The following is a 72,089-nucleotide window of genomic DNA, read 5'->3' as shown; positions in this document are numbered from 1 at the left end:
ATAATAATAATATTGCCAATATTATTATTTTACCTTTAAAATAGATTTTTCGTTCACTGATGCGGGATGCACTCGACTGTCAGTAGCGAGTCGGTGATTTCTCAATTAGTATAGCACAAAATATGGGACCGCGTCCCATTTTTTAATAGATTTGACAATAATTTTAATAGTCACTAAACTGGACAACTGAAGTTTAATTCACAAGTAGAAAAGTCATTCATTACACTAAAGTCTCTTTTAGCTTCCGCGCTGATAATAGTAATACAATTCGCGATTTTTTGCTTTGGCTTAGACCTAGTTAATGGCAAAGGGGCTTTGTTCTTTCCTATTAGGTTATCCTCCACGAAACGTCGGAAATCATAATTATAAAATTTGTCCAACAAGGAGTAGAAAAGCCGCTAAATCTCCATATTTTCGGTCGATCCTTTTAACAAAATGTAGAACAAGAGATATTTGAAATCGAAAAGTGTGTTCATTTTATTGATTTCCCCTCGCTAACTATTTTAACAAAGGACTCTGAACAAATATATGTATTTAACAAAGGGCTCACGCCTTGCTAGCTCTCTATAGCATATCTCTGGGTCAAAGACATCACATTAATGATTTATTTCAGACAATCTTATCTGCAGACGATACAAGTGTGATTACCTCAAATAAATATGATCACGTAGTAAACATTCTAATACATTTTAATGAATGAATTGTTTGGTACAATGTTAATAAAACAAGTGAAATCTATAAGCACAGTTTCTTGGTTTGGAGTTGGAAAACTACACAAAAGAAAATATTACTCCTAAACTGAGCTCTGCCTTTTATACATTAAGATTCATAACTTCCCTTGGGGATATAAAGGTAAAGGTAAAAGGTAAAGGTATCCCCGTAACATGCCATGAAGGCACTTGGGGGCATGGAGGTAGAGCCCCATGCTTTCCATGACCTCGGCACTAGAATGAGGTGGTGTGGTCGGCACCACGCTCTGACCGCCTTTTAACCCCCGGGAAAGACCCGGTACTCAATTTTATAGGAGGCTGAGTGAACCTTGCGGCCGTTCTGGAAGTTTGGCAACGAGAAAAAATCCTGTCACCACCTGGGATCGAACCCCGGACCTTCCAGTCCGTAGCCAGCTGCTTGGGGATATAAACACCCTTAAAAAGACATAAATAGTATATTTTTATTCTATCATGAAACTAATATTCTGGGGCAAATCATCTGAAGTTAAACATATTTTTGTTTTACGATTTAAAGCTCTCAGAACATTAGGAATACATAAAAGAAATGTAGAAATATTGACCTTATCTCGAGAGTACATTATTTCCCTAATGATTTTATGTTAAAAATCGAGATACAAATAATAATATTTTTAACATTAACTTTAATACAAGACAGAAAACAGATCTCCAACTACCCTCTGTTAGTGTCAGCTGTTGTAAAGAAACAAGTCCATTACTCCTGTATTACGGACTTAAAGCACTGCATAATTAATTTTCTTAAAGCTGCAAAAGGCCAAAACATAAAGTTCGGAACATATTAACAATATTTCTCCATATTTATACCTTGCATCCCTGATCACACATAACACGTAACAGTTTGATTAGCCTAATTTACTTTCAAGTCTACCACTTTTATCAATTTCACTATGCTGCCATCTAGCGACTGCAAAAGGGTATTGCATGGAGCAACTGTACTTCAGTCTACGGTCGTTACCAAAAAAATACATTTTCGACGGTGGAGGTTCTGATAGTTATTCTCATTTTATGTTGCCTTTCATAACATGGGAATGGCCAATTTATATACACGCACACACACAATGTGTGTGTGTGTAATAAATATATATATATATATATATATATATATATATATATATATATATATATATACAGGGTGGAAGTGAAATAGCCTTGCAGATTTAAAGGGACGATAGGGTACACTGAAATGAATAGAAAACCTATAACTGATTACTTTTTACGAGTAAATGCACGGTTCATTAGAAAATTAAGTTTGAAGTTTCAGCAGTCCGACAATATCGCCGCTTCTCGCAATACAGATGTGAAAGGTCAACGAACTCGGTAACTCGGTGTGTTTCGCTAGATAAGCTGGCGCTGTGTTGCAACCAACTCGTAGCGTTCAATTGCTTGAATTTAGAGAGTTTTAAAATCAAATTTACACAAAAACCGTCCACAATATTGAAATACACCAGAGGGATAAATTATTATTTATTAGTTTTCCTATCGATATGGACAAACATCAAGATTCTACTCGCAATAGTTACCGAATTAGATGTTGTTAAACATTTGGGGAACAATTTCATGTTGTGGTATGCCGATAAGCTATTAATATTTGACTATAATTATTTATTTACTGTGCCACCTTTGCTTATCTTAAAAGTTAATAATTTACATTAACGTTTTCGATACATTTGTATCATCTTCAGATGTAGAGTATTAAATAAAGATTTATGATGAAAACCTTGCCTTATGGTACGGAACTTATTATGATTTTCGGATCTTGCTGAAGTGAATTGCTCTAACGTAACCTAATTTGGTCTGTAATACACATGTTACATTAAGTTAAAATCATTTGTAGTCCATATAGTACAATTTAAAGATTTAAAATTATTTAAAAGTAATATAAAACTATAAATATAATCAGAGGAATATAAAAAACGTTTTAGGACACTTTAAAACACTGTAAGCACTTGTTGGCTGTGTTTGCCAGTTTTTAACATCGTTAGATGGGGCTGCTTCTGTTGATCTTGATTTTAACAACGAACTAAAACGGAGTACTGTTTATATCACTGACATGTCTATAATTATTAACAATGTGTATTATTAAAGCATTTCAATCGATTTTGGTCAATAGATTGATGTGAAAATCATAGCTATGTGTTGCTATGTGTCGGTGGTTTGACGTTATTGGTACAAGATGGATGTTGTCGAGTCCATGAGTTTAATACAGCCTTGCGTGTCTGTAACAATATGCGTAAATATTAATAAATTGAATTGAAAATGGCTGGTGTTGTTTTAATTGAACTTTAGTTGAAACTGCTTCAGGTAGAAGCTATTGCAAGAGGATAACTGAAGATTTGACGTGTGTTGAACTGCTCCTACTTGATACTTGGCTGATATTAAACTGCTTACAGTATATTGCATGTTTTTGTATAACTTCGACTTGTTTCACATCTAAAAGCTACAATGCTCCTGTAAGATGTTTGGAATACAATAGACCGCTATTAAATCAAGAATGAAAAACAAGTGTATGTACATACGCTTGAGGAAATTGGAATCCATGTCCGCGGTCTTTATTCAACGTTAAACTTGTGCATTTTAGACTCTGAGTACGACAGATGGATCGATTTTTTGTACCACAAGGATCCAATTCATGTATAAATGCGATTACCCAACGCCCAGAAGTTACTCAAAAGTACACCGTGTCCCGCTCAGAGGGATCGAGAAATAAATGCGCACCATTTAAAATCAGATAAAAATGTTGTTTTGATTTACATCTGACAAGATGCAGAAACTGTCCAAGTTTATGCACCAATGGTTTAAAAACAGTTGCATGTTCGTGCGCATGCACACTAACGTTTAGCGTGGAAACAAGCCTGGCGCCATTCAGTAGAACATTCCGTCATTGGACCATTCTTCTTCATCGAGGGGACAGTCGCAGGGAATGTGTATCTGGACATGTGCAGAACTTTTGTTGTTGATCAACTTCCCCAGGATCGGTTTTTCAGCAACATGGGGCTGCACCCCATTACCATGGAGCAGTGCGTGGCTTCTTGAATGCAAACTTTCCAGATAGGTTGATCGGAAGAGGAGAACCCTTGCCTGGTCACCTAGGTCACCCGACTTGACGCCCATTGATCTTTTTCTGGGGCTTTATGACGAATGTTGTGTACCAACGTGGTACAGTTGACACTTTGGAAAAACTGAGACAACGCATTATAAATGCAGTTGCGCTAATCACTCCACAAATGTTATGGAACACTTGGCAGAAGGTTGAGTACCTTTTGGATGTCTTCAGGGTAGCTCGACGCGCACACATAGAGTTGCACTGACCATTCTCCGAAACTCGGAGAGTTTTTTACATCAAATTGTACCAAAAGGTGGGTTATAAAACCATTATTTATACTATAAATTAGCACTTATTTCTCGATCCCTCTAAGCGGGAGGCGGATTAATAGTCATGGTCTGTTGAGCTTCATTAAACTTGGTTGAAACTGATCCAGCATCATTATGTCGGTTTGCTAGCATTTCTTTTACTTTCTCATTATAGGAAGTGCAAACTTTGTGATTCTGTAAAATATGGACTTCACGATTTTCGCGGAAATACACATTTTAAACATCCATATTATTGGAAAAATGATTTTGGACATGCCGTCTGTGTGTGTCTGTCTCCACGATATCTGGACGAATTTTTCTATCCGTAGAATAAATTGTCACGTGACAAAGTGAGATAATTAGTGTCGATGGAATAGTTGTTACCGGTACCCTAAAATAAGTTAATTATTATATGTATAGAATTACTTCAAATTTTACTTACTATTTGTCTTTAAATTTAATGCTTTATCGACCACAGATCGAGGCAAGCACGACTCAGTAATGGATTTGGAATTCGATCTGTACAGTACTTAGTGAAAATATGTCATAATCCAAAAAAATTCAATCGAGTTCTTCCAGTTTGTTGACGATTTCTGCCCAAAAGTAATGAGTAATCCGTGGAGCGACAGTCCATGAAGGTCCAAGGCAACCAACCGACTGCTGGCCTCATGTCCACGTACCTCAGCAGGGGTTAATGTTATGTTTTATTTAACGACGCTCGCAACTGCAGAGGTTATATCACCGTCGCCGGATGTGCCGGAATTTTGTCCTGCAGGAGTTCTTTTACATGCCAGTAAATCTACTGACATAAGCCTGTCGCATTTAAGCACACTTAAATGCCATCAACCTGGCCCGAGATCGAACCCGCAACCTTGGGCATAGAAGGCCAGCGCTCAGCAGAGGTGAACGATCATCCAAGTAATATGGGGTGTCGTGTAATCAGCATCCTAGCGTTATAGTATCTGGTCTTAGAAATCCAAGTTCGCGACCTATTGTAGCTCCCCAAATTCGTCACGATGCTGGGTGGGTACCAGTCCCATACACTGGTCGAAATTTCATGAGGAAATTCCTTCCCCATGAGGACTGTAACGAGCTCTCATTCCATAACGCGAGTCCGTGCATGACCACGACGCTAAGGTGCGGGACTTTCTATCCATAAAATTTATGGTGGAAAAAATAGTTTGTGGCAGGTTTCTTCAATGTACTCCGGTTTTCTTTTCATTATTATTCACCACTCATCTTATTCTACATTGCTATCGTATTGAATTTTAGCAGAAGAATTGTGTAACATAACGAATTGTTATTTATAAGAAATCTCTTAGAATTTGGCGAAGTTCAAACCCTTGTTATTTTGGTGTAATAGTTACATGGCTGTCCTTTACACGTATCTCTTAAGAGTTACGAATTTTGAACAGAATATCAGACTCCGGAATCTAAAACCCAGGTTACTGATAAAGGGCTAACAGACTATCCAGGCTAGCCCCTTTGGTCGTAAGTCTTCCTGTCATGTCTTGCGTATCAGAGGCTGTCTCGACGAGCTGTTCCGAAGTTTTACCTTGCACAGGTTTGTCATACAGGCTTCTGAAAATAACCTACTACATACTACATTAATCCAGCGACTCATATGAAATGGCTTTCTATTTCTGTTCTTGTGGCCATGACATTGTTGTTAACAGTCAAGTGAGCTATCAGAATTTCAATGTTTCACTACTCCCATCATGTTTCTGTTAAAGTTAAATCTATTACACTTAAGTACTTTTGTTTAAGGAAATAACTGTCAGTCTATTACTAGGAATAAACTTTATCTGAGCTATTTCTATCTCTGTAAGAGCCGTTGCATGCTAAGTGGCGACCCGTTTTTATCAGCAGTGTCTTGAGGATCTATTCAGATGGCCGAAGTTCGACTTCTTTTCTCAGGGTACTTCAGTTTCCAGCTTTAATTTCACAAACTCTCTCCATCTTCCTCTTATTTTATATAGGCCTATAATCGGCAGTAGTTAAAAATAGGCTGAGATGAAGTCCTGTACTTATTATTTACAAACTGCCTTCCCTTGAGTTAGTCATTACGGACTCAGTATATCCTAAAAAAAAAATTACATAATATATAAACATAGATAATGAAATTGAAAGAAAGAAGGAAGGAAAGAAAGGAAGAAAAGGGCATGAAATTGCTATTAATGTGGTACCATGTGATTAAATAGGATTTGACAGGATTTTTTAACACTGTTATCATTAGGTCTGAGAAATATATGCCGTTATACTACCCGTGCACTACGTGCGCCTCTAACTTTGAGTACGCTTCAGAGTTGGGGTGAGTTAACTCAGTGTCTTTCGTTCGTTTGAACTCATGCTTATCATCACGGTAAGTTAGTCCTCAACATTTGAGTGGTTGCAAGTCGCTCATTTGACTTTGAAATACAACTATCTGCTAAAAAAAATTAAAGACGTCATTTTCTTTGTTAAAGAAAAATTGTACCATTTTAAATACATTTTATATTCTGTCTGTAGAAAATACACCTAACATAACATTGACAAGTAATATCAGCCTTATTATTTCACTATGTTAATATGATGGTGTATTTCGTTTTTGTTTTACATAATTTTTCATTTCATATGAATCCTATAGATTCAAAATCCCCTATATCCACTTCCACAAATTGAAGGATTTTGGCAGTGGCAAATAGAGGGAATTTTCAACCTAACAGTGACTTTTAACAAACCTATTGCTTCAAATTTATTGGCTTTTTGAATTCAGACTCTATAAATAATTCGAATACATTCTTAGCAAGCAATATGTGGACGTAATTCAATTACAAACAAAATGGTCTTTAGAGGGTTTTGAATCTAGAGGATTCACGTATTGTTGCAGTGAATATCAAACCACATTTTCAAATTTTCAAAGGAGAATGATTGCCTATTGCTGGAAAACACAGCCTTATGCCTAGAGAAAATTCGTTCCACTACAGCAGAAACAATGGGGGAATATTTGAAATATTATACTCGAGCATTATTTATCTCAAAATCTGTATGATTATATTATTATTATTATTATTATTATTATTATTATTATTATTATTATTATTATTATTATTACAAATTTCCTCATTTGAAATTAAGGCACAAATTTCGTCCTCGGCATTTTGCCATTATTCTTCTTTACAGGTCGTTGAATGTTGCCTGTTACGAATAGCAGTATTCGGTCGTAATGTAACCGATCAACTGAAGTTCATTGCTGAACGAAACGCACTGAAATCCCCACCCCAACGCAATTACGTACTGGTACTTAGTCAGAGGAGCATGAAGCGCAATGTAACGGCATACAATTCTTAGCCCTAGTTATCACAATGTCATCCTTCAGAGATGTTGGCAGAGCAAATTGCCATCGAAATTCTTCTAAAAAAAAAGCTGGTATAGACCCTGGAGCACCTATGAGAAGCCAAATACCTCAACGTGAATTAAGGCATATTTCAGCTTGAAATACTGGACTGCAGGTTCATAAGTCGACTTCTCATAGTGAACCTCGGCTGACTGATGACATCCTACTTCAAATCGTATCGGGGGTCCACAATGATGCCCTGTTTAGTGTCAGCATTGTGCGCTAAAATATCTACTCGTCTCGTTGACCCGTTTTCAGCTAGACAGGAGATTTCTTCTTCTACAACCAGCCCTTATTTCATAATGCGGCAGCAATTTTGGATCTTATAAGATGATGTCTAGAGTTCCTCAAGAGCAATCCCTGTTCACAGAATCCCAAGACGTGTGCTGAAGTTTCGATCTCCGGGCAGCCGGGTCTAGGGCATTTCGTAACCGGAAATTTCATCACCGTTATAGTTTGTCACCTATTTTTCGTCATTAGTTTTTTGGTCATCAAATACATTTTGTCGTCATGTTTTTTATCACTGAGGAGATTTTGTCACCGAACATATTTCGTCATCATGTACATTTTGTCATCATTTTCTTTTATACTGAGGGGATTTCGTCACCAAAATAATACAGAAAATTACACGTAAGCTGTTTTTATTATAAGTACAAACTACAGTATCACTGTATAATTATTTTAATGCTCTGTATTAACATAGCTTTTGAATTGTATACATTCACCCTGCTTTTATGGAGTTTGAGCCAAAATTCCCACTGAAGTGCTCTGTAGGTTCTTTTATAATGGTTTTCTTATCTGAGGAAATAGTCATCAGTGAATTACAAATGTCGCGCTGATCACACCTTCATACAATTCCGGTCTTCGTAACTTTGTGTCCAACTTGGAGTCAGGCCACAAAGGGAAAAACACTGGAGGAGGGGAGTTAGATCCGGTACTGTGAATTTGACTTAGGCGTAACTCAATGGTGAGAACGCTTGGTACGTAGAATCAAGGATCCGGGTTCGATCCTCGGCACCAGAGCGAATTTTTCTCCTCTAATATTAATTGTTATCATAACAGATATATTTTGTAGGAGCAAAAAATAATAATCTATAGTAAAATCACTAACTCTGCCTCTAATTTTTACGTTTTGTATCAATGTTTGTATAACAGCTTTTTATTGCGCTTATTAAATGTACATTAATTATAGAACTGACTCTAACATTTAGTTTTGTTGCGATATCACAATCTATGTCACATGCTCATATTGCTAGGATATGAAATAGCTAAACGTGATACATGTGGAGAAAACCCTCAAGTTTAATTCTATATGTATTATGAATGATTTATGAACCACAATGTAATTTAGAGACTTTATATTTTACTACGTGGCAAAGACGATTTCTATGGCAACCGCAAATTGATTATAATGGTGAAATAGATACGATTACAAGATCCGGCGTGGTTTCTCGGTATTTTGAATGCGATCTCTTGTAGCGAGGGTTGTGCCTGTCTGGGGGATGGACCACTGTGCATGGTGGGAGTGTGGCGCTCGGCTGGGAGGGAGCAACTTGTTTCATCGATCCGTACGAATTCCGGGTGAAGGGGATAGAGCGAGAGGGACAGAGAGAGATCCCCTTCCACCTCCCCATATTGTGTGCCAGTCTCGAGGTCGTCTCCCGCCCCACCCCAAAACACATCTCCCCCTTGTTCGATCAGGTGGATTGTTAATTGGTTTTCATCTGGTGAGAACAATCCCACACAACCTGGCGGGCAAATTGGAACCAACGGCCGAGTCATCTCATTTGTAAGGCGTGTTTCAGACATAGATACCCCCTTGTTTACTCTCTTAACTTCTAACCTGGTTCCCGTTCTAATATATCACTGTAAAACTAATTATTGTTTTGTTTTGTGTAACACAGCTAATTATTTATCGTCCTGTTTTAAGACTGTAAGTCATGTACACACAGGGAGGTTCACAAAATTATATCTGATATATTGACCCAAAGCCAACACAGTACTAAATTTCTTGGCATAATTATGGATAATCTATTGACTTGGAACGAGCATTCTGATTTTATTGCTAAAAAACTTTGTTCTGCTAATTTTGCTATATTGAAACTGAGAGATATACTAAACACCAAAATATTGATTTCAATTTTCTATTCACTTGCTTATGCATATCTCAGTTATGCCGTTTTCTTATGGGGTAACTCTACTAATGTTAATGGGATATTTATTGCACAAAAAAGAATTATACGATCCATTTTTAAATTAAAGAGTTTTGACTCATGCAAACCTTATTTTCAACAATATAAAATTTTAACATTTCCATCCATTTATATTTACAAATGCCTAATTTTTTTGAAAAAGAATGAGAAATACTTACTTACTTACTTAGTGGCTTTTAAGGAATCCGGAGGTTCATTGCCGCCCTCACATAAGCCCGCCATCGGTCCCTATCCTGAGCAAGATTAATCCATTCTCTATCATCATATCCCACATCCCTCAAATCCATTTCAATATTATCTTCCCATCTACATCTCGGCTTCCCTAAAGGTCTTTTTCCCTCCGGCCTCCCAACTAACACTCTATATGCATTTCTGGATTCGCCCATACGTGCTACATGCCCTGCCCATCTCAAACGTCTGGATTTAATGTTCCTAGTTATGCCAGGTGAAGAATACAATGCGTGCAGTTCTGTGTTGTGCAACTTTCTCCATTCTCCTGTAACTTCATCCCTCTTAGCCCCAAATATTTTCCTAAGCACCTTATTCTCAAACACCCTTAACCTATGTTCCTCTCTCAAAGTGAGAGTCCAAGTTTCACAACCATAAAGAACAGCCGGTAATATAGCCTAACTGTTTTATAAATTCTAACTTTCAGATTTTTTGACAGCAGACTGGATGATAAAAGCTTCTCAACCGAATAATAACAGGCATTTCCCATATTTATTCTGTGTTTAATTTCCTCCGGAGTATCATTTATATTTGTTACTGTTGCTCCAAGATATTTGAACTTCTCCACCTCTTCAAAAGATAAATTTCCAATTTTTATATTTCCATTTCGTACAATATTCTCGTCACGAGTCATAATCATATACAGAATGAGAATAAATAAATAAGAATTTAGATTATAATAATTGTAATACACGAAATGCACGTTTGTTCTCAATAAAAAATCATAGACTTGTGAAATATGAAAAATCGCCTGCATATACTGGCATTGTGTTTTTTTTTAATAAAATACCATTGCAGATATAATCTTTACCTTATGCAAAATTTAAAGTGAAAGTTAAACAGATTTTAACTGATCAAACTTTTTATTCAGTAAAAGAATTCTTAAATCACAAGTTATGATATATGCAATACTACTTCATTATATTATTCGTTTTAAATGTATTTTAAATTCTAGTGTTTTGTAATTTTATTGTGTTTTATTTAGCCTAGTATGTAATTGACGAGTACATCCATGTATATGACCATGTATAGAATAAAAAATCAACCAATCAATCAATCAATCTTTTTCATAAAGTAATTGTGATAGAAATATCCATATTATTAATAATAATACTTTAAAGTCTTGACATAAATGACCCTACTTTCAGTTTCCTGAAATAACTCACTGTGGAGCACACGGTAGCTTTTGTATGCATCGTCCCATTGAAAGTGTTTAATAGGAATGAGTAGGGCTCTCATTTTGATGACCTAAAAGTTAAAAATCAGGGAGAATATGCAGGGTGTTAAAAAAAGTATTAATTATTTTGAGAGAAGGTAGTATGCACCAAAAGAAGGAAAAAAAAGTCTAACAAACATGGGTTCTATAACTCATACTTTAAGAACTATGAGCTCTTGTACACCATCGCTATAGTACAGGGCTGGACACGAAGAGCAAATTATACTCTCTCACGGGGAGCCATATGACTTTTCTTTAACCCCTTTCTTCCCCGCCGAACAACGCGCAGGTTTGATACCGTGACGGATGAATATTAAGCTTCCCCGTTTAGAGTTTGGAATCACTCCCGGTGCCTGGACCTGCTATAGGAGGTGCTCAGTGTGATGTCCATTCATAGTAATGCCACAGTCTAGTATATACAGTTGCGAAGCTCAATACGTAATAAATATGCAAACATTAGATAGTTGCTCACCAATAGGATCGCTAATATCGCCTCATTACAGGCAATGCAAAATAGTACTGTCACAGTCTATTGTTTCTAGCACCCTCAAAACTCAAGCTTCGTGCCTGTATATAGTAGACTGTGGTAATGCATCCTTCTGCCCTACGTCTTGGTGAATCACGCACTCTGAAACACTCCTGGTTGATCTCGGATGTGCTGGGAGGCATTGATGACGTGCTCCTGTAGTGCTTGTACATCATTGATGGGAGTTGCATACACCAAAACCTTCAAGTGTCCGCACAGCCGAAAATTCGAGGGATTAATGTCAGAGGAACGAGTAGGCTAACGTACCGGACCTCCCTGACCAATCCACCGCCTATTGAATGTCTGTTTTGTGTTCTTGGACGTTTCGGTGAAAGGGGCCGGTGTTCCTTCATGCGTGAACCACATTTCTAGCTTTTGAAGGTATGGCACTTCCTCCGGCAAGACGGGAAATTCGTTTGCTATGAAATGATGATACCTCGCACCATTAGTATGAGCGATATGGAGGAGCGAGTATTGCAGCGTTGGCCCCCAACAGTGATGTACAGGGACATCGTTTTATTTTTACTTCAATTTTTATTGTACCTGAGTTTTTGAATGTACTTAACTCCCACCTCTTCTACTAATGAAGTTCAATCGTCCTCCACACAGATCTAAGACCGCATATACAGACATAGTAGCTTTACGGTCATAGTAAACAGTACGTTCCAAAAATATGTTCGCGTTTTCCAGTGACGAAAGAGCTTTCGATATCGAATCATTTTCGCACAGATACTGTCGTCCATTTGCCTACGTCGTATCCCGATTTCCCCCACCAGCTTTTATTCGCCAGCTAGTGGCTGGGCTGTCTTAGCTCTTTTCTGAGAACATTACTTTCCGTTAGGAATTGGACGTCTACGTAATATTATACAACTGTTTAATAGTACATTATGCAACGAGCCTTTAATGATAGTAATTAAGACGCGAGGATGTTTCATAATTTTCATACGAGCGTCTTAATTACCATTATAGGCAAGTTTCACACGACTTTTTATGCTCGACCATATTTCTAATTTGAAATTTGAAAGTATTTATGTTATGGTTATGTGACTGGGGAGCGAACTGACCTTGTGGATTCTCGTAAATTGTGAGATATGCGCAGACGCGAAAGTATTGATTTTTTCCGGGCAACGAATGTCGACGACCTTGATATAATCTAGTAAGATAAACGTTAAACTGGATATAACCTTGAAATTGAATTCGACATTGAAAAACGAGATGACAAATTAAATTTTTTTGAATATTATTTACAATTAACGCTAATTATTATAGTAACAGAACATAACCTTCTGCGACAGTATTGGATTTCCAGCCTGCGTGACGTTTTGCTAGTTGTCTTTCGATTGCATATCCGAGAATAATCGAAAACCTGAACTTTAATGAATAGGTGTACTTTAATGACATGCATTAAAGGACTGCTACCAGGTGTATAATTACTACATTTCGGCATGGTCGAGCATAAAATAACTTAAATAAAAGGGCCTCGTTAAGTAATTAACTGTCACGTGATTTCCTCCCTTTCTACGACCCTACGACATAACCACATGGACGGACAGTAGATAGTATGTCTGAGTAATTTTTATCTTTTCGGATCGAGCAGAAGTGAAGACTGAATTTACAGTACGTAAGGTACTCTTTTATAGATTAGGTACAGAATTATTTCAACATGAGTTACTAGTACGAAGAACGAAACTGGTAATTGGAATTAGGTACAATAGTCTACAATGCGATAATATGCACATTAGAACTGAAGCCTGTATCGAAATGAACAGCCACCATTTTCAAAAATGTGTTTAAGTATCCATATTATGATTATTTTTAAATTTAATTTCATTCTCTATATTCTACGATAATGTGCTGTAGACAGTATAATATACACTTCATAATGAATACATCTGAATGGATAGCTCAGTTCGTGAGTAAAAACACTTATTGTTAATTCAGTGCTGTATTTTGATTAAACAAAAACCTAATGAAAATTATCAAACTCAAAAGCAATATTTCCTAGTTTACGTAAATGGACGAACTAATTTTCTTCCCTCCTATACATAGTAAAGTGATTTGTTTGTATTTTACGCCAGTATCATCGAACTCCAGTCGTGGAAGGGGGTAGCAAACGGCGTTGATCCAGAGGTATAGGCAAGTTAATATTAAAAATGTTGGTAAAAATAAAATCATGTCCCCGTACGAGCACTACAGGAGCGCGTCATCATTGTCTTCTAGCACATCCGATACCAACCAGGAATGTTTCGAAGAGTGCGCCATTCTCTAACATTAAGGGCAGAAGGATGCATTAGTACGAATGGACATCACCAAAGCTCGGAACTTGGGGACTTGTGTCTTTGAACGTGGCTAAGCGACCGAACTTCAATGACAACAAACTCCCGCGTCCAGCACAAAGGTACTGTCAGGTCTGCTATAAAAGTGGTTCCTGGCTGGAACAACATAATGATAATATTATGATAGGTTGAAACACGTAATTTTATAGCATATATATATATAAATAAACATGCAAAATACATCAAATTTACAGTTCTGCTCTGTACATTTTATTACAGTGTATGACTACATGCATTCGAAGATTTTCGAACCCATAAATTCTTCGTCTGTTAGTTAAACATGATTTGAAACGAAGGAAACTTATTTTCACGTCACATGAAGTGACGGGAGCAAACTTTAATTTGTTTTTATTTATTTTAACTAGCTACCTAGTGAGTACAAATTGCATTTATAAAATAAAAATATTTCTAGCCACTACCGTAAGAGTCAGGCTCGTGTACGGTGTGGTCTTAGTGAATAATATAACATAAAATTTACAAGGACAGTTTACTAAATACAATAAGTAACTTAATTCAAACCAATAAATACAACACAAGAGCAAGAATAAAGAAGAAAGAGAAAACGAGAGAAAAATACACATTTAATATAAATTGACAATCCGACAGAAGCCAGTGATATTCAATAAAAACATGAATATAGTCGATAGAAGTAAAAGGTAAAAAAGTACATTTCTTACTATTATATATCATGGATAATTTTACAAATTTCTTTTTTAAAAGTTTCAATTTTAAAAAATTTCAAATTTGGAAAATGGTTTGAAATTTTATTATAAAGTCTTGGGCCTAAATAAAATATTGAATATTTTCACTGTCACTGTTTCCTCTTCGATTTTCAGCAGATCTCGTATCTGAGAAAGATAAGTATATCCTAAATTTTTCTCGCAAATGGTTTTCAATTAGTGTATCACTACTAGGGAAGGTCCCTCTACGACTTGATCCATGGCTATGGACAAATTTTCCTTCAATTTAAAGGACTGCAATGTCTTTCAATGAATGCCCGTTTCCAGCTCTAGTTTATGTGTGGCACAACTTACAAAATATAAACCTTGCATTAGAAGAAAATAATATATCTCCTCAGAATTCCTCCACGAAATTCTGTACCTAAAATTTAAGAAATGTATTTCCAAACTTCCATAATATCCATTCGAATAACACGTATTTTCTCATTCCTCAGACAGACCATTCTCTGAATGTCATTGGCTTCGACATGACACAGTTTCTTCGTTCGTCTTCTTGCCATTCGATGTGACCACTTTCTTAGTACACACGACTGTCCCTGAGCACTTGCAGCGTGAGCTTTGTGTACGTTGTACCTGCAACCTTACTCATGCACACCACACAAGTCCCCAAGTTCCGAGCTTTGGACATCACATTGAGCACCTCCTATAGCGATGGTGAACAAGTGCTCATAGTTCTTAAAGTATGAGTTTTAGCACCCATGTTTGTTGGATTTTTTTTTGGTGCATAATACCTTCCTACTACTCTAGCATCGCTTTTCAATTATCTGCGAGCTACACTAGGCTTATTACTCGTTCTTATACTTTAATTGAGATTTAATTACAAATAAGAATGTATTAAGAATACAGAGTGAACCTAAATAATGTCATTAATTTTAGAAGGTCATTCTCTGATATATTTCAAACAAAAAAGTTTAATACAACTTTGCTAATTTTTATTTTCTTTTCGAAATAAAAATTGTTTTATGGGTCATTCCATGCAAAAAAGTATGTTTTTGAACCATGATGTTTCAAAAGTTAAATATGTTGTAGTAGGTTATTTTGTATGTTCTTAATATGAATTTCAAGCAATAATATATTTATATCTTTCATAGTTTGGCAGCAATCAGAATTTAAACTATTGGTTTAACAAAGAACACGGTTTTATTCGTTGAAGTTTTCTTACTAACTTATATAAAGGAAGATGGAAAAATTATTTCAATGCAGTTCGAAAAAGGAGTCTCTTGTTTATAAATGACCTTAAAATGAAAAAAAAAAAAAATATATATATGTATAATTTTTTAAATAGTTACCCACCGTAATGTAATTTAAAAAAATGTAGAACACAAAATGCAATTCATTTTTACAGACGAAAAAACATGTGTTTAATTCTTTAGAGTATATTGATTCCACTGTGAAAATTTCAGAATAGTGACTTAAATATCATGTCAGTTTTTAATCAAAATAACTCGCCGGGACAAAGGAGCTCAGAAGGTAGGCTCTCCCGTCGTACAGAATGTTGCAAGATCAAGATCAGGGAGACTGACGTTTGAGATTACTCATCGTTATGAAGTCTTGCGAACGCTATGACAGCCACACATAGCAAGCGATTTTCAATCGTCGGAACAAAAATTAATAGTTTTATTAATTTAATTATTCACAGGTTATTTGAGATAAAGTCAGAAAACTTGGGAGATGGATTAGGAATAAGATTTTCTTTAATACGAATGAAATTAGCATGGATTTAATTTGTTGCATTCGAATATAAAACTATTTATTTTTTTTCAATGAGGTGTTTTTTTTCAGCATGCCTCAATATTATTCGGATTAGTCTTTAAGTTATTAAAATATGGTTATTCAGGTTTACAATGGCGTCTGTTTAGTTTCGATAATACTTTATATAGGATGTATAGAATATTTTAAATGATGGATAACATGTAACTACTTCCCATTTTTCAGTCATCCGTATGACTAAAATATTAATGGTATGGCGGTCATAATTGGCAGTTTAATTTATTTTCATAATAACATTATAATATTAAAAGCCCACAAAAATTCATGACATCGATGGCATATTCTTAAAATTTTGTATGGAATGACCCTTATATGAAATATTTCTTAGCGTGTTTTGGAAAAGTCAGTAATTTAATTCCCAATATGCTCAGTCAATTTAAGACAGCAGTGTATTACGGTAATAAATGATTGCAAGAATTTAAATTTTGTCATTTAATGAGCAGAAATGTAATGCGAAAAAATGCAACATTGTAAAATTTCTTTGCAGAACGAAAAGTTACATAATTTCTCTTGTTGAAATTTCATCAGCTGATCTGTGGCTAGTATGATTTTATACGTGAGATCAACACTTAGAAGTGATTCTGAATAAATTGAAACAATATAGAAACGTGAAGACACCTGTTAGATGGATACGTGCAATTTCGTCTTCCAATTGAACGCTTTTTCCCATCACAATAACTGAGTAACTTAGGATTACGTCCGCTAGATGAGAAAATTTCCTGTGTAAAAACTTTAACTCCACTCAAACTTTATGCAAAGCGACTTGTAGCACAGAATACTTCCCTACTTCTAAGACTTTGTTGTCTAGTTTGTAGCATAACCTTTAATAGGTGCCTCGCTAGTCATCGTATCTCTGTCTATTCGATGCTAGTTTATTTGTTTCGTCTTTTTTTTCTTAGCTACGCCGTCCTGTACAAACACTGTCTTACCTCTAATAGAAACGAGAGCGATAGGATATGATGTACTTAAAAGTTGATTTACTCGCAGAACTTCATACCTGTTACTTTACAAGGATATAAACTCTACAGGATGTATAGAAACAACACCGACAACGCTTACTATGTTAGACGGGACGGTAAACTAATCATTTTTCAAGAGGGAACAGCAAGTAAAATCAAATAAGATGGAGATATTTTCGTGCTATTCTAGAATTACTTTACTGAAAATCATACATAATCAACAAACAGAATGTATAATAATTATAAATGGGGGGGGGGAAACAGGAACATTTCATGAATGATGAAGAGAAATCAGTCTTTTCTCTTTGGGTGTGATATTTTCTAGATATCGTACGTTGCATTACTATCTATAGGCCAGCTGAAAAGTTCTTAATAAAATGTCGTATGCTCACTTGAGATGTAGGAGCTGCTGCTTCATTTTTTCCAATTATTGCACTTTCTGGTTTTTATTGCTTTGCCAAAGCGAAGTTCTTTAAATATTCACCTAAAAGAAATTTTCTGGAGGGAAATTTGCATTGTGCAGTAATAAAGTAGTGTGCAAAATTTCATTACTTTATCTTAAATAGTTTCTTTGAATGTTCCTTATTTATTGAAAATTGGGTACCGGTACTGCGGATAACAAGTCGTGAAGTTTGAAATGCATGCCACATGATTAATAATTATTCTTTTACCTCTTGTGACCCACAAGAACAGCAACAGGCACTGTTTATAGCACACGAAAGAATTGATAAATTTATTCTAAATCTTGAAGAATCATTTTTACAGTTATTTTCTAGTCAAAGTCTCTCTCCAATCTTCTTTCTAGAACTACTCTTTGGCTCTTCTTGATTGAAATCCATTTAGACTAAAATCTGGACCGTAAAACTTTGTGGAGAGATTCGCAACACTAAGTAAAATATTTTAGACTGGTTTTTAGAAAGTGTTATTTTTGGTCAGTTTGGACCTACATCTCCCCTTAACTATGAATAAAAACATGATTTATTTTTATAAATAAAACATTTGATGAACATATTAAAATCAGAAAAGTACACTGGTGCAGTCCAGTCTAGAAAAATAGTTCTTGGCGCCCCCCAGGGCCCACCAGTTCTGAAATACACCTCTTTCTATCAGTATCATTGAATCATGCCAGTTTCGGTTGATAAGTACTATCCCTTAATCCTTCTATCTTCCTCATTTCTCTATATTACACAGTTTAATGGTTTTTAATTTTCTTTCGTACCTCACATTAAAACCTGACCTGTTCAATCCCTCAATGAACTCTTCCTTGGCAGCTTTCTTTACATTTCTGTTATACTACTTCGCAGTCTCTATATTCCATGGACCTTCCGGAGTTTTATAAACTCCGGGAACTCAAATATTTGGTCATTATTTCACTTACTCATTATTTCTTATTATTTTTACTTTCCGGTACAACATAAACGATCAGCTGTTAATTTACCGTGCTTAAAATAGATGTAAATTTGAATTCGCGCGTTTCACTTTGAATTCAAGCTATCAAGAGACGTTCATGCTCTTCAAGTTGTTTCAAGTGTCCTTTCAAGTCAAGTAAAAGGTAGAAAGGAATTCAACTTTACTTGAAACTTAAATTGAAGCTGCTATTTGACTTGAACTAAACTTGAAATGAAGGGCTGAGAGCCATAGTGGGCCAAATCCATTTTCAGAGTTTTGAAGCATATCTCATCTTTTGATTGCCTGCTGACTCACGTACTCAGCAGATAGCGTCATTTGGTCCAAATGCTTCACGTTATGAAAAAATTAAAGCAACAAACATACTCTATCAAGCAAATGCCAGTTCTTTTGAGAAGCAGAGTGGGCCATATCCAAACATCCAATGAAAGCTGCTGCTTCTTGTCACGTGATTTGATGTAGAACATGGCAGACGAAGTGAAGGAAAATAACTCAACTAAGGTGAAATCTAGGAAGCGTGTAGAAAGCTGTGATGAGTGGGAAAAGAATGTACGAAAAAGGAAAATAAATAGTGACAAGAGTATGTAAATGCAAGTGGAAATCCTGTCTGCGAAAATGTACACTGACAAAGACTGCAAATGTGGGTTACGTTGTATCGAACGTTTGGATAATGAAAATTATCGAGCATACATGTTTATGATACTTTCTCGTCAATAGGTAATTTCGACCAGTAAATGCAGATGTTACACACAACCAAATAGATCACATCTTGATAGATAAACGGAGACACACTAGTATAGTAGACATTCGAGCTTTCAAGGGTGCAGACTGTAATTCTGACCATTATTTGGTAATTGGAGAATTAAGACAAAGACTATCAGTAGCCAAGCGAGTAGAGCAACAAGTTAATACTACTAAATTCAATATTTTGAAATTAAAGGAGGAGGAAACTAAGCAAAATTATCAGGTCGAAATTTCGAATAGGTTTGCCACTTTAGAAAGTTCCGACGAAGTTGAGAAAGAATTAGATGTTAACAGCGTGTGGGAAAATATCAGAGATAGTATCAAAATTGCAGCTGAGCAGAGCATAGGTTATTATGAAACTAAGAAAAAGAAACCGTGGTTTGATGAAGATTGTTGCATGGTAGTAGAAAGAAGGAAACAGTCAAAATTGAAATTCTTACAGGATCCAGTTGAGGAGAAGAGAGATAATTATTTAAATGAAAGATGGGAAGCAAGTCGTACACTTAGGAATAAAAAGAGAGATTAATTGAAGGAAAAACTGAATGAGGTAGAAACAAATAGTAAGAATAAAAACATTCGAGATTTATATAAGGGTATAAAGGAATTTAAGAACGGATATCAGCCAAGGGTAAATGTGATCAAGGATGAGAATGGTGACTTGCTTGCAGACTCTCCATCAATCCTAAACAGATGGAAAAACTATTTTGCGCAACTATTAAATGTACATAGGCCAAATAGAAATGATCGGGACGAAATTGAAATACAAACTGCTGAGCCATTTATACCCGAACTCACGCTTTCAGAAGTCGAAATTGCGATAGAAAATCTGAAAAAGTACAAGTCTCCAGGTATCGATCAAATTCCAGCAGAATTAATACAAGAGGGTGGAAGTGCATTATATAGCGAAATTTATAAACTTGTAGTTGCTATTTGGGAAAAGGAAATTGTACCAGAACAATGGAAGGAGTCCATAATTGTACCTATCTTTAAGAAGGAGGACAAAACCAACTGTGGTAACTTTCGAGGAATATCACTTTCGTTACGTCGTACAAAATTTTGTCCAATATTCTTTTGAGAAGATTAACTCCGTACGTAGGTGAAATTATTGGGGATCATCAGTGTGGTTTTAGGCGTAATAGATCGACTATTGGTCAGATTTTTTGTATTCGACAGATAATGGAGAAAAAATGGGAGTATAAGGGTACAGTACATTAGTTATTCATAGATTTCAAAAAGGCATATGACTCGATTAAGAGGGAAGTATTATATGATATTCTTATTGAATTTGGTATTCCCAAGAAACTAGTTCGATTAATTAAAATGTGTCTCAGTGAAACATACAGCAGAGTCCGTATAGGTCAGTTTCTATCTGATGCTTTTCCAATTCACTGCGGGCTAAAGCAGGGAGATGCACTATCACCTTTACTTTTTAACCTCGCTTTAGAATATCCCATTAGGAAAGTTCAGGATAACACAGAGGGTTTGCAATTGAACGGGTTACATCAGCTTCTTGTCTATGCGGATGACGTGAATATGTTAGGAGAAAATCCACAAACGATTAGGGAAAACACGGAAATTTTACTTGAAGCAAGTAAAGCGATCGGTTTGGAAGTAAATCCCGAAAAGACGAAGTATATGATTATGTCTTGTGACCAGAATATTGTACGAAATGGAAATATAAAAATTGGAGATTTATCCTTCGAAGAGGTGGAAAAATTCAAATATCTTGGAGCAACATTAACAAATATAAATGACACTGGGGAGGAAATTAAACACAGAATAAATATGGGAAATGCGTGTTATTATTCGGTTGAGATGCTTTTATCATCTAGTCTTCTGTCAAAAAATCTGAAAGTTAGAATTTATAAAACAGTTATATTACCGGTTGTTCTGTATGGTTGTGAAACTTGGACTCTCACTCTGAGATAGGAACATAGGTTAAGGGTGTTTGAGAATAAGGCGCTTAGGAAAATATTTGGGGCTAAGAGGGATGAAGTTACAGGAGAATGGAGAAAGTTACACAACGCAGAACTGCACGCATTTTATTCTTCACCTGACATAATTAGGAACATTAAATCCAGACGTTTGCGATGGGCAGGGCATGTAGCACGTATGGGCGAATCCAGGAATGCATATAGAGTGTTAGTCGGGAGACCGGAGGGAAAAAGACCTTTGGGGAGGCCGAGACGTAGCTGGGAGGATAATATTAAAATGGATTTGAGGGAGGTGGAATATGATGATAGGGACTGGATTAATCCTGCACAGGATAGGGACCGATGGCGGGCTTATGTGAGGGCGGCAATGAACCTTCGGGTTCCTTAAAAGCCATTTGTAAGTAAGTAAGTAAGTAAGTAAATGGAGATGCTACAGCAATAGTTCATAATAATAAATATGAAAAGGCACAGAGGAACTGCTGATGTAGAAGGTAGTCATGAACAGCATTCACGCGTATATTATATTAAGTTAAAGGTACGTAACATAAGCTCAAAAATTACACTTGCAGTATAGGCCTACAGTATTCATAAACAAGGTATCTATTTAAATAATTGTCTCGTAATATGAAAACCTTATATCTGAGCTATTAAAAATTTCATTAACTTAGCAGTGTACTGTACAATTTTACCTAACTTCGTTAGAGTATGTATTAATTTATAATGAAATGAAAAAAAAATAAATTATTTAATAAATTAATTTTCATACAATTTAGAAAATTATATTTCAAAAGAAGGTGAATTTTTGGACAAGGAAACAGGTTTAAATTGTTACGTTCATAAAAGTAGCCTATTTGTACTTACGATAAACATTAATTTTTATTTTCACGATGGCACTAATATCCGAGTATGCAAAACGATGTTCTTCAATTTGCATATAAAACGTTGGAGTGCATGACTGTGAACATGAGGTTAGGCTATTTGTGGAGAGAAAACACTGCTCAGAGGGGGGCACCTGAAGTGGGATCATATCTATTGTCATACATTAAAACTGTGAATACTGGAGCAAACCACTTAATAGTATATTAAAATAACGTGTGGAGGACAAAATAGAAACCAGTACAGAGCTTCATTTTGAGCCTCCATTGTCAATCATTCACAGTTTAAGAAGTAGATCATAAATTTCTAGAATTTGGGCATTCTTTCCTCCCTAATGAGAGGGACTTCAGCACTTTTGAGTCAGATAAACGCAAAGCCAAAAATCTCTTTATCGTAGACGATTATGTGGGTTTAATGCAACACTGCAGGAGAAAAAAAAGGTTTTGTTTTAAAGAAAATGGAATAGTCAGACTTCCTTAATATCAAAGATATTGCAAAATGCAATATTTTGGTGTGTAAAGACACTACAGATGGTAAGAAGCTTCAATGGACGAAAATTAAATGGCTGAGGTGCGAATCAGCTGAACCAATGAAAACTAAATTTCGTTATTCTCTAAATGAGCTAGAAGCAGTTTTTTCAAAATTTAAAAATGGAAAAGTAGGCACTGAGACAACTATTGTAGATGACCCGTTAACACATTTTTGTTTAGACAAGATAAATGTAGTGCTATAGTGGGCCAACTCCAAGACTTTGAAATACGTGTAATTTCATGATGTTATAATTAAAGCAAAATACATGTTTTTCCTTTTTATGTCACATATACAATTTCATCAATACCTTTTTTATATATTAAATTCATAATTACTTATTAATATGCATTCAATGAATTATTTTATGTATTTAACTTTACCTCAATTATTCTCAGTTTAATGAAAATGGCACTTGGCCCACATGGCTCTCAGCCCTTCAAATATAGTTCACTCTTTCCAAGTTCGTCAAATTATGTGATTTTAATTCAAGTTATTTAAAAAATGTGAACGAGGCTTAATGTTGTGAAATTAAAACTTCAATAAAATGTCGAAAAATTGAGTAGCCCTCAAGCCGTCAGTAGATAGTGCTCACCAAGCTGAGGAAGCGCTATAAATGCACAAGGTCATCTATGATGGCACCTGATAACCTTGACATTAATTAAGAATGTCAACTTAACTAGTAACTACACTTTCAAAGGACGCGTCGTTGTTTCTTAATGCAACATTTCAACTAAGTATTTCACACATACCTTACTGTTTACAGTCAGTATGAATACCAAACATTTTTGTATTTGTCTGTCTTCTATGGGTATGTGTGTACAAGGCTTGAAGGGAGTTTTCAACAGAAGTTCATTCACACACAAAACAGTTTGCTTGTGAGTTTGAAAGTAAAAGTTATAGAAAAACCATCAGAAACATTCCTATTATTCAGCGCGTGGCGAGAGAGTTGTTGAGTCGTGGTTATTGAACGTTCATAATTATATGCTTATTATTGATTTCAAACAAAAAATAATTTAATCAGGCCAGACTATATTTCTCAGAACTATGTACCGGTATTATTATTATCGGTATTGTGTAAACAGATTTATTAGTAATAAATTTGGATGACACTAGGTTTGTGAGAAGTTCCGACTTGACGGGACATATTTTGATTAGAAGTCCGGTGATGCCGAGACATAAAATGTTCTTCAATTCTTTAAGCCATTGTGAGTTTAATGGGTGCTTCCAGAAAGTAAGTTTACCTGGGTCCGTTTTGAAAAAAAAAACACAATTTCATGGAACAAATACAGCAATTGTTGGGCTATTTTTCAACATGTTTCTCAATGTAAAAGAGACTTTTGTCATACCGTGGGATCAACTGTTGTGTCCCTGTAACGTAGAATTGGGAATACATCAGGGACTGCACAGCATTTCTTCAACATGATCCCATCTTCAAACTGCAGGCTGTTCAACATTAATGTGATAATGAATTGGGAACACATCAGGGACTGCACAGCATTTCTTCAACATCATCCCATCTTCAAACTGCATGCTGTGCAACATGAATGCGATAATGAATTGGGAACACATCAGAGATATTCTGTAAACAAAATTATTACTAATAAATTTGGATGACACTAGGTTTGTGAGAAGTTACGACTTAACGGGACATATTTTGATTAGAAGTCCGGTGATGCCGAGACATAAAATGTTCTTCAATTCTTTAAGCCATTGTGAGTTTACGGGGTGCTTCCAGAAAGTAAGTTTACCTGGGTCCGTTTTGAAAAAAATACACAATTTCATGGAACAAATACAGCAATTGTTGGGCTATTTTTCAACATATTTCTCACTGGAAATGAGACTTTTGTCATACCGTGGGATCAACTGTTGTGTCCCTGTACCGTAGAATTGGGAATACATCAGGGACTGCACAGCATTTCTTCAACATGATCCCATCTTCAAACTGCAGGCTGTTCAACATTAATGTGATAATGAATTGGGAACACATCAGGGACTGCACAGCATTTCTTCAACATCATCCCATCTTCAAACTGCATGCTGTGCAACATGAATGCGATAATGAATTGGGAACACATCAGAGATATTCTGTAAACAAAATTATTACTAATAAATTTGGATGACACTAGGTTTGTGAGAAGTTACGACTTAACGGGACATATTTTGATTAGAAGTCCGGTGATGCCGAGACATAAAATGTTCTTCAATTCTTTAAGCCATTGTGAGTTTACGGGGTGCTTCCAGAAAGTAAGTTTACCTGGGTCCGTTTTGAAAAAAATACACAATTTCATGGAACAAATACAGCAATTGTTGGGTTATTTTTCAACATATTTCTCACTGGAAATGAGACTTTTGTCATACCGTGGGATCAACTCTGTATCCCTGTGCGTAGAAGTCTGCCGCCTAGATCAGAACCAATGTGTGACAGCCGTCTGCACCTCCGTCACTGTGAAAATGCTGACAGTACAGGAATTTCTTCAGGTATAAGAAACGATTGTAATCACTTAGCCACACACGGCTCTGCGGACAATAGATCTTCTGCAGGAGTTCCTCTGGAAGGTATTTTAAAAAAAACCTTACAGCCCGGACCTTGCTCCTAGCGATTACCATCTTTTCTTACACCTCAAGAAATTCCTGTCCTGTCTGCATTTTCACAGTGACAGAGAGGTGCAGACAGCTGTCACACACTGGTTCCGATCCTAGGCGGCAGACTTCTACGACACAGGGATACGAAAGTTGATCCCACGGTATGGCAAATGTTTCAATTCCAGTGAGGAATATATTGAAAAATAGCTCAACAATTGCCACAATCTAGTATATACAGTCACGAAGCTTGAGTTTATGAGGGTACTAGGAACAATAGACTGTGACGGTACTATTTCGCATTGTCTGTAATGAGGCGATACTAGCGATCCTAGTGGTTAACAACTATCTATGAATGCATATTTACTACGTATTGAGCTTCGTGACTGTATATACTAGACTGTGCAATTGCTGTATCAGTTCTTCAATTACCGTCTCTTTGGTAAACTGAAAGAATTCCTTCGCGGAACGAGGTTTGAAGATGCGACTCCCTCGTTCAGACTTTTACCGTGCAGGTATACAGGCCCTCGTTCCAAGGTGGCCTAAAACAGTAGAAAGGGACGGAGATTATGTGGAAAAGTGAAATTTGTTCCTAAAGGATGTATCTACATTCTATGAAAATAGCAAAACTGTAGGATAAAAATTGAATTTTTAAATAAACGTTGCGCACTACTTTTGGTGTAACACTTGTATAATTAATTTAGTTTACATAATTGGAAAATATTCTATCTACGTTTGCTATTCAACCTTCAAACGTAGCATCGGTAAGTATCAATATTGTAAATACCGGTTGGAAGAAGACTAAATATAACCTTATTCAGGAGGGGAGTTACATTAACATTGTGGTCGTTTGTGTGCGGTTTTTGAGAATCCACACAAATATAACCGAACAGATGGCAACATTGCAATATGTGTTGACGTAAATCGCAAAATTACGTATGTAACTGCACGCAAGATTGATTAACCTAAAGCGTCACAGAGCAACATTGGTGGATGTGCATTTCCTCCTTCTCACTCTACTCGTTTTACCGACTTCCTTTTAACGGCACGGTTGCTATATGTCTTCCTGTCACACACTTTATTTCCGACCTTCAATGAAATTACAGCTAAGCCATCAATGTTACGCACAATACCAATATTGGACGAATCTCAAAAGGACCCTACTTAGTCTCCTTCCATTTTCTTTATATATGGAGAACAGAAATATATTTCATTTCATTTCTTGTATTCCATAGATCTTAGCTTTAAGATGTGGAACAAGTCAAAATTTGACAAGATTACAATTGCAATTTTTACAATTTTTTATAATTCCAATTTTTACAATTTTTTTGGCGAGATGTAGTGAGATAAGGTGAGTCCGAGAATTCGCCAACAGATTACCTGGCATTTGCCTTATGGTTGGGGAAAACCTCGGAAAAACCCAACCATGTAATCAGAGATCAAGCAGGAGTGAAGTGAAGTGAGGCCGAGGACTCGCCATAGACCACCCGGCATCAGTCCCACGGCTGGGGAAAACCATTCAGGCCAAACGGGGATCCAGCCCAAGCCCGAGCGCAGTTGCCTGATCAGCAGACCAGCGAGTCTGCCGACTGAGCTACATTGGTACTTCCAAATCAACAACAAGGATGATAGCAGACTTTCCTAGAAGTGAAAGAATGACTGCATTTCGTATAATAACGAAGCATGATTGTTGGTAGAACATCTATATCGCTTCAACATCATCCCACCACCAAACTATATGCTGTGCAAGATGAATGTGGTAATGAATTGGGAACATATCAGGGAATACGTCACTTCAACATCATTTCATCTTCAAACTGCGTGCTGTTCAACATGAATGTGATAATGAACTGGAAACACATCAGGGACTGCACAGCATTTCTTCAACATCATCCCATCTTCAAACTGCATGCTGTTCAACATGAATGTGATAATGAACTGGAAACACAACTGCACAGCATTTCTTCAACATCATCCCATCTTCAAACTGCATGCTGTGCAACATGAATGTGATAATGAATTGGGAACACATCTAAGACTGGATAGCACTTCAGTCACAACAACAGATCTAAAGAGCATCTGTATTGTGAAGTTAGAAAACTCATGACAATGCTCCAAATGATTAAATTGTATGCAAATAGAAAAACTTTTAAATACTCGTATTTCCACAATATCTCAATAGGTGACACTAGGTTTGTTTCTACAGCAGTTTCAAACTGGTTTGAGCAGTCACGAGCTTGCATACTGTCCATCCGATTGGTTATGTCGTAGGGTCATCGAAATAAGGTAAGTTACTTAACGAGGTCCTTTCTTTTAAGTTATTTTGAACAGTTGTATAATAGAACTTCTTATTACATAGAAGTCCAATTCCGAACAGCAAATGTTTTCAGGAAATAATTAAGACTTTCCAGCGACAAGCCTTTACAGAGAGGCCAGCAGAAATGAGTGGGGTAAACCGAGATCTAACATAACCACTCGGACGAAAGGTACATGGATTTTACTATTCTTGCAGCGATAACTTCAAATGTAACTGTTGATGATTAAAATTCACGCCTTCTCACAGCATAATAAACTGTCACCAAATCATTTCCTAAAAAGTATTTACGGATCAAGCGCAAACCAATCATAAATCACATTAAACCATTTGTGTGTTTCACCTTTATCCACAGGAATGGAAGTAAATACTAGAATCGATATTATATCTAAAATAAATTAAAGAATTAGAACATATTTCTTCTGTGATATATTTCTGCATTTCCAAAATATTTAAATACATAAAATACATAAAATGGAAATAACATAACATTGTACCGTTATTTATTTATTCACGACATACTCTACATTTTTCTCACAAGATTTCAATTGACATAAAATGTTGGTATGGGTAAGAAAGGATAAGGAGGTTTCAAGAAGTGTAATATATCGTATGCATCTCCATACTTGTGTCACTGTAGACTTTAGTCATACTAACGAAATCATCCAAGGGTGCATTGTAGTCATGTGGGAGGAAGAGAGTCCTATTGATGTCAAATGCCTTGCAGGCCTAAGGTCAAAAACGGGCGAAAAGTGGATCAAGCGTCATCAGTAGCTGTTTTTTTTTTTTAGTTTGTTTGAACATTATATACAGGATGGAAGGGAGTCTATTACATTAATTCACAGAGGTAATAGATGAAGTCAATGCGAACAAGTTTTGTCAAATAAGTTTTTTGATAAGTCCAATAGTTTTGATAGTAGGAAATGCAACGCGTTGCAACGCTGTAATGCTACTTGAGACGTTTATGTTCACATTTTGCTTTCGCAAGTCTTATGGAGTGGACGATTACTCACGTGGAACGTTACAGTGTTGCAATGCGTTGTATTTCGTACTATCAAAATTATTGGACACATCATAAGACTTATTTCACAAAACTTGTTCGCATTGACTTTATCTATTCTGTGAGTTAATGTCATAAGTTCTCTTCCAGCCTGTATGTGTATATTTTATACTGTACGTACTGTTGGCAACACTGTTATCTTCGCCATCTATTCTTATAAGTAATAACTAATAAAGCTACAATTACACGAACAAATAATCGGTCACTATCGATTATTGAGGGTCGGGTATCTTTGAACGTCAGTGTACAGATATGTGGTATTGCTACTGAATTTAATCATTACTTTTCTGATATAGGTGCGGAAATTATTTCATCTATTAAAAATAATAATAATAATAATAATAATAATTTATTATATATAATATATATATAATTTATTATATATATTATTATTTATTATAGCATATATAATATATGTAATTTATTATTATTTTTATTATTATTATCGGTTTGTATAATAAAATGCTTGTATGCAACTTTACTCTGTTACAATAGAAGAATTAATTAAAATTAGTTCAAACTTGAAGGACAATACATCATGTGATTTTGATATGTTTAATGCAAAGTTAATAAAATTGCTAATAATTAATATTGCTAAACCGCTTGTACATATATTTAATTTGTATTTTTTGCATGGCAAATTTCCTGACAAATTAAAAATTGCTATCATAAAACCAATTTTTAAATATGGTGATAAAATGAATATGAATAATTATTATGGACCTACATCTTTGCTTTCTTGTTTTTCTAAATTATTTGAAAAAATGCATTAAAAATAGAATAATGGATCATTTGAATAAGCAGAATATATTAAGTGAAAAACAATTTGGATTTAGAAAAAACTGTAGTACAGAGAATGCTAGTTTCAATGTTCCTAAAAAAAATTATTAATGTACTTGATCAAGGTTGCAAGTGCATTGGTATATTTTTGGATATAAGAAAAGCTTTTGATACTAGTGTAAGTCATCATTTATTATTGAGAAATTCAATATTCTGTTGGAATTAAAATTAATGATTTTAGTTTATCAAAATCATATTTAAATGATAGAGTTCAAGCTACTAAAATTGAAAATGAATTAAGCGAATTTATCAAAGTTAAAATAGGAGTGCCGCAAGGAACAGTCCTTGGACCGATTTTATTTTTAATGTATATTAATGACCTTTAATGATAGACCTTAAAGAATATGAAGGTGATTTAAATTCGTAAGCTGATAATACTGTTTTACTTTTTAGTGGAAAAAACTTGGACTGATGCTTATTATAATGCAAATTGCGACTTAAAATTAATCAAAAAAGGTTCGATTTAAATTCACTTGTAATTAAGAAAGATAAAAGAATAGCTGTCCCATTTTCTTAAAATAATAAAGATAATAAAAACAATTTCATCTACTCTACAAATTAAAATGTATAATTTTGATTGCTCCCATATAAATTGCAATTTTTCAGTTATTAATGAAGTTAAGGAGGTTAAATACTTAGGTATAATTATTAATAATAATTTAAAATGGAATAATCATATTCATTACATTTGTAATAAATTACGTAAAACATTACATTACTTTGTTGTTCTAAGAAATATTTTGTCAATTAACTGTTTACGTATAATTTATTTAGCATTTTTTCAATCTATGTTTATGTATGGTGGTATAGGTTGGGGTGGAACTTGTAAATTCAACCTATATCCGTTAATTTTACTACAGAAAAAAGTATTAAAAATTTGTTTAAAATAGCAAAAGGATTACTCAACTGAATTGTTGTTTAAACATTTAAAAGTTTTCAACATTAAACAAATGTATTATTTTATTTTATTAAAATATTTTCATAGAAATTTTAATAACTTTGAAAGGTATATACATAAATATAGAACTAAAAATATGAATTCTCTGCGTTTGTCTGAACCTAAATGTAAAAACCAATGTAGCGTTTTATCATAGCATGAGTCAAGCTCCTAGATTATTAAACAAATTTTATTCTAATATCTGGTAGGATGGAAGAGAAGGCCTTATGGCCTTAATCCTGTCAGATTAAATAAATAAATAAATTAAAATTAATTAATTAAATAAATTAAATTATTTTAACCACTAATTCTCTCCAAATGAATAAATAAAAATAAAAAGTTTGTATTGGATTTATAGTTTGGGTTTAAACATATTAAACAGTTTTTAATTTGTATTCACTCTCAATTTTAATTTTATTTTTTGTTTGTAATGGAATCCCCTCCTGAGCACGAGTCTTACTCATTCAGGATTGGGCTAGTTTATCTTATATTGTATTAATTTCTATTCATTTCAAACTTACTAGCAGTGAAATAAATAAATGTTTTCAATAAAAAATTTAAGAAAATAAATTAATAATAGCCTATAGTACATGCATTGAATTAAATTGCTTTAACTCTGTCATATCCACTTCGTTATAAATAAGAACGAATTCCTTAACATGTTGAATATCACAGTAACACCCAATCAAGAGCATGGACAATTCACACAATTGCAGGGATCCAAGGAATTCCCTGTCTCTTCTTTATCTATAACGAAGGCCGGTATCGAAAACCATGCTTTACTTAACTGTAAATTGCCTTTTTATTTTTTTGACAGCATTTGCTGAGACATTGTTTGAGACTCTTTCTATGGAAACTACTGGAGATGTAAAGAGCAATGGGATTAAAGCACGAATTGAACAAAAACAAACATTGCGATAAGTGATAGACATAAAACACACCGATGCCCCACAGTTTTAACGTCGATATGACCAAAGTAATGATGCCGTATGGAATGTAACAAATGCTAAACACAATTGCGAGAGCTATCACTATCTTTGCGTTGTTTCTACGAGCGTTGAATCGTGGGTGTTGCCTCATTCCTGACATAACTTCTGTACTTCTTACTAGTTCACGGGCTGTTAAGACGTTCATTGGCAGTATTACACAAAGAGGCATGAAGCAAAATGCAACGAGGTTGAACAGTAATGCCATCTTGAAAATAGGAGCTGTATCAGTTGCACAAGCGAATTCTACTCCCCCACCTGATATCATAGTTGCGGGCAAAGCGAAAATCGATGCCGTAGCCCAAATTACAACAATAGACACAATTGCTACAGTCTTAGGTGTTGTTTTGTGCAGTAGATTACCAAATGGGTTAGATATGACATAGTACCGTTCTGCACTTAGAACAGCTACGAAATATGCCGATACTGCAATGGACAGAAGACGGAAAAACGTGTGTAATCTACAAGGAAAATCCTCAAGAGAACCAAGATCTACAAACACGGATATATTGTGAACTATAGTTGCAATGCTGGACATCATATCACTCACAGCCAAATTCAGTATGTATGCATTTGGCAACGTGTGCAACTCAGGACTGAATATTATTGTGAGCAAGAGTACTACATTCAGGATTACACTGGCTATAAATAACAGTGCTAATAAAATGGGCATTCCGTACTTTAAAAAGTACAAATAAGTTGCAGCTTCAGGTTCAATTGGCACGAGACTGTTTCTTTGGTAGTAAGTTTCCTTTTCAAATTTACAGTTTACATTCCAATTGAACTCTGAAACATTTTCTAATTTGTGACATTCGTATGTCTTCTCAAAAGTGATGTAGCATTCTTTATTTCGATTGCAACGGCATGGGTTGTGGTTGAAATTTAACAATGATAACTTGGGGATAGTGACAAATATGTAGCTGTCAATGTGTGCCAGATTGTCGTAAGTGATGTCAAGTACTCCAAGATTAACCAGATTTTTAAACGAATCTGCTTTTATAGTAACAGAATTACAAATGGATAAACTCAAGAATTCTAAGTTTGGAATGTTGATAAAGTTAAGGTCGCTTTGAATTTTAAGCTCTGTATTTCCGACCAAAATTAAATCTTTGAGATTAATTAAATACATAAAAATATTTGGATTTAGATGTGACAGTTCATTGTATGAGAGATCAAGTAGTGTTAAATTCCTGAGAAACGAAAATGTTTCGATTTCCAGATTGCGTAGATCATTTCTTCCCAAATATAATTTCTCCAATGAAGCCAGTTCTTCAAAAATGTTTTTCTCTAATACCACAATTTTGTTTTCGTTCAAATACAGAGATTTAAGTTGTGTCATATTTTTAAATGTACCAACTTTGAGATGTTTTAAGAAATTTGCACTCAGCCCCAAGCCTTGTAGTTTCGTGAGTCCAGTAAAAGCGTTTGGATCCAAATAGCCTATGTTACATCTCACTAAATTCAAAACTTCAATGTCAGTTAAACCTTTGGAGAAGAAAACACCTTCATTCAGTTGTTTCAAATTGCTTTGGGAGATGTATAGTTGTTCGAGTTTTCCATGCTGATAATCAGGTAGTTCTTTGAGGAAAGCATTCTCACAAATCATAGTATGCGTTTCGTTATTACATTCACATTGCTGCAAACACAAATCTTGTGCTGGGTAGGCCATTTGTATGAATATCCAAATCCAGAACGAAATAACAAGCAACAACAGCGAGGTCAGAAGAATCCTTATGCACCCCATCATATCTGAAATCAATGTTAAACAATTTATTGTTATAGTTATTATTATTTGATTGCTATTATCATTGTTGTTGTTATTATTGTTAGGCTTCGTAATGTAGCTATCTATAAAGGCTGGCTCACAATAAACCGGGAACGGAAACGAGAACGAGAACGGAAATATTGTTAAATAAATGTATTTCCGTTCTCGAAGTCTCCGTTCCCGGTTTATTGTGAACCAGGCTTAAGCTGGAATTAAAGTTGTCTGATTCGAAGTATAACATGTAACGTCGGAGCGCATGTATAGGCTTATTCGTATACAAAGTAGTTGCACATCCTTCACCCTCTGGCTCTAGTAAGTTGAAGCTGGGATGCAGTCACTGTGATACTGCTATCAATCAGTGCTCTTCTGTTACTATACTTCGTTCTATAGGCCTAATTTCCGACAGAAGAAGTAAACATTGCTGGTAGAAGAGGAGAGAAATATAATTGCTATTCAACCAATGACAGAGGTATCATTCCATGTCCAACCTCAAGACAAGCGTGGAATGTGACCTCTGCCATTGGTTAAATAGCAATTACATTTCTCTCCTCCTCTGTCGGAAATGTTTACATCTCCTGTCAGCCATTACGGAACGAAGTATAGTCTTACTATTTAAGTAACTAAATGTAATCTTTGTGGCTGATTTAGGTTCATTGCAAAGGTAAAATGGCTTACGTAAGACGCTCAAGCATGTAATGTTGCAGGACATAGTTGAGTATTAAACTGTATTTTTACTCTTAATACAGACAACATTACATATAAATTGTGTAAAATACACAAATGTGATAAAAACAGTGCGTTGAAAGACATTGCAATACCAAAAGGCAGAAAAAATGTGCTGAACATAATCCAAAAAAAAAAAAAAAAAAAAAAAAAACAGTACCATTAAAAACTTAATATTATCAAGATGTTAACTCGACGTTTAGCATGGATTTGTGTACCATGATGTTCAATGCCAACAACCAAATTAATCAATTGAGCAGAAATGTGGCCAAATACACAAAAAACAAGAGATAGAATAAGAACTGTGGAATTGGATTTTATGAGAAGAAGTTTGCAACAACTTACAAGACAGGACCGAGTAAAATCACATCATATCTGGGACAAAATGGAAATTAATTTTTCAGTAACAAAAAAGTTGGAAAACAAACAACGCACATGTAGAGCACAGAAACACGATGGCCCAAACAAATTTTACAATATTCTCCGAGAGGTAAGAGAAGAAGAGGAAGATCAGCTATGAAATGGAAATCTCACATAGCTAATGCTATGGAAGAACGTGGACTACAAAAGGAGACTGGAATAACCGGCAACTTTGGAAACAAAAGACTAACTCCTAAAAGGGGAATGTCTAAGAAGAAGAAGAAGAATCAACATTTTAAGGAATTTCTAGAAAAGTACACAGAAAAATAGTGGGTTTTCAGTGGGGAGTGACATACATAATAGCCTGATGAAACACCAAAAAAGTCAGACAATAGGTACAATGCGTGCAGTTCTGCGTTGTGTAACTTTCTCTATTCTCCTCTGACTTCATCCCTCTTTGTTCCAAATATTTTCCTAAGCACCATATTCTCGAACACCCTTAATTTACGTTCCTCTCTCAAAGTGGAAGTCCAAGTTTCACAACCATACAGAACAACCGGTAACTTCGTGTAATGTCATTCAAAATGAATTGTCAACGAAATAAGGCCGGAAAAAAAGAAAATATTTATAAAGCTATCTAGTATTGACTACTTTAACTGCACATGAATGACGGAATAATGGAAATATTAATTTTTATTATAAACATAATGAAATTTAAATTGATAAAAATTTATTTCATTATTGCATAATTATGGAAATGACATTCCGTAAAATAACTTACAGGGTGTATTTGATGCCGAGGAAATTGATGTTACTTAAATTCTTGAGTTCACTGATGACTAGGTAGTGTTGCTCATTGATCTGTGGGAAGAAGCGAATTATCAGCTATAAGATAAAAATGACAACATGAAATCGACAGTATTATAGTGATAGATGGTTATGATTGGTTGAAATTAAAAGAATTCTTACACTTCATTAGTGTACAGATACGGAATTAAAATTTGAAGCGAGTCTTGGTGAGAGTCCACCTGTATGTAGGCAAAAATTGTGCATGACTGTCCACAAGTATTATGTATAGGCCTACAGGGGCTCTTGTTTACTGAACATGCGCAGTGTGTTGTAAGCGAAACTTATACAATAAGAGCTCCAAATTTATTTCCGTATCTTTACATATCAATAGGGCTGTTACTGTAAAACTATTAAGAAGCATAATAAATTATAATTTATTCAAAGGAAAAATTAATTCACACTCACAGAATAAATCCGGGTTCCTTATTTCTTACACACGGCTAACCAGCAATCTATTCCTAGAGATTTGAAGGAGACACGGTCACTTCAGCAACCTCCGATATACTGCTAGATGCACCACGACTTCCGGCTCGACATAGTGTTAGATGCGCCACGATTCCCAGTTCGAGATAGTGTTAGATGCGCCAAGCTTCAGAACAGCCTAATGCCATATCATTTCCCTTCGGACTTTACCAGATTTAGGACTGACTGTGAAATTACGCAGGGGTAGTTAAAAATTAATGCTGAAAGCATTTTGTCAGTATTGGTTAAAATGCTTTAGCGAATATTTTTTTGTCCATATTGATTTGTGATGTATTAATTACTTACAAATGGCTTTTAAGGAAACCGAAGGTTCATTTCCGCCCTCACATAAGCCCGGTATCGGTCCCTATCTTGAGCAAGATTAATCCAATCTCTACTTCCCTCAAATTCATTTTAATATTATCCTCCCATTTACGTCTCGGCCTCCCCAAAGGTTTTTTTTTTCCCTTCGGTCTCCTAACTAATACTCAATATGCATTTCTAGATTTTCCCATACGTGCTACATGCCCTGCCCATCTGAAACGTCTGGATTTAATGTTTCTAATTATGCCAGGTGAAGAATACAATACGTGCAGTTCTGCGTTTGTAACTTGCTCCATTATCCTGCAACTTCACCCCTCTTAGCCCTAAATATTTTCCTAAGCAGCTTATTCTCAAATACCCTTAATCTCTGTTCCTCTCTCAAAGTGAGAGTTCAAGTTTCACACTCACACAAAATGACCGGTAATATAACTGTTTTTATAAATTCTAACTTTCAGCTTTTTTGAGAGCAGACTGGATGACAAAAGCTTCTCAACTGAATAATAACAGGCATTTCCCATAATTATTCTGCGTTTAATTTCCTCCCGAGAGTCATTTAGTCTATATTTGTTACTGTTGCATTACCATTTGTTAAGTTTAGAGCATCTGTTTTCATAAGATGATTTTTTAATAAAATCTGCTCGTGTTATTCTGTTTTCAGCGTACTGTTACTTCAAAAGTATAATTCACTTGTACTTGTCACGGACTTTACGAATCCTTCTCTCTGATAAATGCCGATTACTGCTTTGGATTTTTGCATTTTATATTAAGGTTTTGAATTCTAATAGGATGTCAGTGAAAAAAAATATATATGTTGGGATGGTTATGATCAGAGGTAAGAATTTCGTACCATACTGTTAAGTTATGTGAGCTTGGACTACAGAGGATTGTTTTCGATATCTGGAAATGAATTTTGACTGACGTCATGTGCGTCAGGAGTCACAAGACAGGTGAACTGTGGCGAGAGATGACGGACCAGTAGTGAGGGATTTCATAGTCAGAGTGCACGGTGTCTCAGAGCAGCAATGACCAAGAAAATCGAGCCTTTTTGGGAGCGGTACATTACGTTCCTTTCCAATGTCAAGTACAGTTAAGTGAAAATAAAAGAACGCTGGAAAAACGTGGCTTTGTTATTTTCAAGAAAGGCATCTTCTGTGTACTTAACAAGACTGGTAAAGTTCGGATGGGATTAATTTGTATCACTATTTCAGATGATGCTGCTTGTGGCGGAGGAGGGGTTGATTTGCTTGTTTTTTCCCCTCTGGAATTAATTCCATTCGAGCTTTGCTAGTCTTATTAAGTACACAGAAGATGCCTCTCTTGGAAATAACGGAACCATGTTTCTTGCAGGCTCCAATGATTTTTACGTAACTGGACATGGGATTGGAAAGGGTCGTAATGTACCCCTCGCAAAAAGGCTCTATTTTCTTGAACATTGCTGCTGTGAGACGTCACCTGTCACCACTGTTCAGCTGTCGTGTGACTCATAACGCACATGACGTCATTCAAAATTCGTTTCCAGAGATCGGAAACAACCTTCAGTATATATCCACCGAATGAACAGTAGTAACGCAGCTCTTACCGTCAACAAACCAGCAAAACAAACGTGTACATTCGGGTAGTAACCAAACCATAGAATAAGAAATAAAATGGATGAATTATATTGTATAAAAATACATTTGGCAAATAGAATCTTCGTGATTTTCGATATAAAATTATTTGCCCATACATAACTTACACATATAAAAGACAAAATACATAATTATATGTACCTAGCCTTGTTACAATTAATGACAACATAAATTTTCAGTTTACCAAAAGAGATACTCTTCTATGTTCAAGAAGAAAAAGTACTTGTACCCTGAAAATGTTCCTTCTACGTCACAAGACATAACTGGAGAAAATCTTAAAATATATGATACTGTATCTCTTACTGTACCAGTAAGTGAAAAAACACAGCTTTATGAATCTTACAGTGCTTTTCGTATATGGCATACCACATTAAACCCATAATTCTTTTCAAGAACACTTTTCACTTGCTTTAATGACTATTGGGACTTCTGCGGATTAATTATTCCTCCACATTCCGCGACGTCAGGCTACTTCTAGAATACAGCAGAGTGATTACTGCAGACAATAATAATTATTGTTAGAAGGGATATTGAAACCTATAAACATTATACATCGGTCGAGAAAGAATACAATTATGTCTCTTTGAATCAAATTTTGAAGTAGAATGTTTTTCTTTGTTGTTATATATTTCATGCAAAGAAAGGTGTGTGTGTGTGTGTGTGTGTGTGTGTATTCTCCATTATTGATATTTTATTATCAGTAAACCTTGAAGTTTTGTATTCAACTTCTGTGTTTGAAAGATTTAAATTCTGCCATGTTGAAACCCACTCACTAAATTGCACAACTCCACTGCAAACGTTAGCATGTAATGAAACTGCTTCTTTACTATGCATATTGTTATAATGTAGTTACGAAAGTCATCCATCCATACATTGGATAGGCTATAGTGTGAGTTGTTTATGTGAAGAGAGTATTCCTAGTATACACGGTTGACAGCTAGTGTAATAGATCTATAAGCGTGGCTGCACCCAGCATGAAAGCTATGTTTTGGTACGAACTTCCTAGTCCTAGTTATGATAAAAGAAAGAATTGAACTTTGAATGGAACTATTCTACGGCTATTGTGCTTTATTTCATCTTTGTATAGCGTACGTTTGCCCACATTCTGGAGAGTGGGAACTTAGCGTCTGAAGAAATATAATTCTCGAATATGTAATCACAAAAGTAATTTATTGTTCTGTCCTCTTCAGATTTGCTAACCATCAAGTCATGTGGAGCGCTAATAAATGTCTTCAATTTGTAGAAATCAAGTCTAAAATGGTAGCCCAAAGTTTTCCAGATTCATGACCACTTACAACAAAGTTAGATGCCTTGGCGCACTTAGATATTGTACCTGCAGTGTTTGCTCTAGTTTCTTGACGCTGCTGGTATGTCTGCCATTGCACATTTGAGGATTAAAACCCCAACCGTGGTGCACATGGTATACGCCCAAGTTTGATACCGGTGCTCTTTCAACGTTATCAATGTACAAGTATCAATGTACCGGTTCTTTACTGGAAAGTTCCTATTGCAGACCTCTTTGAGAGATTAGTTTTAATTGAAACATGTATTCTATCAAAATCATTATTCAGAATAAAGAAAATAAGTGTATAAGATAACTACAGAGTATTAATTCTTAAATTAGAAAACATTTAACATGAAAGTGGGAATAAAGTCAGAGTACTTTGGAAACAGGCTGTCCTATATACATAATAATTGTTCACCAGGAATCTAAGAGATTTTTTCAGGCATCCAATCTTGATACTCTTGTGAGAATGTGTTATTTGACATGCACCTACTTACAGATGTCAGATTAGGGATTTCATTAAACATAAAAAATATAGAGAATTATATACTAGAGAATTGAAACATATTTATAAAACCTAAAGTAATAGCAGTAAACACTTACCAGTGAAATGACAATGGTCGCAGATACTTCATATCCAGTTGGTAGACGTGTTTGAATTTCACTGTCTTGAAATCTGATAAATGGGAATATGATCAGCTGTTAACTGCAGGGAATGTCCATTCTATGACTCTTGTTGTCATTCTTGGAGCAATCACCGGAAATACGCACACATACTTCCGCTTGAGTCAACGATCTGTGGAAGTACACAGTTGAACATGGCAATAGTTTGATTATGCAATTTATCTGTCATCATGGTCGTTTTGATTATAATCCTTTTTTCGTATAACGCGTAATTGAAAAAAATGTGTGTAGCCTTTACGGTCGACAGAAATGAAATGCCTTATGCTGTAAATATGTAGTAATTGTTTTAAATGTTAGTGCAATGAAAGGCGATAAATTAGAGTTAAATTTAACATTTTAATATTCAATAATCTTTAGGATTTGTAAATAAAACACTTGGTTCATGATTGTAAATTATGAAAACTGTAATACTCTGCAATTATTTGAAACATTTGATGAGCATTTTCATCTGATTTGAAGTCTTTATATGGTAATCTACGACTTAATTATAAATCACTAACATCAGTTAGGTCAAACATTGCAGTCGTTGATTGTTCACGTTGTATAAAAATTAACTAAACAGTTTACACTGCATCTGAACTATCTTTTCCTTGATCTGTATTCTCGCTCTCGTTCCAGTATACTCTTCTTTGTTTCAGTGGTTCATTTGTCATGATTTCTTTCGTTCAGCCCTTGATTTCGACATTTATATTTCTCAGCAATGTAATTTTACTTTATTGGTTTCGGTTGTATAACATCACAATAATACACGGAATACATACTGACCGGTAGTAGTCACAATACGAATAACTTATACATCAATTTGTGTAAATTGGTGGAAAATCGCGAACATCGACAACTTTATTTACGCGAACACACAGAAATGTAGGCCTGTTATCCGACCATTCTGTTTGTGGAATGACAGTTGCTTGTACCAACACACAGCGCGCCGCTGTTATGTCACCTGTAGGTGCAGTACGATCGTTCTCTTATTCTAGTCATAGCACAGTCTAGTATATACAGTCGCGAAGCTCAATACGTAGCAAATATGCAAACATTAGGTAGTTGTTCACCACTAGGATCGCTAATATCGCCTCATTACAGGCAATGCAAAATAGTACCGTCACAATCTATTGTTTCTAGCACCCTCAAAACTCAAGCTTCGTGACTGTATATAGTAGACTGTGGTCATAGACTGCATCTTTCTCTTTCATACAGAGTAACAACATAAGATCGCAGCGCCGCTGTTTACATTCCACATGCAAAATGATCACCTATAGCAGCGGTGGCGAAAATGTAATCTTGCGCCGAGCCACTGTGTAACCTGCAACGTGCATAGCACCTATGGAGGGAGGCGGACACCCGAAGGGGAAGTGAAGCAACTGTCTTGACTTATTAACAGATTTTCATTTTCCTTACGTCAAGCACTTACTATAATTTTATACAGTACAAGGCTACAAACTAAAGTTTAGTACGTGTAACGAAGAAAGAAATTAACAATAAATTAACAATATCCCAACCTAAAATTAACTGTCTTCAGAATATCTCTGCGACGAAGTTTCAAAATCAGGAATTCTGTCGCTTACTGCCAGACGTAGTTGATCACGAAGGTATCTGTCTGTCAGTCGTGATCTAAATTTGGTTTTACTATTTTAATTGTTGAAAATAATTTTTCACAAACGTAAGTTGTAGCGAACGTGGCTTCAACAGAGCAAGCAAAAGAACGAAGCTTCGGATATTTATTTTTTGGCAAAGATTTGAAAGTTCAACATTTGTCAAGTCCTTACATCTAGCTTTCATTTGACATCACATAGTAAATCAGTGAGTTCAAATTGAAGAGCTAACCGCATTATTCGTACATCTGCTGAAAAAGGGTCGACGTACAGAGATGATGATGATGATGATAACAACAATAACACTTAACATTTTAATGTTTCATGAGTAACATGTAGTATAATGCCGTTTTATGTTATACAACGTTTTCCTCGTAATACTTGTGAACAAATCATACATTTAATATTCTCATCATATTGACAGAAAAAAAATGCGTCCTTCCATCCTACTTGGAACTTCCGTACATGGTTTCGAGAGAGACATATGCCACTCGCAGGTTAAAGACAAATACAAATGGAACGGAGTTTGACTCCAGTGAGTGAGAGGGTGGGGGTTGGCGGAGGTTAGAAGCAAGCGAAATACACAGCTATCACTGCGAGCCACAATCTCTCGCGAGTCACGTTCTCGCCACGGCTGACCTATAGTACGGTCCGAATCACCTGACGTTTAGGACGTGTTGACTTACACGGCAATAGCCAGTAGCAACAGTACTGCGTTGCCGCGTACAGAAATTAGTGGACGCCGCTTGTAAAAATAATACGTGCGCTCGGACGAGTTGTTCGTGATATGGTCTCTACATGTGATTAGGTTGAATGACATTATTTTTCTGAGTATATAGAAACAAGAATCTCATTTATACCCCAAGCGGTTCGCATTTTATGCATCTTGACCGCGTACCAGCTGATTTATGGTTTTATAGTCTTCCACGAATGATGTTTAAACAACTGCGTGTCGATAAGAAAGCCTTTCGAAGCACCAAGACTATTAACTGTAACCTAGTATCCATTCAGCAACATAAACATCGAATAAAAATATTTTATGAAACTAGAGCAGTAGTGTCAGAGTTGTACGCTCCAAAACCGGTTGTGGAGCTAGATCGGAGCGTGAACTTGCTTATGTCTGTGGAAACACCGGAGCACGCAACCAGTCTAGTGGAGCGCTCCGCTCCGTTTAGTCTCTGTCTGACAACGCTGAACTGGAGCGAAGAATGCCAGTTCGATTTCTGTTTACGTTGTAAGTATTCGACATATCTATCAGTGAAATAAATAATTCATTATTACAATAAAATAACCATTTTCTGTGTATTCTTATCAGTTTATTATTTTATTTGTTAATTAGTACAATGCGATCGAAAAGTCCCTCCGCAGCTTTGTTAGTTCTAGTAACCCTACAATAGAACCTTGTAAAAAGTGGGGAAGGGGAGGTGTCAGTTGCGTCTCCGTAAACATTTTGACGAAAATTAATACGTTAATTGCGACAGGGGTTTTTAAAATATACACTTCAGTTGCGGCCTGGGTTTCTGTATATATACTTCAAACAGGCAAGGAGTGAGAAAGAAGCTTTTATTCGTAAAAACATTATTGATTTGCAGCAAGGTCATATAGCAAGATTTGATTTTATCCGAAATCTGTCATTTAGATTTCAACCAATACAATTGTAGTTTTATGGTGAAAGTGCAACTCATACATTTTAATACATTTTGTGGTGAAAAATGATACTATCAACATTGTATGGTGAAGATGCCACAAACATTTTTAACCTACCTGTAACTTTTAAATTGGTGATGTTACAGTCAGTCCTAAGTCTGTAAAATGGGAAGGGACGTATAGGGACGCAACTGACGTATGACCCAAAAAATATAGGGACGCAAATGACGTATAAAACTGCCCGCACTCCCCCATTCATTCCGGTTTGACATCCTCACACCACCAGTCCATCATAACCTATGCTTAGCGGCCAGTGCTGCCACTTGAATTCTCTACCAAATACACTTGAATTCTCTGCCTAGTGTGCATTCTCGGCTACACAAGCACTGCGGAGAGACTTCTCGATCGCACTGTAGTACAGGGTCATCATTTTATTTTTACTTCAATTTTTATTGTACATGAGTTTTTTTTAATGTACTTCACTCCCACTCCTACTAGTAAACTTCCACCCATGCTCACACAGAATCAAGGCCGCATATGTAGTCAGAGTCGTACGGTCATAGTAAACAGTACTAAGCGAGTAAGTACAGTACGTTCCGGAAATAAGATCGCATTCTCCAGTGAAGAAAGAGCATTCATTTTATTGAATCACGGGTATTTTCGCACAGGTACTGTTACGTCTCATCCCAGTTCCCCCCACCCATTTCTGCTGGCATCTCTGTAAAGGCTAGTGGCTACGTAATTTTATACAAACATGTTTAAAGTAATTTAAATAAAAGGGCCTCGTTAAGTGTCAGTCACGTGATTTTCCCCCTTTCTACGACATAACCACTTGGATGGGCAATAGATAGCATGTCTGAGTAAATTTATCTTCGCGGATCGGGCAGAAGTGAAGATTGAATTTACAGTACGTAAAGTAGCCTACAGTACTCTGTTACAGAGTAGGTGGAGAACTATTTCAACAAGAGCAGAATTATGGCTCCCCATGTCGCCTGATTTGAGTGCTTTGCATTATTTCTTTTGGGGTTACTGTAAAAGAGTTGTCTTTGCTAAGCATCCTACAACAATAGAGGAATTAAAGAATTATGTATAATCAAGAAACAATGCATTCAATTCCGAAGATGTGCTTAAAAAGTCTTGGATAATATGCACAAAAAAAAATTGAAGCCTGTATCGAAATGAACGGTCACCATTTTCAACAATTTGTTTAAATATCCAGATTTTCATTATTTTTCAATGCACTTGCAAAGCAAAGTCAAAAGACGTAAGTCAAAAGACAAAGCACTCTCCATATTGTATGCTAATGTGCTGTACACAGAATACTATACATTGCATAATGAATACGCCCGCCTGGATAGTTCAGTTAGTGAATAAAAAAGATTTATTGTTAATACTGTACTATATTTTGAGTAAATAAAAATCGAACTAAAATTATAAAAACCAAAATCGTAATATTTCCTACAGTAGTTTACATAAATGGACGTTCTACTTTTCTTCCCTCCTATACCTAGTAAAGTGATTTGTTTTTATTTTACGCTAGTATCGTCAAACTCCGGTCGTGGAAGGGGTAACAAATAGTGTTTCCGATCCCCAACCGTTAATTCAAAGGTATAGCCAGGTTAATATTAGAAATATTAGTAAAATTAAAATGATGTCCCTGTATAAAGTGCATTTGTGTCATTCAGCAAGGCCAGTACTAGTGAAAGTAATGGATCCAGTGGATATAGTAGCAAAGTTCTGAATGTATATTTAATATTTACATTTTTTTTTTTCAGAAAATATTCGTCCGAAAAAACCATAAAAATATTAACTTTTCTAGTTGTCATGAACTAAATGCCGAGGCGTGTTTAATATGTGCATCAACCGTGTTAAGTTTATGCAGAGAAGTGCAAAAAGCGGAAACACAGGATGCTAAGAAATTGTTCGTCTCATCTAGAAAACATATTACTATGCCTATAAGAATGACGAATTTAAATTTAAATTACTTCGAAAACACACCATTCGTTTTTCTCACTGGAATTGCAAACATGTCTTAAAGGTATGGTTTTTAATAATTGATTATTGTATGAATATATGATTTGTTATTGTATTGCACTGTTTTGTTATTGAGAACGTATGGTGTTTCCAATACCGACCGCCCATCCCTTCCTTCAGACAAGTTTGGTGGATCATGCATCATCCGTTCTGTCGTTATTGTTGCTGTCGCACGTTATTGGCTCTAGTAAAACGTCAGGAGATTTGGTCTCCACTGTAGTATACAATCCCGCAGCAATAACAAGCAATAACATCTTAAAACGTCCGTCACGGAATTTTTTTCAATGCTCGGTTCGTACCCTGACTAAAGAAATTTCACTTTAAAATTGAAAAGAAATTGTAGCAATAATGTAAAAATCTATTTTGAAATTTTCGGTTGGCACACAGGAGGCAGAGAGGTAGAAGTCAGAGTTATTACTAAGGTGATGGACAGAACTATATTCCGTTCGTGTTTTGGGAAACAACCGGTACATTACTTAGAAGGCTGAATAGACCTCCGGAGCCGCGTTGGAACGAGATGAAAATTTTCACTTTCACCTGGACTTGAATCTGATTTTCTCCTTTTATCTTCCAGTATTTACCCAATTTGCATGTAACTATTTCTCCATTATCATAATATCATTTGTATCTCATCACTTCTTATCACGTGGAAGTAAAAAAATATTGCAAATTTAGGAATAGTAATATCTGTCACATTTTTCTTTGTTTCACAGATAGCCGTGACATTTGTGGTGCAAAAAAGTGTTTTAAAGTATCTGTTAAAAAAAACATTTAAACGCGTCTCTGTCCGCAACGAATTCCTTTTGACTTACTTGCTTTTGGTTTTTAAGGATAAGTGGAATTTTGGAAAGATTGCAAGGAAATAAGCACTGGTAAATCTTTGAGCGTATTCCGAATCTCAGCGCTGAGCAATCTGATAACATCACGGTGTTCCGAATTTCACCGATGGCTTCACTGATGCTCCACCGGTGTCGCACTAGTGCCGTCAGCTTGCAGAAGTGGTGGAATTTCCATCAGCCGCCATCAGTGAATCTGATTGGTTCTTGTATAGGGCGGGAATTAGCAGACGAATGACAAGGTGCACTGTTGTGTTATGGCGTTGTGTTCTGCTGTATTGTTTGTAATGAGCACAACGTAAAAACAATATGTTAATGGCTTATAAGCGAACATGTCAACGGATCAGTTATTACTACCGGTTCAAGAAATAAATTGTTTATGCTCTCTTTTCTTTGAGCGAGATCGCAGTACGGAAATTTCGCAAAATTTTGCTAGCGTAGCACAGACAACAACTTACACAGTCGCCATGACAGCCATCGATCCTTCCAGCAGTTTTGTTCCTATTTCGCTGCAGCGTGACGTATTGTTGTCCACTGGTCCACGCTGTTTGTCATGCCGTCAACTGTCGGTGTTGATCTATAGGCAAAGTGAGCGGAATTTTTTTTGAATTTGATCTGAGGCATGGATTACAATCCCCGATCTGATTACCTGATTGATTTTCACGTAGTATTCGTCTTCCCAGAGTATGGCTACCCAAAACCGGATCCGTAGTGATAGAAAAGAAATGGCAGAATTTCTAATGATTACTGTAACAAACTATGAGCCATAGATGCATGCTAATGTTGTTAGTAGTTAGCCCATGAACCGGTGTAACTTGCATGACCACGCATAATGACGCCACCTCCCCTCGCAACAACCATGAGGACGCCGAAGTTGCGTATAAAATTAACCGTACCGCTCGGTCTCTCTCCGTAATATTTCAGCATCGAGAGCAGCTACTGTACAGACCTGTGCCACCACTCGTTTGATTTTCAATCATGAGTTCTGCAATATTAAAGTTATAACGGGCACTTGCGATACACTTTGAGTTAAACGTAATGAACAAATTGTTGTGAACTGAAACTAATTTCGGAATGTTGCTTAGGTATATATCACATGTCCTTAATTAATTACTTATCTTATCATAGACCCACCCATACTCTCCAATTGTTAAAGTGAAACAAAAGTAAAAAATTGAAACCAACACAACTGTAGTTTCATTGAAATTGAGGGACATTCCTCGTGCCTGTGTATCCCTGATAAAGAGCATTTTTTTTCACCGAGATTTTTTCAAAATATAAGGCGTATATAAGGCAATTATATGGAAAATCCTAACACTAATTTTTTCGACACTAAATATCACGCAGTCTCAGTATAAAGTTTAAAAATCCAATGTTGTCGTTAATAAAAAGAAAATCTACGTAAAGTTGCCCGTATTAGAGTTCGCTAATCCGTCGTGAAAAGACAACAACCTACGAGTATTTGCTCAGTTAAAATGTAGCTGTAAGAAATTGAAAGTATTTTTGAAGTATAATAATAATAATAATAATAATAATAATAATAATAATTTATTTATATTGGCAGAGTTAAGGCCATATGGCCTTCTCTTACACTCTACCAGGTGAGAAAGTATACAAGGAGTGAAAATTTAACAAAAAGTTGAAGAACAGGATACTAACATATTACAAAAAATAATAGCGTAACAAAATCGAAACTAATTAATATGAAAATAATACCATAATAGAAAAAAGATAGTAAAATACATATCTAAAGATTAGAATATAATAAAAGTAACTCAATTTGTACAGATAGCTAACAGGGAAAAACGTAAGGAAAGATACGACAAATATAATGTAATAAAATAATAAAAAAAACGAAATTTAAATAGTATCTACAATAAAGGGTACGATAACAAATTCATCTGGCGATTAAGAGAACAAAAAAAAAAAATATATATATATATATATATATATTTTTTTTTTACAAAACTATCGCAAAGAAAAGGGCTTATAAGTGAAAGGAATCTGAATTGAAAAAGTGCAATTTTAGTATGTGTGATAAACAAATATTATTTATGCTGAAAAAGATTTTCGTACAGTTTGCTACAATATGAATACATTCTTTGTTTTGTATATATTTTTTTGGAATCATATAATCTGTATAAGTCCGCTTAATTATGTGAGATTGCTTAGAAAGATTAGAGAGGAATTAAAAGTACAACCACTTCTACAGCAAATAGAAGAACATAGATATAATTGGGTGGAACATCTAGGGACAATGACAGAAGACAGAATACCGAAGATGGCAATGACATATAGACCTAGAGGAAGAAGAACAATAGGAAGACCAAAAAAAAACGCTGGACTGAACAGATGTGAGATTGGAACAGGCGAAGACCTAATCCATGAAAGCAGCAGCAGATGATGATGATGATGATGATGATATAATCTGTATAGCCTATGTCATACCCTAAAAATTATATTGCTCAATGTTAACCCTTAAATTGGCAAAACTTCATTTCTCACACTAGTTTATTAAATAGTGTCGGACTGTAAAGAAAACAACTATCGCAACGTCAATATTTTATATCTTATACAATCCTACAATCCGGTTTGAGAGGGATGCCCTGCAGGCACAACACGTTGATGAGGAGAAGAAATCCATTTATGAGTCCTGCATCCCTTATCTAAGTGAGAAATATAACATTCCCACTAGTCAGTGGAGTGTTTCTGATCTTTTGTTTGGTGCACGTGGCACACTTCCTAAATTCACATGTGATATTTTAAAAGCACTCGAACTCCGATTTTTTTTTAAATTCAAAAAAATTTGTTGAATATTCTTAAGGATTCAATCCAAATATTACATTACCATTTATATTTTGGCCATTGATGATTCTGTTGGGTTTGCATTTCTCTGAATTTTTTACTAAACAATTCCTGTCTATCTAAATTATTCTGTAGTGCTTTTATTCAGGATCTTTATGGTCACCCTCATTGAGGGCAGATTATTTTCTTTAAATATTTATATATTGTGTAATTTTGAATAAATTTAATTTTCCTACCAATACTTTTCTATTGTTCTAGTAAATATTTTAGCGTACAATGCTGACATTAAACAAGGGATCATTGTGGACCCCACGATACGTTTTGAAGTAGAATGTCATCAGCCAGCCGAGGTCCACCTTGAGAAGAAGTCGATCTATGTGCCTACAGTCAACTATTTCAAGCTTAAATATGCCTTAATTCACGTTGAGATATTCGGTTTGCTCATAGGTGCTCAAGGGACTATACCAGCTTTTTTCGAAGAATTTCGACGGCAGTTTGCTCTGCCAACATCTCTGAGGGATGACATTGTAATAATTGTGTTAAGAAATCCTGTCAAATCCTAATTAAACGTATGGTGCCACATTAATAGCAATTGTAATTTCTCACGCCCTTTCCTTTGTTTCCCTTCTTTAAAATTTAATATCTATGTTTACATATGTATATTAATTTTTTTTGAGGATATACTGAGTCTGTAAGGGCTACCCTCAATGCGGGGGAAGTTTAATATTATTTATTTATAGCATATAATTATTAACCTGTTGCATCCTATAGGATACTTTGTGGATTTAAGGGTTAAAGTGGAATCGTTTTGTTATTGTGAGTTGGTTATGGGAACAGACTTCACCTTTACGCAGTTGTTCAGTTGTAAGAGACATCTGTCGACAAAATTGTGCATCATGAATAGGTAAATATGAATATATGTCAACAATTTGTTACTGTATGGCTATCGATCTTGTGGAAATTCCTGGAAATAGCGTATAGGACGATTTAAAAGTGCTGAACGACTAATTGTAATGTTTCTGCTTGTAGTTTCTTTTCCAGCTACACAAATCAACAAAAACGTTTTGCATAGTAGCAGCAAGTGTGTGTGCAGAGTCACTGAACGCCCCATTCAATATTAATTTATACATTTTTCATCGCAACCAACTTGCATGTACGAATATACCAACAAGAGTTAACGAGCACTTTATACTGGTAGCCATATATTTTTTCCTGTGAAAACAAGAGTGAAGAGTTTCTTTTGAGACGCATGCATGATAGGAAATATTTATTTATAGTATTACACTCAATTAGTAGTTTCATTTTCTTTATAATGCTGCTTGTACAGGGACATCATTTCATTTTTACTAACATTTCTAATATTAACCTGGCTATACCTTTGGATTAACGATTAAGAACCGGAAACACCGTTTGCTACCCCCTTCCGCGACTGGAGTTCGATGATACTGGCGTAATATACAAACAAATCACTTTACTACATATAGGAGGGAAGAAAAGTAGTTCATCCATTTACGTAAACTATGAAATCTTGCGATTTTGAGTTTGATCATTTTCATTAGGTTTTTGTTTAATCAAAATACAGTACAGTATTAACAATGAGTGTTTTTATTCACGAACTGAGCTGTCCATGTGAACGTATTCATTATGCAGTGTATATTATACTGTCTACAGCACATTAGCATACAATATAGAGAATGAAGTTAAATTGAAAAATAATCATAATATGGATATTTAAACACTTTTTTTAAAATGTTGGCCGTTCATTTCGATACAGGCTTCAGTTCTAATGTACATATTATCGAACTATAGACTATTATACCTAATCCCAATTACCCGTTTCGTTCTTCGTACTAGTAACTCATGTTGAAATAATTCTGTACCTACTCTATAAAAGAGTACCTTACGTACTATAAACTCAATCTTCACTTCTGCCCGATCCGAAAACATAAAATTACTCAGACATACTATCTACTGTCCGTCCAAGCGGTTATGTCGTAGTGTCGTAGAAAGGGAGGAAATCACATGACAGTTAATTACTTAAGGGGTCACTCAACTTAAAAATTGCAGAAAAAGTGTCATAGAAATGAAAAATTAAATTTCTACACTAATTTACGTGACAGAACTAAATCAATAAGCAGAATTCTTCCCCTGTTTATTGAGAAATCACAGTCAAATGCACAAAGCCAAAAAATTAAAAATGATAATTAAAAGTGATATTTCAATTAATGATTGATTAAAAATTGAAATATTTTTTATTTTGAAAAGTATTGGATCTAATGAGCTGAGATTTTGCATGTTACTTTCCATGTGTATATTAAACTTTTTCTCCAATTTGAAAAAGTTTGGTCAAATAGGAAAAAAGTTCCAAAATATAGTTGAGTGTCCCCTTAACGAGGCCCTTTTATTTAAGTTATTTTAAACAGTTGTATAATATTACGTAGACGTCCAGTTCCTGACAGAAATTAATGTTCTCATAAAAGAGCGAAGACAGCCCAGTCACTAGCTGGCGAATAAAAGCTGGTGGGGGAAACCTGTGCGAAAATGATTGAATATTGAAAGCTCTTTCGTCACTGGAAAACGCGAACATATTTTTGGAACGTACTGTTTACTATGACCGTAAGGCTACTATGACTGTATATGAGGTCATTGATCTATGTGGATGACGGTTGAACTTCATTAGTAGAAGGGGTGGGGGTGAAGTGCATTAAAAAACTCGGGTACAATAAATTGAAGTAAAAATAAAATGATGTCCCTGTAGCCTATAACTATGAAACTACTTAATCGTAAGAATATACCATCCCTTCATTATGCGTGAGAGCCAACGTAACATTTTTTCATAAAATGAGTTACGTTTACTGTGTAATCCTACACCATATTTCTTTTATCACTCAGGAAACGGGCTGACGTTTTCTCACAATATTGCGATCGTAAGTGAGAAAATAATGTCGATTGGTAGGGCCGAATTTAATAATGCCTGGTTACCAAACGGGCCAAGGTCCATTGTTTGCAGTGTATAAAGGATGTTGTGTATGTGTATTTATTTATTTATTCACACTGCAAATAGGTAAATACCTGGTGGCAATGGTAACTAATTACACTCCATAATGACAATAATAAATTAATAATATTGATACTGATAATAATAATTATTATTACTAATAAATAAGAGAGAAGTTTTATATAATATTCTTATTGAATTTGTTATTCCCAAGAAACTAGTTCGATTAATTAAAATGTGTCTTTGTGAAACTTACAGCAGAGTCCGAATAGGCCAGTTTCTATCTGATGCTTTTCCAATTCACTGCGGGGTAAAGCAGGGAGATGCACTATCACCTTTACTTTTTAACTTCGCTCTAGAATATGCCATTAGGAAAATTCAGGATAACACAGAGGGTTTGGAATTGAACGGGTTACATCAGCTTTTTGTCTATGCGGATGACGTGAATATGTTAGGAGAAAATCCACAAACGATTAGGGAAATCGCGGAAATTCTAGTTGAAGCAAATAAAGCGATAGGGTTGGAAGTAAATCCCGAAAAGACTAAGTATATGATTATGTTTCGTGACCAGAATATTGTACGAAATGGAACTATAAAAATTGGAGATTTATCCTTCGAAGAGGTGGAAAAATTCAAATATCTTGGAGCAACAGTAACAAATATAAATGACACTCTGGAGGAAATTAAACACAGAATAAATATGGGAAATGCCTGTTATTATTCGGTTGAGAAGCTTTTGTCATTTAGTCTTTTGTCAAAAAAGTCTGAAAGTTAGAATTTATAAAACAGTTATATTACCGGTTGTTCTGTATGGTTGTGAAACTTGGACTCTCACTTTGAGAGAGGAACAGATTAAGGGTGTTTGAGAATAAGGTTCTTAGGAAAATATTTGGGGCTAAGAGGTATGAAGTTACAGGAGAATGGAGAAAGTTACACAACGCAGAGCTGCACGCATTGTATACTTCACCTGACATAATTAGGAACATAAAATCCAGACGTTTGAGATGGGCAGGACATGTAGCACGTAAGGGCGAATCCATAAATGCATATAGAGTGTTAGATGGGAGGTCAGAGAGGAAAAGACCTTTGGGGAGGCTGAGACGTAGATGGGAGGATAATATTAAAATGGATTTGAGGGAGATGGAATATGATGGTAGAGACTGGATTAATCTTGCTCAGGATAGGGACCAATGGCGGGCTTATGTGAGGACGGCAATGAACCTCCGGGTTCCTTAAAAGCCAGTAAGTAAGTAATAAATAATAATAATAATAATAATAATAATAATAATAATAATAATAATAATAATAATAAAGGGTTTTCCCTCAACCCAATATGAGCAAATGCTGGGTAACTTTCGGTGTTGGACCCCGGACTCATTTCACCGACATTATCACCTTCATCTCATTCAGACGCTAAATAATATAAGATGTTGATAAAGCGTCGTAAAATAACCTAAAATAAATAAAATAGTAATAAAATAGTAATAGTATAATAAAATTAACAAGGAGCATCCTAAATTAAATGAAGCACTATCACTTAAAATAACATTTAATGTAAATGTAATTTGTATCTTAACCCTATGTTCGAACGAAATAAAACCCACGAGTATAATATGTTCATACATGCACAAGTACCTTTCATCACTAAGCTCATTTCGCTGTAAACTCACTCACTGCATTAGAACTACGATACATTTCACTGATACTATCTGATTTCACTAACACCTCTCTGTTCAAATACTTTGCTCTACCACTATATAAACTACAAAACTTCATTGACACAACACACTTCTTCACTGATGCAACATTTCAAATAATAAAACATCAATTACATCCTTTAAATAGTGTGCATAATATACTACCGTCTATTAGTAAAGTACTTAAGCCTAATTTTAAATACATTTTTGGTTGTTGGTAAAGCTTTTAGTAAATCTGCAGGTAAAGCATTCCAGTCCCTAATAGTACGATTGAGGAAAGGAAACTTTCCAGTGTCCGACCTCTGTCCTTTTATAATGGACTTCGTTATTTAATAATTTTTTCTTTTAAATATCCAATAGTGGAAAAGAAGTACAAAAAATACTTTCCAAAAACATTGTTCTTCGTTTAAAATGCTTTTTTTGTGTGATATTTCTTGTTTTAACCCATTTCCTTAATCTGTGAATGTTGGTTGTCGTGGCTGTTAGATGAGATGTTTTTTCTAATAAAGAATTTGGAATATTGTTTGTGCCACTTACCAAATGGAAACTCTATTTGTCACCGCTAGTTGTTTAAAAATGAGCAGCAATTAGAAGTAAGTTTGGATTTCATTCAGTGCTTTGTATTTTAGTATTCAGAAGCTCTGTACGATTTGAAATGCGTTTTTCAAAGTGAGGTTAAAGTCTCAGTTTTAACATTAACTTTGCAATTAAAAATATACTCTCTTATGTGTTTTGAAGCAATTGCAGTTGCTAAAAATATGGAGTTGTATCAACATTTTAAGAGTATAAAATTATTTATTAAGGAAGTTATTATACTAGTGATTTTTTTCAATCGTTTTTTCCCTCTTCTGTAAAATAATATTACGTTGGCCCTTATGGCTATAATGGGACAATATCGTACTCAAACCTATAATATATAAACCCTATATTTTTTGTTTAATTGTGGAACTTTATCTGTATTGAATGCGTAATCCAGTAAAGTGTTTTTAATATTCGATTATCAATTTGAAGAAGTATGAACTACTATTTCACAACACTACTCAAGGTATTAAATAGCTTTTCTGAGAACATTGTACCTTGCCGTATATAATAATATATGTCTTAACTACATTGCACATTCGTTGTTTAAAGTCGAATAACATTATGCATTTTGTTTTTTGTAAATGACTGGTGGAAAGTCCAGGATAACAGAGAGGGTTTGGATTTGAAGGCTTACATCGGCTGCTTGTTTATGCGGATAACATGAATATGTTAGGAGAAAATGCACAAACCATTAGGGAAAACATGAAAATTTTACTTGGTACTAGTAAAGAATTGGTTTCAAAGTAAATCCCGAAAAGACGAAGTATATTATTATGTCTCGAGACCAGAACATAATACGAAATGGAAATGTAAAAATTGGAAAGTAGAAAAATTCAAATATCTTGGAGCAACAGTCACAAATATAAATGATACTCTGTAGGAAATTAAACGCAGAATAAATATAGGAAATATTTGTTATTATTCGGTTGAGAAGTTTTTTTGTCATCCAGTCTGCTCTCAAAAAATTGAAAATTAGAATTTATAAAACAGTTATATTACCGGTTGTTCTGTATGGTTGTGAAACTTATACTCTCACTTTAAAAGAGGAGAAGATACTAAGTGTGTTTGAGAATAAGGTGGTTAGGAAAATATTTGGGGCTAAGAGGAATGAAGTTACAGGAGAATGGAGAAAAATACACAACCTAGAACTGTACGTATTGTAGTGTTCACTTGACGTAATTGAAGAGATGGATTCCAAACTGACCTAAGTTCAAATGACAAGTTATGAAAAAAATGACAATAATTTATAAAACAAATTTGACGGCCTTAGCATCTGCATATATTTTTTTTCCAAACGGATTAAAATCAAGACTTAGGATAGTTTGTTAAGACTTGAAAAGGATAAATTAAAACTGGAATAAAGCAAGTTAAAATCTAAAAAAATGGACTTAGGACACTTTGAAATCCACCTCTTCAATTAAGAACATTAAATCCAGACGTTTGATATGTACAGGACATGTTGCTCGTATGGACGAATCCAGAAATTGTATAGAGTGTTAGTTGGGAGACCTGAGGGAAGAAAACTTTTGGGGAGCCCGAGATGTAAATGGGAGGATAATATTAAAATGGATTTGAGGGAGTTGGAATATGATGATAGGGACTGGATTAATCTTGCTCAGGATAGGGATTGATGGTAAGTTTATGTGAGGGCGGAAATGAATTTCCGGATTCTCTAAAACCCATTTGTAAGTAAGTAATTCTTAGCGAAATGTATGTTTTCCTACGCTGCTGCATCTTCGCCTTAGATCACCTGACTTGGTGCTATTCATAGACATTTCGCTAGGCCGCGCTACGAGCGTGCTGAACTAGCCCGGCTATCGACTGGTTAATAGTACAGGATTCATATCTTATCAGATCGCTAACACTGGTTTATGAATAGGAAAAACTTTAGTTTGCTGATCATCCACCGGAAGCCCACGCTGAGAATGTCTACGAATACGGCCCGGATTTTTTTTCTGGGGTCAAGCAAAAAGAGGAATGTATAGCTCTGCCATTGACACAGTTGCCGAATTGCAGCATCGGATTGGAGATGCCAACAGAAATGATCCAGGAGTATTTAAAACAATTCGAATCTCAATGACGAGAAGAGTAAGAAATTGCTTAAGGCTGGTTCACAATAAACCGGGAACGAGAACCAGAATGAAAACGAGAAGCAGAGGACGTGAATATGAAAATTTTTTATTCACAATAAACCGAGAACGTAGACGACTATGCATATCGATATGCATGTCAATAACGATATGTAAAGTCGATATTACGCATTCTGATGTTATTTGTGTATAATTGACCAATTTCGTTCTCTCATGAGTACAAGGCAGCCAACATAAACACAGGTTAACCAACTTCGAAATTTCAACTGAAACATTACATTAGGTACGGTACTATAAATATATCCATGCATCTTTATTATCACAACCTATTTTAAGTCTACCATAACGTAAAATAATTAGAGAAGAAGCATTTGTAAAAGAACAAAAATGAACACAACAGTAGTTATTGAAGCATGAATAGCCTATGTAGTGTGTAATACAACCAGTACGATCGGTGTTCAAAGACGCAGCTATTGAAAGCCACGTATTCTCATTCATTTTCTCATCTTTACACGAGGCGCGCCGCTTATCGTAAACGTGAGAATCTCATCATGCTCCCTGATGGACAGCACAGAACAAAATAATGCTTAGGTTATGTCTTCTTGCTACAAAATATACGACGACGAAATAGCTTTTAGATGGCAATAGAATGAATCTAGTGGACTGTGATTGGAAACATGAACGCCAAAGTTGAAACTTGGCCAACTCTCCGTTCCCGATCCCGGGCTCCGGCAAACTTTTCGTTAATTGTGAATGCTCACATTTAAATGTACACATTTTAACAATTTTACCGTTTTTGTTTTCGTTCCGATTCTCGTTTCCGGTTTATTGTGAACCAGCCATTACAAATACAGATGCAAAGACAGCATTTTGAGTATCTTCAACATATTGTAATTTGTAACACATTCCATTTGAAATCGGTGAAACTGAAATCCTTGTGCTAAAATAAAACTATTTTTAAATAGGTGTACGTTTTATTAGTTTCTACACTAGTACTTTCCAAGCGGATCTTAACGTAAAATTTTCATATCTTGTAAAATGTTCGTTTGCTACCCATGTTGATTGACACTTTCTTGTTTGCACTTATGTCTACATTTTATCTTTAACATTTTTACTATCATTTCTCAGACACTATTTAATTAACAAATTACGTCTTTTCCGAACGGAGGTTCATAATAGTTACGAGACATGTTCGTAAAGGTACTCTTTTTGGCACGTGTGTAAAGTTTGTGAAATGAGGCTTCGCCTCATTGAAGCCTCATTTCACAAACACATGAAAGGCAAACAGATAACTTTACGAATGCGTGTCATACAATGTTTTTTCTACGATAGCACAAATTTACATTCAATAAATATATCAAGTTGGAGAGGTTATAAGATAACAATTTTATGGCCATCTAAACTCAGAACCAATAAGAAGTAAGTATCCATCGAATGGCAGCCTGTTTTATTTATGTTCACGATTTCATGACCGTATAAACCGGGGATAAACTCAACAAATAGGTTAGGAACAGTTGAATGATAAATCTTGTTACAAGGAGTACTATATGTAACTACTGAATGATGAAGGTTAAAATGTACATAATGTTACATTTGTTACTTATTTTTGTTAGGTTCTTAGGAAAATATTTGGGGCTAAAAGAGATGAAGTTACAAGAGAATGGAGAAAGTTACACAACACAGAACTGCACGCATTGTATTCTTCACCTGACATAATTGAAGGGTTCAGAACCATAGTGGGTCAAGCGCAATTTACTAAAACCGTAGAAAACAAGGGTTAAAATGAAGTTATCACCATAATTCAATGGAAATCTATAGCAAGTAATATAAATGATATGTCAATCTCCATTAAACTATGGTATTCACTTAACTTTAATCCTTGCGTTCTCCGTTTTTAATAAATGGCGCTTTGCTCACTATGGCTCTGAACCTTTCAATTAGGAACAATAAATCCAGATATATGAGTTGGGCAGGGCATGATGCACGTATGGGCGAATCCAGAAATACATATAGAGTGTTAGTTGGGAGACCGGAGGGAAAAGACTTTCGAGGAGGTCGAGACGTAGATGGGAGAATAATATTAATATGGATTTGAGGGAGGTGGGATATAATGATAGAGAGTGGATTAGTCTTGCACAGGATAGGGACCGATGACGGGCTTATGTGAGGGCGGCAATAAACCTGCAGGTTCCTTAAAAAAGTCATTTGTAAGTATGTTGTAAGTATTTTTGTTATATTTAAGTAATGAGGTAAGCTTACTTAATTAATTTCTTACTGAATGCAGTTTGTACAATGAATATCACATTTTCTTTGGCAGTGCGAAAAATAAATAACAGTGCCTAAAGTGAATACTTACTTTCTTACGCACTAATGTTCTAAAGGCTCACTTTACACATTGGTAACAGTGGGTAATATATAACTTTACGCACTATCGTAGAAAATAGTAATATGCGTTACAAGAGCGGTATGTTGAAGTTTTCATGTTCGAGGAAAGGTTTGAAAAAGTTTCGCTTTTTTAATTTCCGAGAATTGAAAGAAAACATACCGCTCGTGTACCGTACATTAGTTTGTGCGAAGATCGTTTATTACATACCTGAAAGATGAATTTCTAATTAGTTGCAATGAAATCTCCATCTTGGTTTCTGTTCAATGACGGCAAATTTGCAAAACAAAAATATCTATCTTCAACATTGTTGCTTTAAAATGTTTTCTGTGTTTACTATACTCCAGCAGGCCGTGATATACGTCTGTCTTTTTTTCCCCCAGTCTATAAATGCGAACTTAAAACAAACGGTAAGGTTATGTAATGATTTATTTTTCATTTTAATATTTTCAATTAAAAATTTAATCATGTCCTCTCTGTCGAAAACTTTAGATTTTTTTGGCATTTGCCCAACGTTTTTCTTCTTTAAAAAATTCACCAAACTAGAAAATTGCCCAGTATTGATACCATACTTCAAATTTATCATAGTTTTTAACATTGAATATTCTGACCACAGACTATTAGCAGATTTCACAGTTGTGGTCCTTTTCACGAAATAAGCAAGCATTGTTTTTTCATTAATTTCTCTTTTTTTTCCTTCCAACCAATTTGTGAATATATTATAGGCTCTTTCATACATTGCCCTGGATTTGTCGGGAACCAGAGAAGCACAGCCTTGTTCCCAAGCCTCTTCAACTTCAAGATCCACATCTCCTTCGTTCAAAGTAGCCGCCATGATGAGTCTGGAATCTTGTTGATTTTTTCACAGCTTCCTTAATGTTACTTGCATCACGAATGCAGTAACTTTAGTGGAGTTGTAGAGTTTACTTAATTTTTGAAAATATTTAAAAACAATAATTAACAGTGCAATTTAGGTGAAATTGCAGTGGTAAGTTTCCAATTTATAATTATTACTATATTGAACGTCTCTAAAAATAATATGTTAAAAGCCTAAAGCAGTAAAATCAATATGTCACTTAAGCGGTAAGAAGAGGGAAATTGTTATGTGTGTTAGGTTGGGAATACTGAATGTGGAATTTTAGACTTTCCGCGGATTGGTTTTGTGCGGAAACCAAGCAAATACGCACGATGTCGCACAAAATCTATTTTCGTCCCGGTTTCCAAATAATAGGCTATAGGACAGGAAAGCTGTTTAAGATTACTTTCAGGACTCACGTCGACATCATGTAAGACAGGTAGTTCTTGAGTATCACAGTCAGGTTAGAGAAGGGAAACTTATCTTGTGTTTACAAAAACAGCTGAGCAGAGGTACTTCAGCAATAACAGGTGGTTAGAAAGTTTTGTTTCCCACGGGCGTCAGAGTTCTTATTTCCTTCTAAACCAGTGAATTATTTGCAAAACATTGAGTCTACAAATTGTAATACATTGCACTTATCGCGTTCCCATGACGATGATTTCCAACAATATCACGTGGCCCGTCTGGCGTTACCATGGCATTTCTCTCTTCATATTATCCACTTGAGGGTAGAAGCAAATGTGAAAGTTCAGAACGAACGTCATGAGCAAAGGAAGGCATGGAGGGGTGGGGAAGTGGAATGGGTCAGAAAATGGAGTACGGATTTTTACTTGCGCTCTCCCCGTCCTGGAATCCGGGCGGAGTTGGAGTTCTTTCCGCTCAGATAATCTGTTAACATGTACGAGTTGTGCTAGTTAGCAATGTTTCTCAGGACGTCACCCCCCCCCCCCCAAAGTTCCGAATCTCGTCCGTATCACTGCACGTCGGTCTCTTCAAATGCAAAGCAAGATTTATTTTGGTATTGAAACATGCCGACATTTCGATATTTTAGGAAGTAAGAAATACAGAGAAATATATTTGAGCATTTAACCTTCGACATTTACCTGGAGTCTTTTCCGACCCCACACCATCGTTTATTGTTAATACGAGGCGCATCCAGAAAGTAAGTTTCCCGATTTTTTTCCCTTGAAAGTAAACGTAATTAGCCGTGTCAATTGCGCATGCGTAACAGATGTATGACGTATCAATCATATGTCAGCCGGACAGGTCCCGCCTGGTGCCAGTAGCGTGGTAGCAGTGGTCCGAAATGTAAGCTCTTATTCCTTCTCCCGCCGCCTGCGAGGTTCGGTCGGTGATATAGTTCTTTAATGCACAAAGCATTGCGCCAATTGAAATTCATCGGCAGCTCTGTCAGGTCTATGGGCCGAACATCTCTCTCTATCTCTCTCTCGCTCTCTCTCTCTCCCTCCCTCCCTCCCTCCCCCCCTCTCTCTCTCTCTCTCTCTGTCTGTGTCTAAGAAATTCCTGTCCTCCAGTGAGCGTTTTGGCAACGACGAAGAGCTGAAAACGCCTGTCACACGCTGGTTCCATTCACAAGCGGCAGAGTTCTACGACAGAGGGATACAAAAGTTGACCCCACGATACGACAAGTGTCTCAATTCTGATGGTGACTATGTTGAAAACTAGCTGAAACATTGCTGTACCTGTAGCCAATAAATGTTTTCCTGAAAGTGTGCGTTCTTTTTTTTTATAAAAAAATAGGGAAACTTACTTTCTGGATGCGCCTCGTATCTACATTCATATTCTCCGAAACGTTCCATTTACCTAGATGTGTTAACCTCGGTTATTTTAGTTTCCTTCACAATGAAAATTATTGATTATTTTTTTCATGTTTACTTCTTGGGTTCGTGAATTACACTGGACAACAAATTTTTACTTTTTGTCTCGCTCCGAAATATAAATAGGTGAATATTACTAATATGTGCCCAAAATCTGAATTTAAAATCCAAATTGCCTCATCACGTACCATTTTCCGGGAAAAATGAATTGAATTTTTTATGACAAAACTTGTTTGTTTTTAATTTTTCGCTGCTACTGATAAAATTACAATACACTAGGGATTCAAAATTCCTCATAATACTTGCAAAATGTGTACTGGATATAAAAATGATGCTACATAGTTTAAAACACAACAACAATAACAATATTTCATGCATATAATGAGAAAAATCTCGGAATTTGAACTTACATTTAAAATAATTTTCTGGATGACTTCTGTTTTTAACTAGACCTGAGACTGTATTTTACAAGGAACCAACAATAGTCTGCAAGCATGCTGGATGATGATCTTCCTTTATATCTCCTTTCCATTTCAGGTACTTCTTGATGAAATCTTTCCCCATGCTCGTCGTTTATCTCTCCAAAGTTAGGAGGAAAGAAATCCAAATGGGAATGTAAAAAGTGTATTATGAGAGACATATTACACTCTATTTTGTCATATGCACTTAACATAATTTCCACAACAAGTTCTATGTAGTTCTCTTCCCTAGAATTTCAAAGGAAATTTGAGCAAACGTCTTTGAAAGCGCGCCATGCCATTCTTTCTGTAACGGAAAGTTTTTCCTCAAACAAAGGGTCAGCCATAACTTTGTGAATTTGTGGACCGATGAAAATGCCCTCTTTTAATTTTCCTTCACTCAAACTGTTAAACTTTTCCTTTAAAAGCTGAAAATCACACCCTTGTTTTGTTCATTGCATAGACCTCACTTTCAACTGTTATGAAATTTGCTTAATAGAAGGGACCAATATCTGCTTATTTATTAGAAGTACAAAATAATATGCCAACAACCATAATAAACCGTAAATAAGTCATAAACTCATAAAATACATTAGCTTTTATTTTGATTTATACACCTAACGAGCGCTAGATGTTTCCTGGGGGAGCGCTTATCGAAAAGTGAATTCATAGTATATCTTAAGAACCTTACGTGATACGAAGAAAAGAGATGCATTTTCGGATTCAGCGCACATCAAACCATAGGGTACGCATTGTTTAAGTCGGAGCAAAATTCTTGTTATTCAGTGTTATAGAACACATGTTTATTTTCTAGTTATAGGCTAATGTTATTATTTCGCAGTGATAGTGTTTTGTTGTAAGCAAAGTGAACATGTACTTTAAAAAGTGAACAAATGAAACAAATATAGCATAAACTGCCATGTAGGCTTTGGGTAAAATGTTGCAGGTTCAAGAGTAATTATTTGTATTTATAAAATTAGTTTCTTGTTCTTTATACTGCAGCAGATAATGAGACTAAATTAATTGTCTAAATATAATAATTACCACTTGATGCAATAACAGTTTCCAGCCACCGGCGTACCTCAGTCGGCTAAGGCACTTACCTGCCAATCCGGAGTTGCGCTCGTACGTGGGTTCGATTCCCGCTTGGGCTGATTGCCTGGTTGAGTTTTTTCCGAGGTTTCACCAGCCTTAAGGCAAATGTCAGGTAATCTATGGCTAATCCTCGGCCTCGTCTAGCCAAATACCATCTCGCTATCACAATTCCATCAACGCTAAATAACCTCGTAGTTGATACAGTGTCGTTAAATAACAAAGTAAAAAAAAATCCTTTTTTGTGCTTTATTTCAAGGAAAGTGAATGTGTTCTCTGATAATTGAAAAAATAAAAACACAGATACAGGATAAATGGTCTTAAGTCATTGTTTAAACAAAGTGAGAGAAATACATCGTTTTGTTCTTTTTAGAGAATGAAGCACTTTTCCTGTTTTTATTTTTCAGTTCAAAGTATTGTTAGCCTATGTCGTAGGGAATGTAAAAAAAAAGGAACACTTTTTAGCAGGAATTATAAATTTTTCATGTCCTGTAAAGTTTATAATTTGCATCTGAAAATCTTTTTGCCCTCAGGTACTAATATATTTTGAACTGATAACATCGGTACATGTTTTTCAGTTACGTAGTAGATCGCAGGCTCCAACTACACATTCCTATTTTCCTCTGTGTAACAGAGCTGGAAGGCGTAGTTAGTAATGTATAGAATTCCGATGTATTTCGTTAGAATGAAGGCTCTCATAGCTACTCCGAGCAAAGTCTTACTAACTCCTACAAGTTTTCACGTCTAGTAACTTACATTAGAAAAACATTCAAAGTGAAAACAAAGAGTAGTTTAACCCGTCTTGAAGCTCAGTCCCTGCCTCTCTTATTCACTCCACGACGAGTAATTAAATTGACCTTTTAGCATAAAAACTGAGACAAGATTATGAAATATTTACTGTAGTTGTTAACACAAATGGTACAGGCTGTTCCTTAAAGACTAATTTATAAAATTTCCATCAGAGAGCATCAACATACGCTTTTATAATATGTGGTAGTTAATGGTGCATGGTGAATTCGTGACTGTTTTTCTCCTCCTGATGTTGGTCAATCAATTATAGAGTGTGATTCATAATTACCTGTAAAAACTTGTAGGTGTGATGTAGAAGTAAAAATAAAACTAAAATGTTCTGTACAACTTTTCCCGCAAATCCTTACTTTCAGAGTTATGATGCATAATGCCATATCTTGCCAGGCATCAAAAACATGGGCCAGTAAAGTCTTCAGCTGTGTCACGTTCGCCTACATAGCGACTGCGATAGATGTTTTTTATTCGTACATCTCATTACAGTGGATTTCGACCTGATAGGACTTTGTTTACTGTACGTAGGTATATTTAGTTGTATGGCACTGTTGCAGTGTCTTCAGTCACCACGTCCCGTAGGTACACATTCATTTTGTCGTTAGTTCAGTAGGTTTCAGCTACGGTAAGATAGATCGTGCAACACCAGTTGCTTGGCCAGCCAGATCACCAGACTTCTACCTTTGGAGTCTTCTGAAGGCGCTCGTATATGCCACTCAAATTCTGAACGTAGCAGAACTACAGCAGTGACATTAAAATAGGTATGAAACAGTTCGGAATGAGTTGAATGGGGTCTGTAAAATTAGAGGATCAGTACATACCTACGTACAGTAAACGAAGTCTTATCAGGTCGAAATCAACTGCACGTAAGAGGGGTGTACGAATAACAAACATCTAACGCAGTCGCAATGTAGGCGAGCATTATACATCCCAAGGCTTTACTGGCCCGTGTTTGTGATACCTAGCGAAATAGGACATTTTGCATCATAACTCTGAAAGTAAGGATTTGCGAGAAAAGTTGTATAGAACATTTTAGTTTTAGTTTACCTCTACATTACACCCACTAAGTTTTTACAGGCATTTATGAATCATCCTGAATAATAGTAACGCTCTTAATTCTTAAAAAAATTCCTTGTCTGTATGTGTGTATCAAAATGTTCAATATTGAACGCTTAATACAGTTTTGCTAATGAAAATTGCTGGAAAACTGTACAAGCTGTAAAATTTACGAAAATGATGAGCACTACTTCATTTTGTGTTTTTGCAAGCATTTACAATATAAGCTGGGCAAATGCAGATTACGAAAGTCTTCAAAAGTTGCATTGTTATAAGTCGTATTGAAGTATGAACAAATTAATGTAGATCTACCCAGTACAAAATCTATAATATTTAATTTGAATTTGGCATGAAAATTTTGAGAAAACTATAAAACTTATGAGTTTGTTTCATATCTCAATCGAAAGTTTTTAACGTCGTTATTACGAGAAAAATATAACTTCGTTATAATTTGAATGTTGAAATATATAATTTTTAGATTGTTTCCTTCTTTCATCTGTTTCACTGCATATATGTTTGACAGAAAATAAAAATGAAGTATGTTATATTCCTGATCACATATCAGATCTTGCAGCATCTACCATCTGAGCAAATTATTCCAATACTTGTTCACGATTCGAGATATATCTTGAACTTACAAGAATCGAATAATTCGTATTTTTTATTCGAATACTTGTTCACGATTCGAGATATATCTTGAACTTACAAGAATTGAATAATTTGTATTTTTTTTATTCGAATACTTGTTCACGATTCGAATTATATCTTGAACTTACAAGAATCGAATAATTCGTATTTTTTATTCGAATACTTGTTCACGATTCGAATTATATCTTGAACTTACAAGAATCGAATAATTCGTATTTTTTATTCGAATACTTGTTCACGATTCGAGATAAATCTTGAACTTACAAGAATCGAATAATTCGTATTTTTTATTCGAATACTTGTTCACGATTCGAGATATATCTTGAACTTACAAGAATCGAATAATTTGTATTTTTTTTATTCGAATACTCCCATCACTAGTGTAGGGTATATAAATTATGCGAAAGAAGTAAATTGTCATAAGAAGATTGAACTCTGGTGCATTCCATTCTCACCCAAAGGAATTCTAACAGATACAGGATATTCACAAATACAGGGACAGTCTGACAATGCTGACACAATATCAAAGCTCAAAACAAAACGGAATAAACAGAAGATAAAAGACTACAACTGGCAGAGATGTAAAATCTCTGATTCTCTCTGAGAATCGAACTCGGGTCCATTGTATTTGAAGGTGGAATCCCTAGCACTAGAACGGTAGCGAAGAATAAACAAAAATAAATTGACGATATATATGACGATATATATATATATATATATATATATATATATATATATATATATATATATATATATATAATTGAAGCGTTGGGCCGAATAACGGTGTATTTTACAATCCGCTAACTGTGCAGGAGGACCAAAAATGTTACATCGTAATTTCGCTCATAAATTTATTATCGGACGGCTAACAAAGACCGTTATTCCATCAATATGTTTTATACACTAAGTTAAGTATACGATTATATGTTATTGAAAGTCATATTACACATCATAGAAGTTTGTAACATTTTTAACTCCACACAAATGCTACTGGGGAATACAAACAGTAAACAGTTTTATACAATCAGAATGTTATGAAATATAGAAAATCAATAAAAAGGTTAAATTATGAACAAAATGATTATGACATTTATTTTTAAATGATATAGGCTATATTAATATGAATTAACACCATATAATTTATTAAAGTTACACTCAATGTTATATTATGAATAAACATACAATATTAATAAAATAATAACACTGTTATTAGAAAATAACTGCAATATTGAGATGTAGGGACACCATTAAATCAATAAAAGTTGTAGCAATAACAAGGGAATAAAGAAAATTAAATATTATAGTTGAGAAATTATTGGGGGATGGAATTTGAACCCCTGTCCTGAATATTCAGTATCCATTCAGACAGATGGCTTATCTGTTAAGTATAAATTTTATTAATAATTAAGACGATACTTTGATAAATTCTAAGATAAACTATAGTGGCGAAACACAACATAGACCAACTAACACTAGGTAAAGTGTAAATTAAAATACAACTAACAAAATACTGCAAAAATAACAGACAGGAACTTACATTATTTTGGGGATATTTCGCACTAACTTGCGACTTCGTCTTCCTTGTTCTATACTCAAGACCAATATCCCTCAGCGACTTCCTTGATACATCTTTCCACTTGTTAATATTAATTTGTCCGGATTTTTTTTTCATAGAAATCGTGACTGTCTTGCAGTCGTCCAATTTACGTAACCTGATACACAGAGTTCAAGTACCCAGTATTCGTAAGAGAACGAACTCCCGTGCAATAACTCCCGATACGATGTAAACAATTGAATATTATGCTAGAAGTGACTAGTGACATAGACCGTTGTTCCAACCAAGAAATTCATGGTTGTAACTCGTGTAGAAGCGTCTCTGATACAGATACTGAAACACAATTTTTGTTACAGCTGTGTAAGACTATACAGAGCATTTATTTCATTAAAAATTCGATTTTTAAAAATTGTAACATAGACTGTTATTCGGCCCAACGCTTCAATTAATAACAAAATCGACGTAAATCAAGTGCTTGTGAGTATTGATATATAGCGAGTTTGGTTATGGTAATTCCGAGCGGTCTAATCGTTCTGACACAATAGAGTTGATATTTTTATACTCAGAAATGTTCTATAATTATACACACTCACAATCCATCGACACGACAACTCTAACGTCACAAAGAGGTCAGGCTAGTGAATTACAGTGGAGGGGGACGGAACGTCTGTTCGTGCAGACATCGAGTTGCTTTTGTTATAATACTTGCTGCAAAATAAATTCGACTGCATTTTAAAATGTCCCACTTCTTAACAGTTTCAACACCTTTGCAACGCTATCTATTTATGTATATTCCAATGACTTTTAGTCGCAGTTAGTTAACATTTCTTTTCAACTAACCTGCGTTTGGTCTGTGGCCATATTCTCCATATTCTCTGAAAGTTCTATTGATCGAGAGGAAGGTTTTATTTTATCTAACGATCTTCATCTATCTAGCTCCGAATATGTTGTAGCATATTACCATATAGCGCTCACCCTCCTATTTTAAGTTTTGTTATTTGCTTTGTCGGTCAAAGGCTTCTGCGATTGCATATGACTTAGATACATAGATGTGTCTGCAGTTAATTGTCGTGAGACAAATTTTCGCGAAGCAGAGAATGTGGTGGGAGAGGAACTAGCTAGTAAATTTTGATGTGAATTAGTTTTATTATTCAAGGATAAAATTGTACATACTGTAACTTTTATATTTCGACAACAATGTGGTTTTTATTTCCACAACACCCACACACCCGTCAACAATGGGTATCCACTCAACACTGCAATACAGTAGTCATTATTGCACTCCACAGAACGACAATGACTATTCACGTGGATTATTGAGAAGAACAACAATGTACTCCTAATCTCAACTAATGTTCACAAAGCACTGTTTACAAAACAAAGCTGTCAGTTCTCGGTTCACAATTAGTTCGCCTTGGCTAGTTCTTCTAGTTCACTCAGTCAAGTTCACGGTACATCGAACCCAATACTCCCAGGGACAGACCACTGCACTTCGAACCCGAGACTTCCGGACGCGTTGCTTCCGCCTGGACGCAGCCACAGTTACTTAAGTTCCCTGTACGTCGAACCCAAGACTTCCGGATACACCGCACTCGCCTGGACGCTGCTATTCCGTTGCGGACCCACTCATTCACTGCACGTTGAACCCAAGACTTCCGGATACGCCGCACTCTCCTCGACGCTGAACCCCGGTCTCGAAGGCTGGCTTCCTTGCTCGCTCGCTGTTGAATGTTGATTCACAAACTGACTGGACAGACTCGAAAGCTACTCGCTTTTATTTATTAAGTCACACTTTTCGAACCTTCGATCCTCGTGGCTTACAGAATTTTCGGGAACAATCTGTTTCCGGACGTTTCTCTTATATCTGTCGCAGCCGGTTTCCTTCCCCCTGTCTGCCGCGGCCCAGCGCCCGCCGAAGCTTGCGTCCCCTCTCCCCGCGCGCCTCCTTTCTCCTGCCGGACGCGCGCGAAACTCTCCGACGCGGCCAGGCACGACTAGAATATTCGGCCTGCCGCCACAATACCTTGACATACGACGCGAATACATGCGTTTGTAATAGATAGAAAGGTGACGGATGTTGGAGTTGGGAAAATTCCATCATAACTTACAGAAGACTTGCGTAAAGGGTATTGAAACGTATTAATTTCGCAAATTTGAGAACAGTCTCTGTTTAAAATAGCAATAAAAACAGGGGGACCTCGAATCTCAAGTTACCATTGAATAATGTTACTTAAAGTACAGTAGAGTCCCTTCGTTGTTCATAAATGGGGGTAAAAACTATTAGTCAATTGGAGATCATTTACTATATTTGTATGTATTGTGTATTATGTTATTGGTCTTATGTGCCCGCCCCTACCAGGGGTATTTCCTTGGGGTAAAGGGGGCGGGCATGTAGGAGTGACTTCCCTACTGCCATTAAATGCCGATTATATGTAAAGATAGAAGCTTTAACCCCTCGCCACCCTTTGGGTCGATTTGATCTGATACGGGGTTACCTTTACGATTTAATTCTGACACCATTTGGATCAGACAGTGCACTCGTTGATTGCTGGCGGTGTAGGAATATTTACTAAGTTTGATGGCACTTTGTAACTGAACTGCAGAATAGAGGTTACAAAATACCCCTTTTCCTTACCCTGCAGTCTTGCGTTCGTTCAGTCTACTCTTTTTCGTTTTTGGCTCAATTTTCGGTGGTTCATTTGCACGCTTCTTTCCGTGCCACGCTCTCATTCATTGTGCCTCTTATTTCGGTATATTACCTAGCAGAAAGCTTCTCAACAATGTAATTTCGTCACTGATTTCTATTGTACAACGTCACAACACTACTCAGAAGATGCACTGTTGAACAGCAGCCCCTCCCCACTATTTATTCATTAATTTGTGTAAATTGGTGGAAAAACTTAAACCTAAATAGCTTTTTATTTATGCGATAATATTCCAACATAATTCCGTAGCAATAATATGCGAAGCTCTCTTAAAACGTCCGTCACAGAATTCTGTTTCACAGCTGTAGACTCACTCTGCCTAAATTTCTACAGTCCGCACTTCAGGAGGAGATCCGAGCAAGGAATGTGAGTTTTTCCCCTCTCTTACAACCAACCCCCAACCTGGAACCGACCGGCCAATGAGTAGGCCTTGTTTGTCCCAGCCGGCCAATGACATCATCCCGATCCACCTGGTCCTTCAGAGAAGCAGAGTTACTAGTTGACCCTTTCCTCTCAACCCGCAAGAACCATAGCCCCCTCACAGGTATCCTCTCCTGAAATTTGGACAGTAGTTGACCAAAGAATTCAGAATAAGTGTTGATACAAAATTGAAATCCACCCCTCGATGAATGAATAACAATATTCAAGTTTCAATCAGTTACCAATACTCATATTATAATTTGCTCCACTTAGAATTGATAATCATCGTGTTGATAGCAGTAGTAGTACTCATAAATTTTACAGCTTGACGATCACAGTAGCAATCCTTTCGAAACAAAACTTCGACCTGCAAAATCCACATACTGAACTGATGAAAAAGTTTTCTTTAGGCTTTGTTAAAAACTAGGAATTCAGTGCATAAGTTGGTAATCTCGTTGTGACTCACGCTATGTGAAGGAATATAGTAAATAAATCCTCAGCTTGTTTATTACCTCGAGTGGGATATTACAGCAGTATGCCGATCTGTAGTGGAGATACATAAATTAGTGGGACTTAATTCACAACCCGATCATACGGAGCGCGGCTAGAGAGACGGTGCGAGCAAGAGTGAGCTGAAGGACATTCGACCAAACTTCCACAGCATATGAAGGATAAGGTTTGGGGGGGGTGAAAAACGGGGAATGTCCATTTTTAGCGATTTATGTTATCATATTGCTCATTATATTGTTGGCAACTGGAACCCCAGAAATGTCTAATCACAAAGGGTTTAAATGTGGACATGTCTGTAGACCTACAAGGTAACGTTAAGGTCTGCAGTCACACACAGAATGCAGCATTTTGTCTCTCATCGATTTTTTTTTTTTGCGAGGCAAAACATTGCATTTCAATGCATTTGGTGTAGAGATTTAACATTTGAGTAAAGGTAGGAATTTATACTGTAACATGCGGATATTAGGTTAGTTGTGCTTAGGCTATCGTTACGGTACGTCATGAATGACGTGAAGCCTAAGGTATGGCCAGGTTACAACTGAAATGTGTTTTGTATCGCAGCAATTGAATGGGGGTATGTTTCTCGTGCGTACAACGAACACACTATGCGTACCTAACCTTGTAGTCTTTACGGGTAAATTCATATATTTATTTATGAGATATTTCAGCTCAGCGTCATTGTAGTTTTTAGATTTACTACTAGTTGTGCGATTTAAAAGAGCTGAGGACGGTGTTTTATTATGCGAAATTGGTTTTTTCAGTTAATGAGTTGCAAAAATGAAATAGTAGATTAGCCGTTATTTTTTATGCAATTTATTCCATTATTGAATGAGAGATCAGAAAGAAGATTTTGGTTTTGGATTCTCCCAATCAATGGAAAAAGAGACAATGATGGTATCGTCACAGAACTTATAAATTAACCCGATAAGATTTACAACTACTGTAGGTCAAGTTATCTACGTTTGATTCATCTCTTGGGACTTGTTGAAGACAATATTAGGAAAAGAAATAAGCCTACATTGCTCACGGTGATCTTTAATCATTTAAGGGGACACGTATGACTTTCAAAACTTCAACAATTTTCATCCATAATTTGTGAAATTTAATTACATAAACAGATCTACAATACTAGGCTATAATCTCTATAAAATTTGGTACCATTAGGGGTAATAGTTTTGAAATTATATATATTTTAAATATAGGCCTATTTTATATTGACGTCACTAAAAAGGCTCCTTGCGTCAAAGTTTTCAAAATGTTTAGTTCATATTTGATAAAAATCCTGAAAATAGTTACGGGAATAAAAGTTAATTAGCTTTTTGAGCTCAGTCTAAGTAGAGAGACAATAAATTTCTTAATTTTATTTATTTACCATTGCAGCATATATAAATCGGCCTGGATAGCGTAGTCAGTATAGCGCTGGCCCTCTACGCTCGAGATTGCGGATTCGATCCCGGCTCAGGTCGACGGCATTTAAGTATGTTTAATTGAGACAGGCTCATGTCAGTAGATTTACTGGCATGTAAAAGAACTCCTGCGGAACAAAATCCCGGCACACCGGCGACGCTGATATAACCTTTGCAGTTGCGAGCGTCGTTAAATAAACCATATTTTAAGCATACCTAAGTGAAATATGAATATTGCGCGAAGGAACTTAATATTTTATAAAAATGGTAATTAAATTTTAGTTATCGACATTTAATTGACCCCTGTGAGGAGTTTCAGACCGGTAT

General features: G+C 35.6%; 1 long non-coding RNA gene across 1 annotated transcript; it reads right to left on the bottom strand.

Annotated features, from left to right (window-relative positions):
- Nucleotides 1–28,269: 28,269 nt before the first annotated feature.
- LOC138701653 (uncharacterized) lies at nucleotides 28,270–39,853 on the bottom strand. The gene is made up of 3 exons (XR_011332655.1): nucleotides 39,673–39,853; nucleotides 35,303–35,382; nucleotides 28,270–33,422 (listed from the first exon to the last, which is right to left on the bottom strand). It is a non-coding gene; the product is annotated as an uncharacterized lncRNA (long non-coding RNA).
- Nucleotides 39,854–72,089: the final 32,236 nt, after the last annotated feature.

The sequence above is a fragment of the Periplaneta americana genome, chromosome 6, assembly GCF_040183065.1.
Source record: "Periplaneta americana isolate PAMFEO1 chromosome 6, P.americana_PAMFEO1_priV1, whole genome shotgun sequence".
Lineage (NCBI taxonomy): Eukaryota > Metazoa > Arthropoda > Insecta > Blattodea > Blattidae > Periplaneta > Periplaneta americana.
This window is presented reverse-complemented; position numbering and strand designations above follow the sequence as displayed.